A 72,089-nucleotide genomic window follows, 5' to 3' on the forward strand; every position below is an offset into this window, starting at 1 on the left:
GAATCCTCCATGCCTCAGTCTCAAATCCTAGCATCATCCATATCTCAACCTCAGTCACCCAACATCTTTCATGCCTCAATCTCATATCCCAGCCTTAGTTACTGACATCCTCCAAGCCTTAGCATTGGATCCTGACTTCGTCTATTCTCAAGGTCACTCTGCATGAGCTTCATTCCCTTATTTTATCTAGGTAGAAATTGTAGTTATTTCTATTTATTACCAAAATAGAAAATATTAATTACCAAATTCTAAAAATAAATCTCTAATTTATTACATATGCATCAATCTTTAACATTTTCTAGTTTCTTTCTCTTTTTATTATATGTCAATAAAAAATTTATCTCCATTTATTTTTTTCAAAATTATTTTATTTTTTATTAATTCTATTTAACAATTTTTTAATTAATTTTATTCTTTGGATATCCTTCCAATGGGATAGAAATCAATGCATTTTCTTTTTTAAAAATATATTACTTTCAATTGCCCTATCCAATGAGCAAATGTAACAACAGTCAAAGTTTTATCACAATAAGTATAAACCCTCTTAGTTTGATTCTTTATTATATCCTCTCATTTATTTTTAAATATATTTTATCACTATTAATTAAGTCTACTTATTCTATTTTACAGATATCCTACTATTACAAAGAATATCCAACATCCCGCTCTATTTTATTAGTCTTACTTATATCCTATGTAACATATCTATCCACTCCTCAATCCTCTTGTTAAAATGATCCTAGATACTTACAAATCTCAATTATGAGTGTTCCGACTAAATATCGTGGATGGTCAAATTACCAATAAATGAATGGACTGATGCATGCTTCTCCTCGAAGGTCTTTAATGGAAAGGATGAATGAACCTAAAAGACACTCAAAGAGAGAGTTAGACTGGCCGAGGGACGGATCCCAAGTATATTTTGACTCTTAAGTTAAGGTTTACTTGAGGTGATATGCGAGAAGAAGAAGAAGATGGAGCAGAAGGAGAAAAATCTGGTGTAGGATTTAGAGATTGGAGATTGATAATGAACATTTTTATTGGTTATTTTGGCTCTTAGACTTAACATTTTTACCTTCTCACATGCTTAATATTGTGTTTATGTTATATTTTGTGAGTATGATTTATTTTGGACTTAATTATAAATTTCCTACGAATTATGAAATTTAATTTCATATTTTATGTGATTTTGTAGGAAATTCAAAGAGTCATGGATTAGGGTCGAACCGGATCGAATTTGACTTAATTTGGAGGCCAAATGAGGAAGATCAAGCTGAATTAATGTGGAACGTTGATCCAGATCAAGAGAGATCTGCCCCTTCAGTCAGATCAAGTGATCCAGCCCTTCATCCTGATTTAAGCGATCTGGACCGTTCATAGAGATCTTCCTCATCTAAAGAAGTCAAGTTCCAATTCAAAACTCAACCCAATTCTCAAATCCATTCCTAAAGCCTACACTTCTAAGCCTTATCCAAAACCCGATTATAAAAGCCCAATTTGAACTCTACCCTTAATGGATCGGATCTAAGCTCTATTGGATACCATTTCCTTAATCCAACCCGGATCCGAACCCGTTAAGAAACCCCTCTTCATTCTTCGCACGGCACAATGGGCATCCTTCTCTTCTCGCGACTTTCTTCCCCGCGGGCTAGGGTTCACGCGACACCACAGCCCCTTTTCCTCTCTTCTTCCTTCTCCCCGGCAACGGCGCCAATTTGATTACGGCCCTATTTTGTCACGAATTAGGCATCAAATAATGAAATACCAAACCCCTCCTACACTAATGTAGCATAAGAATGACTCGGGTCGTCTCCCAAGGAATGCAACGATAGGATGGTAAACTTAGGATCGTATGTTATTTCTATTTTTTGGGGGGTTTTCAATATGGAAATGGGGTTTTGGATTTTGATTCTAAACCTAACAAATTAAAAGCAAAGCAAGTAAGAAACTAATCTAATGCTGGAATGAAATTTAACTAGGTGCCAACAATTAATCCACAACGCATTGTCACTCTACGCTATGGGTTAATTATCAACACGATTAATCTAGGGAATGAAATAGCGAAGCATCAAATGAAATCTAATCTAAATAATGAAAAACAATGCAAGTAAAGAAAACTATATCTATCCTAACTAACCATTGAAGATTTTCCTATATCGCATTGTCACACTACGATATAAGATTATCTATCAATGAGCATAACATGAAGTAAAGCATCAATGAAACTAAGCATAGAACGAAACCTAGAGCATTAAAGAAATCTAAACTAATCTATCCTAATTGCATTCGAATAAAGATTAGAACTTCACAAAATTGAAAGAACAAGTCAAAACTAGAATTAAGCAAGCTAAATGCATCAAAATAAACCTAACTACTGATTGAAGCATTTCATCGAACACATTGTATGCGTGAAACTAATTAAGCTTAGTAAATGCAATTTAAACATAGAAAATCATATTCAATACAAGCATTCAATAAAATAACTTCAACACAAGCAAACATCAACAATGAACAGGAAATAAACTAAAAATTTCAACCACAATTCAGGGATCAGAATCTCTATCATCACCTTCGTGAATGTCTATATAGATGTCAAGAGAGCATCTTCACGTCGATTGAAATATCATCATTTTAGGAGCAAGTGAAGGGACTAGATTCGATAGTCGTTGGTTATCTCCCCATTCGTCCAGTGTCATGTGTCAGTAGGAGTATCTAGGGGGCCAAATCTGACAAACTTGTAACGGCTCCCCCATTCTTAGGATGCCATACATCCTGGAATATTCACAGTTATTATCAGTAAGTCCGTGTAGGGCATACACTTGTCTTGAGGGTGAACAAGATGATGTTGATGTGGAGTGATCTTGAAAATAGACAAAGTGAGAATTTTAGACTGAGACTGAGACTGAGAAGATGTCAGGATCTGAAGCTGAGAGAGTGTCAGCAAATGGGACCGAGACTAAGATGATATCGAGATATGATGCTAAGAGAGGGTGTCAACGACTAGGGCCAAGACAGACACTGCAAAAAAGCACCCATATAGGGATGGTTTTTTTTACTTTAAAGAGCGATTTTCAACCACTTCTACACTTTTACCAACGGTTTGAAAATTGCTCCTCTTATTGTTGTCCCCATATCCTATAGAAGCAGTTTTTGTAACCGTTGGTAAAAATTTAAAAACCGCTCCTATTATACTTTATAGGTACGATTTGAAACCAATCTTACACATTGTACATATAACAACGATTTTAAACCACTTCTATAGCTATAAATATAGGAGCAGGTCAAACCACTCTTAAACTCTTTAGGTGTTAGAATGGTTTTAAACCACGTCTATATGCCATAGATATAAGAGTGATTTTGAAACTCTATTAATGCTAGATGATCCTGTCCGAATGCTGAATCAACGGACGCTGGGCACGTGACGCTCCCCGGCTGCTGACGTGGGTCTTCGATTGGTTGCACGAACCTCCGGCGAACCTGCACAAAAGTCGGGCCGGGAAGGGGTTCCCGGCGGCGACCCTCTGACGCTCAAGTCAGGCAAGCAAGCAGCAAAAAAAGTGGCTCCAAAGGTGTTGAACGCGTACCTCCGGTGAAGTATAAGGTTCTTTATATAGAGCGGTGCAAGAGCTCACGCACGTCCACTAAGGCGCATACGTGTCCGCAGCCCATACTTCGGTATGTGTCTGTCAGAGAGCTTACCTGACGCCATACCGCTACAGTCCAAGCACGCCTTCGATGGGACAACAGAACACCTCGTTGTCAGACTTGGAGTATGGCCTAGCCATAGGAATTGACAGCTGTCATAATATGTTATTGTCTTTCTCTACCCACCACAAGCCGGGGCGTCCGGCCGGCCGACTGGACAGGGAGTCCGCCCGTCCGGCCCTCATCTTACGCGCCGGCCGGACGGCACTCACATCACGTCCGGCCTGCCGTTGGCATCGATATGCTGGATAGATCCTCGGTAAGGTGTTGTGGGGACTGCTAGCAGTATGCCACCTTGTCTTCGGCCTTCCGCTCGGCTCTTCGCTACTGTTCAATTGAGCGCCGGAACCCCGACTTCTGTCAGGGCGCCTTTTGCCATCGGTTACTCACCGGTCGGTCGGCCGGCTGGGAGATCGACCCATTCTTCTCCGGTCGGCCACCTGGCCCTTTGACTCCCACGTGGCATTGACCCCTCAGAATGGGGGTCCCCTGTTCTAACCGCCGGATCACTTGCCTCCCCCTCAAGTCTAGTCGAAGGAGGCAAAGTCCGACTGACTGGACTGCCGATCTGACTGGATAACGGCCGCTGCACTAGTCCGGTCGGCGAGGCATAGAGGTGCTCATTCGGTCGGCGGTGTCTTGCTCTTGCCTTGTATTCCCTTGAAATCCCTATCAAATCCTTTCCCTTACTGCCAATCACGTGCGCTGCGCACGGTAAGGTGCGCTCATTAAATGCGACATGTGTCCTGCTGACACGTGGCAATCCTGCTCTTGTCAGCGTATGGCGATGGCGTCACCTCCGATGGGGCATCGGCCGTTTGAAATGAACGGTCGGATGATGGCCTCGTTCTTCACAACCTGAATCAAACGGTGGAAATTGATTGCGGCCGTCATTATAAAGCTTCCGACTTCTCCTCTTTGCCGCACTTTGCCTTCATCGATCCTCGACGCCCCACTGCTCCTTTCTTCTCCGGCGACCTCGCTTCTCCGACGACCTCGAAGCCCCTTTCGATCTTCCCTTTTTCTCGTAAGCCTTCCTTTTCCTCGCTCCTTCCTTCTTTTTTCTGTTTGCTGTCCCCTTCAAATCCACCATCTTGTTCGAACTTTTCTTTTTGCCCTGCATCTCTTACTGCTTTTCGCCCATGACTAATACTTCACAGTCGACCGGCGGCGCTCCTGGTCTCTGGTACACGACCATGGAGAGCCGGTTCGACGAGGAGGACGCACTGCACCTCGCTCAAACTTATGACCTCCCTTCCGACCACCATATAGTATTAGCCACCCCCGCCGACCGGCCACATGAACAGCCGCCCGGCACCGTTCTTTTCTTTCGAGACCAATTTTTGGCCGGGCTACGCTTTCCACCCCATAAATTTTTCTTGCAAGTTTGCAATTATTTTCGCATCCCACTCGGCCAACTGGTTCCGAACTCCATTAGGCTGCTGAGCGGGGTGGTAGTTCTCTTTAAATTGAACAACATCCCATTAGACCCCAAAGTGTTCCATTACTTCTACTACCCCAAGCAAGCCGAATGGGGAACTTTTGTTTTCCAATCTAGAATAGGTTTCGTCCTTTTTGATAACATGCCGAGTTCCAACAAACATTGGAAGGAGCACTTTTTCTACGCGCGTTTCCCAGAGCCACCTGCCTTTCATATCAAGTGGCAAACGGCGATGCCCGCGCAACCGGAGCTCGGCAAGTTTAGAGGCGATGCGGCCTATCTTCATGCAGCCGATCGGCTGGTCGGCCAGCGTTATCACATCAACAAGCTGCTCCTTCCGGGAGTAATGTATCTATTCGGCTTGTCTTTCGTCCCAGCCGATCTGCCTTGCAGCATGAGTAAGTTCTCTTATCTTCTCGTTTCTTTTGTTCTAACTAATTTATTCTTTGCTTCTGCAGCTGAAGTCATGTGGCGCGCCAAGGCTACCGATCGGCTAAAATTGAGAGCCGCTGAGATCGAGGCGGCCAAGAATAAGGAGGTTGCCGAGCGGGGCTTGGCTTCAGCTGATCCGGCCGGTGAAGAAGGTGAGGGGACTCAGGATGTCCCCGAAGCCTTAGACGCTCCTGCTTCTCACGACGAGGTCGCGGGCGACATAGAACCCTCTACTCAAGTCGAGGTAGAGGGTCGTTCGGCCGAGGACGTTTCCCTGGCAACTCGGAAGCGCAGACGGCTAGAATCAGCATCTATACCAACTCCATCTGATGAGCCACAGTCCGAGCGGGGCGATAAGGCTCCAATATTATCCGGGACAGTTTCTATAGAGAGTACCCCGACGCCGCGCGGCTCTCCAAGGGCTACCTCTGAGGTGCCGCCCTCCAGTCCTCCCCGAACTCTGCGGCGTCTTAAGCGGTTAGGTGACCGTCCTTCTTCCTCCATCGGTGAGCCGTCTGGTAAGGCCGCTGCTTCTCAGAGTGATCCGAGCGGCCCCAAATTGATAAAAACCGTCCTGCGCCTCCCTTCGGAAGAATACATGGCGGCCGCTGATCGGCCGGTGGTCCCCGAGCAGCAAATCACACTCACGGGTCCCCTCGCCAAAGCTTGGGAGGATGCTCGTCTCCAAATCACCATGATGACTCCTAGTCAGCTCGGCGACAACAATCTACAACAGGCGACCGGGGTATGTTGTTTTGCTTTGTTGGTTATTTTGGATCGAACTTCTAACTTGCTCATATCCGTTCGCAGAACTGGGTGGAGCAGATTGCTATCAGCAATCGCCTAGCCGAACTGGAGGACGATTTGAAGAAGCTCAAGGCAGCGGGGGACAGCAGACAATCGACGGTCACTCTGGAGAAGGCCAAAAGACTGCTGGAAACCGAAAGGGGTAAATCCTCCTGCTTGGCGAGTGAAGTGGCCCGCCTCGAAGCCTTGGTCAAGCAGCGGGACAAGGAAGTAAAGACCTCGACCACCCGGAAGCTTAAAGCCATCGAGGATATGGACCTGATGAAGGTGGAGAACCGGGGACTAGAGCAGCGCATCAAGGAACTGGATGCCCTTCTGGCCACTGAGAAGGAGAGCTGCTCGGCCGATCTGCTCAAATTTGAAGGAGACTTGAAGGATCTCCATGCCGCCAACGATGCTTCCCGAGCCGCGCTCAAAGAGTATCAGGATGGGGAGTCGGCCCGCTCTGACGAAGTGAGGAAGGCATTTGTCTGCTCGGACGACTTCGGAGAGAAATTCACCGACAAGATTTCCCTCACTTTCGAAGAGGCGATCAAGGCGGCGATGGATTACTTGAAGGCTAAAGGCCACCTTCCCGCCGAGCTGACAATCCCCCCAGAGGATCTGGCTACCGTGATGGGCGTCATTCCCTATGCTCTTTTTGATTTTGACGCGTGAGTAGTGTTTTCTATCAACTTTTTTGTATCCTTGCCGTTCGGCACAACTTATTTTTGCTGTAATTTCCTTTATTTGCCCAGCGTTTGGCGTAAATAGATCATCTTTCTGTTCTTGCAATTTTTGTTTTGGCAAGAAATTTTTCTTTCGTCATGTTTAAAGTGTTCTTTAAAACTCCTCCGCTCGGCTTCATACTCTAACATGAGCTTAAGCCGATTGTTTTCAAAAAAACGTCTTTCGCCTTACGACTGCATAGCCGGACGCTGGGCACGTGGCGCTTCCCGGCTGCTGACATGGGTCTTCGATTGGTTGTACGAACCTCCGGCGAACCTGCACAGAAGTCGGGCCTGGAAGGGGTTCCCGGCGGCGACTCTCCGACGCTCAAGTCAGGCAAGCAAGCAGTAAAAAAAGTGGCTCCAAAGGTGTTGAACGCGTACCTCCGGCGAAGTATAAGGTTCTTTATATAGAGCGGTGCAAGAGCTCACGCACGTCCACCGAGGCACATACGTGTCCGCAACCCATATTTCGGTATGTGTCTGTCAGAGAGCTTACCTGACGCCATACCGCTACAGTCCAAGCACGCCTTCGATGGGACAACAGAACACCTCGTTGTCAGACTTGGAGTATGGTCTAGCCATAGGACTTGACAGCTGTCATAAGATGTTCTTGTCCTTCTCTACCCACCACAAGCCGGGGCGTCCGGCCGGCCGGCTGGACAGGGAGTCCGCCCGTCCGGCCCTCATCTTACGCGCCGGCCAGACGGCACTCACATCACGTCCGGTCTGCCGTTTGCATCGATATGCTGGATAGATCCTCGGTAAGGTGCTGTGGGGACTGCTAGCAGTATGCCACCTTGTCTTCGGCCTTCCGCTCGGCTCTTTGCTACTGTTCAATTGAGCACCGGAACCCCGACTTCTGTCAGGGCGCCTTTTGCCATCGGTTACTCACCGGTCGGTCGGCCGGGAGGTCGACCCATCCTTCTCCGGTCGGCCACCTGGCCCTTTGACTCCCACGTGGCATTGACCCCTCAGAATGGGGGTCCCCTGTTCTAACCGTCGGATTACTAGACATTAAGGAGCAATTTTAAACTGCTCCTAAATACAGGTATAGGAGCACATCAAAATGCTATTAAAGTTTGAAATTTAGGAACAGTTCAAACCGTTCTAGAACACGTTATATATAAGAATAATTTTAAACTGTCCTATATGCCATATATATAAAAGCAATTTTGATGCTAAAAATGTAGGAGTGAGTTCAAACCACTCTTAAATATCATGGGTATAAGAGCACTTCAAACATGGTTAAAGAACGCTTTCGAAACATTGTTGATTCTTGAAATTTAAGAGTAATTTCAAACCACACATAAATGTCACGAGTATAAGAGTACTTCAAAACATTGTTAAAGTTCAAATTTAGAAACAATTCAAACCACTCTAGCTCTAAAACCCATTAGATGTATAAATAATTTTCAACTAGAGCCCAATAGGTGTAAAATCAATTTTCAATTCATTAAAGAAGAAAATTTAATTGTATATTCTTCAGAGATGCAGCCCTCCCATTCTAGAACCAAATGGTCACCTGCCTTAGATGCAGCCCAAGTGCGGCAGCCAACTACAGTTTCCTCTTTAACTCCAGTTTGTTTCCCTATAGCTCGAAGCTCCTCTCCAGTGCCCTCACATATTCCGTGTTCAGCCACCTCCTTCTCCCCTGCTTGCATGTCGTCATCAGAGAGGTCATCAAAGAGCTCATCCTCGGCCATTGCAACGTCATGTATGTCATCACTTGCATTACCAATCTCGGCCCGACAAGTACATGGTGGATCTTTTCCCCCTCACGGGATAGAGTAGTGGAGTCGTAGTTTCAGCAAGATTAATTGCTAGTGATTGAGTTAAAAATTGAAGGAGAAAGCAAGGCTCACCAGTGAGGTCTTACAAGTTGTGGCATGGATGCATGGCTGGTGCAGGGAGTTGTCGATGTTCAGCTTCATGGGGTGGTTGGAATTATAGCATCTGCTTTATCTGCTCTTGAAGTCCTACATGATCTCACGCACTAGGTGCCGGAACGGTAACTTTCAGATCAACCACTCTGTGCTATTATGGTACTTTTGGATCTCTCCCTCAACACCACCGTGCCTGGAAAGAAGCGGTGTGGCTTCATTACGCCGCTAGTCGCAGGATATGACTTCCTAGGCGTCTTGTCGCCAGTAGACTTCGCACCATCTGCTTCATCTGAAACACCATTGTGCATCTGTAGAAGAATGCAAGATTAGATGCGATGAAAAGGGGCATGCATCAGTAGAAGAATGCGAGATTAGGGTTGGATGCGATGAAAAGGGATGTTTAATGCAAAGGGGTGTGCATTTAAGTAGGAAGAAAGGGGTGTGCCATGAAAAGATGTGTACATTTAAATAGGAAAGAAAGGGCATTTCTAATTTGAGCGATGCAATATTCAACCATTGGATTGACTCTAATCCAATGATAAATAATATCAAAATCATAATCAATCCATGACACTTGTTTTATCCAATACATGATTGCCACGTAGATAGAGTGTTAGATCCTTAAAAATCATAAGGAGTAAATTGATTTTGATCCTTATTAATATTGAGATATTTTAACTATTACAATTTAATAGCCCTCCTTCCCATTAAAAAAAATATAATTTTAAAGGCATATGTCGAGTGGTGAGCCTCAACCTGTCATATGTCGACGAGCAAGTGGCTGCCAGTAGCAGGACATGATTGCGTGGTGGCTTCGATAGGATAATGTCGATGAGTACATGAAGGAGAGGAAGAATGGAAGAAAGGAAAAGGCAACGACGTAGTTGCTTGGCAGGGCATTGCGCGGTAGAATAACTAGCAGAATAGATGTAGAGTTAATTAAAACTTAGGTTTTAATTAATTAAAATTTAGTATTAAAATCAATCAACCTATGATAATTCCAATTCTAAACTGACATGCAATTAAAATTATATGTTTCCTATAATATATAATGTACAAATAAAAAATATTATAAAATTAAATAAATTTTAAACACGGTGTAATCTTAATTAATTTTGAGAAAATATTTTTTCCATCTCTGTGAAAATTGAAAAGAACATAAAACCACCAATAAAAAATTAAATGATTATATAATATTTTTTAAATTTTAAGAAAAACACCCCCTTTTTTTTTGTTTGTATTGCGCTTTATATATTAAAATAATATTTTTAGTCATATATGATTAATTTAATTTGATTAAAAGAAAAATAATATAAATGTATAAAACTATATTAAATATTAAATAATTTGTACCATTTTCAAATAGGTGCATGGACAAATTTTTTATATAAATACTCTTATTAAAAAAATTAAAATTAAAATTTGAAAAATAAAAAATCAAATTTAAATTTTTCTTATTTTTTATAAGTTTTATTAAAAAATTTATTTAAATTTGATTTTTATCCTATAAATAAATATCATAAAAATTTTAAGTCATCAACGATCACATGCTTAAGGTGATTCTATTGAATAAAGAAATAAATATTTTAGGATATTGTTATAAGAAATATAGGTAGTTTAAGAGAGTAATTTTATTCTGCCTAACTCCCATGCCCGACTCTAGTGCCCAATTGAGTGTACGGGGCATCTGGATGTATGTGAGCGGTTTGTAAACTGCTCTTAGAAGTTATTTTAATAGAAATAGTTAGTAGCAATGTTTGACACGAATGGTTACCAAAACTATCCAAAATTGTCAGTTTCAATATTGTTTCTAAAAGTTTATCAATAAGAGTGGTTTATATCAACGATTTATGCAAATCGACACTAAAATTATGTAATAGATACAGTTTAAAAACCAATTCTAAACCACTAGAGCAATAGAAGTGGTCTATAGTCACACTTTACACAAGATTCTGTTCCAAGAATCCAATATGAGCGGTTTGAAGATTGCTCCTAAAAGTTGGAGCAATAGAAATAATTAGTAACAACGTTTTACTCAAAACTGCTACTAAAAGTAGCTAATATCAACAATTTTAATATTGTTTCTAATAGTTGCGTCATTAAGAGTGGTTTATAGTAGCAGTTTTTTCGAATTGATACTAAGGCTATGCAATAAGAGTGGTTTCATAATTGTTCCTAAAAGGTCAGGTAATAGAAATGGTTTAGTCAAACTAATTTAGTTGGTCGATTTTCAAGAGTGGTATTAAAACTGCTCCTAAACAACCGCTCCTATACGGATATTTTTTTTTTATAGTGAGAGATGATGTAGGCCATTGAAGTTGAAACTGAAAGATGGTATCGGGACATGTGGCTAAGCAAGGGTAGATGTCGACGTTCAAGTCAGTCTGATCAAACCTGAGTCTCATCTGAGATATATCCTGTCATTTTTGGATCATGCCTGACTCACCTTGACTTTGACTAATAACTCAGTACGACCATTGACCAGGAGACACGGGGGCTGAAGGAAACCATCGCATGAATTGGAAACTCATTATACCATCAACTTGCTATATTTATTATTACTAAACTTAAATTTTATATATTTTATCTTTAATCTACTGAACCTATAATTTTATTTTCATTATCCCTCGCTAAGATTCAAATTTTGTATTTACTTTTTCCTGCATCTTATTAACCAAAATATGCTTTCTAACCAGTAAATAAACATAAAAGATGCAAACATGCTTTCTAACAAGTAAATAAATATTTGAATTTGTTGCAAAATAAGAATGATGTACATGGCTTTATTAAAATTATATGGCTCAAAGATAGTAACGTATGATTCTGTAAAACCTATAACAAAATCAATTTATAAAGATGAATGGTTAAATTTCTCCCAATAAATTATCATACCCTCCAATTCAAAAATTGTGCTGGTATTTGAATAAGTCAAAGGTTAAATAAACAATAATTGTAATGAATCTTCCTCTGACCAAATAAAATAGAGGTGAATGGTATAAATGTATGTAATGCAGATGTGAAGATGAAATTTGAATTAATATGTACAATAAGAAAATTTACTGTATCATTAGATATTCTATAATAATCATTACTCTGTACAATTTTCATGCTAATATCAACATATATATTTCGTTTGAGCAAGTGATTCAATTTGTACAACTAGTATTGGTTTTTCAATCAACAATGGAAAATTTTATCATAGTCCAACAAACTATAAATAACAACTAGTGCTAATCAACTATTGTCGAGGAAAATATAAGATTGGCACCAAGAAAATTAAAACACTATTAGAATTTATTTATTAAAGTAATAACAAAAAATCAAACTAAATGAAATTGATAAAAAAATATAATATAATTTTTTTATTTAAAGAAAATCTAGTATATCGCACTAGGAATAGGGTACAATATGGTGCTTATTTATGATCAATTTGGACAAGGTATAAATGATGTAATCGACCTCTAAAATTTTGATGTTTGTCTGACAATATATTTTATGGGGACTCTTCAAGGTTAACCTAGTCAAATGACACTACACAAAAAATTGACCATTTGTGATAAATTAAAAAAAAAAATCGTCTCAAAAAAGTTTATGATGAACTTTGCAATGAATAATTTTTCATTGCAAATAACTCGTCACCAAACTCTACGACGAAAACATATAAAATCATTGCAAATTCTACGATAAATTTTATTTTCATCACCAAATTCGTTGTAAAATTGGAACGAAAATAAAATTCATTTTATAATTTGCAAACTAGATTTGGGGATGAAATTGTGTTTTTGTGGCAGATTTGGTGACAAATCCCACTTTCGTCATAAATTTACAACGAAAAAGATTTATCGCCAAATCTACGACGAATACATTTTCATCATAGAATTGGTAATGAAAATGAATTCGTTGCCAAATCTATGATTTGCAATGAATCACATTTTTGTCGCATAGTTGCAATGAAAATGGGATTCATCTTCAAATCTACGATGAAAATGGGATTCGTCGCGTATTTGCGATACATAGTGGATTATGATAAGTTGACGATGATAATTTTTCATCCCCAAATTTGTCACAAAACATAGAATTTTTTCCCAGAACATGTCCTTTTTTGCATTTTATCGTGTATACAAAATTCAAACCTGTTTATACATACACAAACATTCCAACAAATCATCTTCAACATCCAAACCAAAATTTACAATCCATACAAGTCAAACTATCATATCCAAAATGAGAAAACAAATCAAAAAAGTCAATATATCAATATATACAGGTCATTAGATCCAAAAACATCAAACATTCCAATCAATCTTATTCACATCCAAAAAGTCATCAAACAGTCTCAAAACAATGAAAAGATATAAAAATAGAAGTCATAGTCTTACTTATAGACATTACCTTGATCTCCTTTCATTCTTCTTCTTTTCCTGTATAAAAAAATAAACAAAAAGTATCATTTTTCATTTAAAAAAATTCTACAAATTAATTTAAAACTTAATACATAAAGACTTACTTTCTTCAACCTGTCATTGGCCTCACCAACCCTGTTCGAAACAAATTAATAGCATTAATAAAAAATACAAAAATGAAGGATTCACTAATGTTCAAAAACACTAATTTTGAGACAAATAACAAGCATACATAATAAAATCACGAAGAACCATAACCACTATCATCATCATTGTCGTCGTCCCCATCATCATTAAAATCGAGAGGAATATGACTTGGAGCGAAGCCCAAATGAAGATGTCGCATTATGAGGTCCTGTTGTCGGTGCATTTTTCTCATCTCTTTGTAATATTATCTCTTTCAAATTGCTAACCTCTTTAGTCAAGTTATTTATTTGTATCATTACTACTAATAGGGTGGAAGCACTAGCAATTCTTTGGGTTATACTCAAAGAATTCATTTCCAATATAAACTCATATTATTACTAACAGAGAGCTCAGATCCACTAGATTAATCACTAGCTTATGAATTTTTCAATGCTAACTCTAGCTCATCATATTTATCTATAAAATAATAATAATAATATTTTAAAATGCATATAATCTTAATTAGATATAATGGAAATGCATATATAAAGAGAGAGCAGGTACATAACTAATAGAATCTAAGTTATAAATTAAGAACAAAGATTAATCGAAACTTTAATTACTTTAGCTCTATCTCCCCTCCAAGTCTTGTTTTTTTATGTATAGGTGAATGTATCTATAAACACGGGTTCCTTCCCCATTTTCTTGATCTAAAAAAATATTGTTAGAAATTATAAAATTATCTTAAATAGATTAAAAAATTAGGAGAGTTAATAAATTATCAATCTATGTGTATGTTCATCGATATTGATAGAGCCTCCCGCATATGTCGCAGATGAGTCTCCATAATTATAAGCTTGATTTAACCTATTATGTTGACTCTTTTATTTGCTCTCCTCGGTTGTCCAAAAATTAGAGATCTTGGTCCAATTTTCATCGGTGATGCAGGGTGGCTTTTACTTCCTAGTCTTTGCATGATTAAGTACATGCCGGATGTGATCCTCATATTTTTTTTTCTTAAAAATTCTTTTTATTTCCACCTCTTGACTCAATTCTCAATTGAATGCTCACTAAAATGGAAAAAATAATTGATTATATATTCACTTTAATTTGAAATATAAACTGAAGGGGATATACCTTAAATTTGTTCCACCATATCTCTTTGATTGGTGCTGGAGTGCTTGTATATATCATTAAAGCACCTTCCCAATGGTTATTCATGAGTCTATTAATATTGTAAATAACCCATATAGAATTTACAAACCTACTATAAAGTTAAAAATAAATAATGTTAAATAATTAAGATAGTTGAAAAAATAAAATATTAACATTGTACTTATGAATCTTCTAGCATGACTAGAAAGTCTCAAGTGTCTGTAATCTCAATGGCTGAGTTTCTGGTGAAAGGAACATGCTCCTGTATTGGCGATTGTACTGCAACAGTGAATAGGAAGGTGCATGGGAAGGTCCTACATCTGAATGGAGGGACGTAGGTCCAAGGCTAGGTGATGAAGCAAATTAGCCTAGAGTACTCCATTTATGCCCACCACATTGAGATTGTCAACCAAAATTGTTAGGATAAAGTAATTAAAATTTTGATCCATAATAAAGAATATGAAAAACTTACCATATTTAATAGCATATCAGAGTGTGGGAAAAATAAAATCGTAGATATCACATCTAATGACCTATAGGAAAAAGTACAACAATTAATAGATATAATATATAAATTTAAGAATGAGACAGTGTATAAACAATTAATTAATCTACGAGTTTTGTAATTTAGTAGATTAAAGCTAAATTTACTCGTAAATAAAACATTATCATATATGAAAATGAAATATCATATTTTTGTGTGAATGTCTGATAACAAAACTTACCCATCATCATAAAGTAAAGTCATCGTTCTCATTCTTATACTCATCATCATCATTTGTTTCATCATCATATGTTTCATCATCATTCTCATAAATTTCACTTATATCCACATTTATCACTACTCCATTGGGATCTCGTAGCGTTTGAATAATATATTCTTCGATTTAAAATGTATTCACAATTTCCTCTTGTTGATATGTCATGTCTTCCCTATTGGAACGGGTTGGACCGGTTAGAGGGGAGTATTGACAATCTCACACTTTTTGACATTTCTTTGTCCTTTGCTTTTACTTTGTTCTTCAATCTGGGACAGCTATCTTTGATATATCCTTCTTCTTCGTAGTTGTAGACCCTTATTTATCTTTTGTTTCTTAGAACCTTTTTGGCCTGTGACTTATCAAAATTGTTAGATTTAAACAACTTTTTAAATTTCCTTACCATGTACACTTCTTCATTTTCGTCAAACGATGATTCTGAATCTGGCTCAATCTTCTTGGCTTTTAGTGTGAGGTTCTGATAAGACCTTTCTTCATTTCTTGAACCTGCACATCTAGACTCATGTAATTCGAAAGTAGAGAATAATTCTTCTAGACTACTTATCTCAAGGTCTTTTGAAGTGTAATACGAGTCTACAATCGAGGTCCATTCTTGAGTTCTTGGAAAAGAATTCAAAGCATATCTAATTGAATCCTGATTTGTTACCGTTTCTCCAAGATTCATGAGTCCGATGATTAGCTCCTTGATCTTTGCATGTAGTTGAGCTATTGTTTCCCATGTTTTCATCCAAATGTTTGTTAGTTGATTTTGGAGCAGGTCTTGTCTCGCTAGGTTAGCTTCTGAGGTTCCTTCATGGAGCTCTAGGAACTTCTCCTAGAGTTCTTTCATGGATTCGTAGGTACTGATTTGATTGACTTCTTGATGCAATAGTATACTCAAGTGGAATTCTATTTTACCATTAGCCACGAAATCAATATGCTCCTTGTTCCAGAGATGCTCTTCATTTTGTTCTCTATTGTAATCTTTCGGTTCTACAAAATCATATTTAAGTGTTAGAATGTTGTCAAATCAGTTTTAAAGAATACCTCCATTTGGCATTTCCAAAGGGTGAACTCCCCCTCAACTTTGGTAGGTAAATATATAGTCTGACCATCTTCTTATTGCTTTATTCACCGGTTAGTTCTTTTAAAATGGTTGAACTTTGATACCACTTGTTGGAACGGAATATATCGCTAGAGGGGGTGAATGGCCTACAATTTAAAATATAACTTATCTTGCTACTTACTTAGCAAGGACACAATTAATTAAAAATAACTACTAAAAGAATAAAGTAAGAGACAAAGGGTTATTTGGTTACAACCTAGATGGTCGTTAATCCAATACAAGTAAAAGCACTAAAGAACTCCTTCAACAATGTCAAAGGCAGAAAACCCCCTTGCAACAATTAGAAGCTCAGAAAATGAAATACAGAAATGAGTACAAGGTGTGTGTTGAACTCCTAGCTTTATAAAAGGTTACTATTTGCTAATGTGGCTTAGAGGTGCCTCCAAAACCATCCAGGGCACCTCCAAGTGGATAAAATATTATCATCATCACAACAGTAGGCTAATGGCTATTGTTCATGGGAGGCACCTCAGATCAGCTAGAGGTGCCTCAGTTACTATTTATCTTAGGCGCCTTCAGTCCATCGGAGGTGACTCTAGTCCTTTTTGTAGCAGAACTCAACTGAACGTCCGAGGCACCTCTAGTCCATAAAAATCATTACTGTTGGTCCCAATGTGACCGACAAGAGGATGATGAATTATCCTGAAATTAAGAATATACTCTTCTCGTTCTTTCGATTTGAGTTAGACAAACACTTAATAAATGAAACGAAAATGCATATAAAAAATACAAGGCTACCGAGATTTAATTATTTTGCAACCAGAAAGATTGCTAATCTAAAGTAATGTGAGCACTAGTAAAATCTCCTTTGAGCAAAATCAGAGGCGAAAAAGCCCCGTACAGTGTTTGAACTACAACTAATAAATATGAAAAAAAAAATATAATGACATTGAAGTACAGAAACTATTGTGTCGAAATGAAGAGGACCAGCGCTCTATTTATAGCCTACTGGTCAAAAATGTTCGTTGGCTGACATGGCATCTCATGGCGCCTGGAGTGGGTCCGAGCGCCCAATGATGCATTCTATCTTCTTCGCAACAACTCTTCAACGACTTCAGGATAAAATTTTATCCTCGTCCAAGTACCTGAACCAGTCTAGGCACCTAGTGTAAAATATTGAAAATATATATATATATATTAAAATTTGACATAATTAAATTTATTTAGGAAAAATAAATTTAATTTGGTGAGAAATTAAGGGGAAAATAGTTTTGTAACGACCCGGCCACTTAGCCCCTTGGGCGGCCACACTAGCGGCCCAACTGGCGGCCCAACCTTGGTCCCTTGGGCGGCCACAATGGCGGCCCAACTGGCGACCCCCTATGTCGTCGACCGACGACCCTCAACCACTCACTAGGTCTTCCCACCCCTGGCTAGTGGATTTTTGCCTTCCCCAGGATTCGAACTATAGATCTCCAGGTTAAATACTAGAGTTTATGAATCCTGGTAGCCAAGTGAACTCCAGGGGTCTGCGTCTCCGATCAGCATAACTCTCCTGGTGGTCTTGCGCCTCTGACATTCTCCGTCTGATAGTACGGACCAACTCTGCCTCCTGCTAAGCTCTATGAGGTCCCAACAACTGGCCCTCCCTAACCTCATCCCAGAGGGTGGGTGTCCGACAATACCTACCACACAACGCTTCAAACGGTGCCATTTGGATAGCCGAATGAAAGCTGTAGTTGTAGGCAAACTCTACCAATGGCAAATGGTCATCCCAACTGCCTCCAAAATCCAATACATATAACCTCAGCAAATCCTCTAGAGTTTGAATGGTCCGCTCTGACTGTCCATCTGTCTAGGGATGGAAAGCTGTACTAAAACGGAGCTGAGTGCCCAAAGTCTACTGCAGACTCTGTCAAAATCGAGATGTGAACCGAGGGTCTTTATCCGAAATAATAGTCAAAGGGACACCATGTAATCTGATGATCTCTCGGCAATACAAATCTGCCAATCGATCCAGGGAACCAGTCCTCCGGATCGCTAAGAAGTGCGCGGATGTGGTTAATCGATCAACGATTACCCAAATCGCATCATGGCCTCGTCATGTCCTAGGCAAACCCACTATGAAGTCCATGGTATTGTGTTCCCATTTCCACTCAAGAATAGGAATTCACTGAAGTAATCCGGCAGGTCTCTGGTGTTTCACCCTTCACCTGCTGACAGACAAAACATCTCGCTACAAATTCTACAATGTCTTTCTTCATACCGTTCCACCACTAGGAACGCCTCATATCTCAGTACATACGGGTTCCGCCTGGGTGGATCGTAAATCGAGAACGATGAGCCTCCTGAGTAGCTCCTGTAAGACCGGGTGAGACTGAAGTACGCATAATCTATCTCGGAAGTATATAATACCCTCCTCATCTCGAGTAAACTGATCTGCTGCTCGGAAGCTATCTGGCTGCCAATAAACTACAAATGCTGATCACCGGCCTGGGCCTCTCTGATCCTCGTCCTGATCGACGACTGAGCAATCATGGTAACAAGAATACCCTGCTCTGTATGTCCCTGCTCCTCAAGGTCTAACTCGGAGAAACCCTGAACCAAGTCTGTAACTAAAACTCGGTGGCAAGCCAAAGTCCCTCTGGACTTCCTGCTGAGTGCATCGGCAACCACATTAGCTTTCCCCGGGTGATAGCTAATGGTACAATCATAATCCTTCAGGAACTCCATCAATTTCCTCTGTCGGAAATTAAATTCCTTCTGGGTGAAAATATATTTGAGACTCTTATGAACAGTGAGAATTTCAAATGTAATGCCGTATAAATGATGTCGCCAAATCTTCAAAGCAAAGATGATGGCGGCTAACTCCAATCATGTACTGGGTAGTTCTTCTCATGCTCCCTCAATTGTCGAGAAACATAGGAGACTACCCTGCCGTGCTGCATCAAAACAGCACTGAAAACCCCGTAAAGATGCGTCGGTATAGAGCACGAATCCACCCTCTCCAGAAGGTAAAACCAAAACTGGAGTCGACACTAATCTTCGCTTCAGCTCCTGAAAGCCGGTCTCGCAATCCTCAGACCATGTGAACTTCACACCTTTCTTGGTCAGGCGTGTCAGTGACACAGCTATGCGAGAGAAACCCTCGACGAAAGGTCTGTAATATCCTGCCAGCCCCAAGGACTACGGATCTCCTGCACTGATTTCGGCTGCTCCCAACGGTAACAACCTCTATCTCCTGTGGAATCACAGTATACTCCTACTGGTGACCGTGTGTCCCAAACATCTCACATAAGACAATCCAAATACGCACTACTGATCTTCACATATAGATATTTTCATCGAAACATCTCTAGAACTATGTGAAGATGGTGTACGTAACTCACCTCGGATCTGAAATAGATCACAACATTGTCAACAAAGACAATGGAAACCGATCCAACATCCTAGGAATACCAAATCATCGAGTCCATGATAACATCTAGGGCACTATTAGCCTAAATGATAAAACCAAGAACTTATAATGTCCGTAAATCAAACATCCTCAACCATAAGATCCTCGACAATAAACACCAAGTAATAGATCCTCCAGTGTGAGAGCAACGCTCCATCATAAGAAATACCACATAGGTGGGAGCAATGCTCTACCACAAGAAATTCTCAATATGCAAATAATCTGTAATATGTATCTGCAATAAATATGGGAGCAATGCTCCACTACAAGCAATCCGCAATATGGGAGCAACGCTCCACCACAAACAATCCATAACATGTGTGGGAGCAACACTCCACCACAAATAACACATAAGTGCCCAAGGCACCTAACTATCCAGCTAGAGACTGCATGAGATCTCTCTACCACAGATCACTGTGGGTAGCCTAGGGTATAACAACCTAGTAAGCAAATTAAATCCATAGTCAACTATATCATCCTCCTAGTGGGTTGGTCACCCACTAATAGGAGAATTAGTTGACAGGGTAATACAACCAATAACATAATGTAGACACTCAACATTCTACATTTAACATAGGTAGAATCATCATGATGCTACCAACCATACACCTAGCACACGTGGTCACACAACATATGTATGATCGACATAATCCTCCAATTAGTACACACCAAACACACTCACAACATAGGTATAAATCATCATGATACCTCCAATAATGCATACCGAACCCGTGTGCATATATTAACATAGGTATAATCGACAATACACCTCAAACAACACTCACATGACATATATACACCTATGCCAAGAGTATAATCAACGTAATACTTCCAACAAATCATAATCGACATGAGTGTACACACAGAACAAATATAATAAACAAGATACCTCGAATATTATACCGAACACATCTGCACATATCACAACTCAGATTAAATCAATAAGATACCTCCAATAAAACACTCAAACACAGGTGCACATTTCACAACATAGATTTAATTGATAAAATACCTCCAATAAACCAATCAGACCACTCGGGTATAATCTACTAGAAACCCTCAATAATCATAACAGGAAAAATATACACTCACTACATGCAATTAGACCGTCCATCATAACATTCCTACAACACACAATAATCAAATGTACACACCACATAAATATGCAGAATCAGCATATTAAATCCAATCAACCTGATATTCCCTATGCTACCTTCTATGTTATCCAACTAGGTACATACAGTTTAAAATTAACGTACCCATGGAATAGGATACATCGATCCTAGATTGACCAAACCGACAACGGTATACGGTTAATTCAGTCTATCCTCACGTTAGTACAAGCTATGTACTCAATATGCTCAAGATATCCAACTAAGCACGAATAACCCAAAGATCAGCATCTCTATAAATAGAGTAAGTCAATCCCCTGCTGATCGGACCAACCTAAAATGAATCGGTCATCGACTATCTAAATCTAACAAACGTACGTTAATCCTCCGCAATCACTAAGGTATATCGATCTACGACTACCCAAGTCGACAAACGTAAATCAGTCTTCCACTGACCGATTTAACAAGAGTAAATCAATATTTACGGATGAAATTAACTAAGATAAAATGGTATACTACTGGCTAGGTCAACATGAAGATATAGATATTATCCACTACCCAGCTAATAATAGCAGAGGCTAGTATGTGCCTCAATTTGCTAACCAACTAGTAGTAACAGAAGCTAAAAACTACTGGTGTATGATATGAAAAATCACTAGAAACTGTAATCCTTGATCTCTAATAGGGTCGATCATCATCAGTGGCTAACCCATCACATGTAATATGGCTACAACATCAGACAGATACCAGATACAAAGTGCTATTACATGTCATAACTATCATAGTCAACAATGCATACACCAACCAAAAAGGTAGGATGACAATATACCAACATACCTCCTATAACTTGGAGATGTCCTGCCGCTGCCAGGTCCCAAAAACCCTAAAAGTCACATCGAGAAAACTAAAACATGAAATCCGAAACATGGGATATAAGACTCGTAAACCATGCTCTGATACCAAATCTCGAAAATCCAGAACACATAGCAAGTATCGTATACCTGCTCTGATACCACTAAATTGTCACGCCCCGGGAAAGTTCCTGTCCGAAGAAATTTCGGCAGCACCTCCCCTGTACGAGTGGCAATCTGAAACATTTCTACAAACACAATATACATCAGCCACAGGCGGCTAGAACATACACACAACCACGCAGTTTATATGCAACCTACTCGGCTGATACCACAAAAATATAACCACGCAGTTATATGTAAATCTAACAGCACACTCGGCTGTACCAAAACCAATCACAGCGGAAATCCAATAGACAACACATACAACTATAAACGAAGAGTGCTAGCTGGCTAGGCTTACACCACACAACAACACAACACTCCGGAAATAAAACCGGAACACAAAACCAAATACACACATATCATATACCAAGATAAAAATAAACAAAAATACAGAGACTAATCTTCTAATGCGACGTGGGGACCGGCAGGTAGGATACTCCAAGCAACTCCATAAACAACCAGGTACCTGAAAAAGATAGCGTCCACGGGGGTGAGTTCAACAACTCAACAGATACCAGTTGATATGTATAGTAAGATATAACAAATAGAAATAACTATGGAGTACAGTCTCCTAGACAAAAACTAGAAATGCACAATAGGAAAGGGTTGAAGAGAACTGTACTCACCAGGGCCTCCTATCAGAATGGTCAGGTCGTCAGACCGAGAGTATCATAAATCCTGTATGCATGTCAAACATATGCATCCATCCAAATGCAGTATATAAATGCAACAAACACAATCAGTATATGCATCAATGCATATGATGTCAATGACATGGTCACCCCTGATGCCAGTCAGTCATCTCACACACAATAGTGAGACCGAGTGGGTAGGGCTGTGACAACCGGGCACTCTGACGTCACTGCTCCTGATGAGTGACCGAGTGGACGGGATGTTGTCGGAGTACACCTATCCTCCTACCCCAAATCATAAATGGGGGAGCGCAATGCTCTAATCTCCCGGTGCACAATGACGGGGAGGGATCCCAGCGTGCTACCATGCTGCAGTACACTACCCATGAGCGTCCCAACGGAGCACCACCGAGCAAACTGACGTGCTACCACGCTGCGTCACGCTACCCATGAGCGGACCAACGGAGCACCGACAGTGATGAAACTGACGATGTGCTCAACAATAATGGAGCAGACTATCGCGCAGCATGCAATCATGCGAATGATGCATGACACTAAGCATGGCAATATCCTAAACCAATCCACATATATATAAAATATGTACTCTAGTATCAATAAGTCAAATCCACAAATCTAGGGTATACAGGTCCGCTATGGTATAAACAAAAACCTGGGTCCTGAACATAATAAGGCATGGTATGTCACTACCTCTATGAGCATATATATAATCATGTGGGCACTAACATAAAATGCATAACAGGTGAGCAAACAAGCATGTAACAGGTATCCGGTAGTGACATATCGAAACAAGAACGAACATAATTATTACTAAAGGCTATAACCTACTAAACATATCAATGTGACATTATCAAAGATAAGTCAAGGTACGCCTCCAATAAAGGGATCGTATCCGGTCCAAATCCAACGTTGAGATGCTCGTCTTGCGTCAAGGTCCTGTGTCACCAATATACATACATTTTTATTTAGCTACAACTCAAATGCATAGCCAAATAAAAATCCTTAAGGCTAAATTAGGGTAAAACCCTAATAAATCTAACCATCTAGTAATCCAATTTATCCATAATTCAATACATATACCTAGGTTAACATTAGTTATTAACCTATCCATCAATCATCGACAACATGATCAAAAACCCTATACCTTACCTCAACTCCAAGTCATTGCTGTTGATCCACAAACAAAAAGGTTGCTACTAGCACAAATAAACAACTGCACTAAGGAAGAGTAACCGAAACCTACAATTCCAGCAACAAAATAGTTTCCATTACCTCTTCCGCTTCACACACCAGTGTTGTTCACGAATCTGACAAAGGTAGCTATCCCCTTTCGACAACCAAGGCGACACGAATCCACTGCACCTACTGCCCCCCTACCAACCAAACACCCAATAAGCACAAAACAGATATCAGATACCCAAATCACCACTAGTAGGTGTACCTACCTCTAAGATCACCACGACCCGAGAGGAAAAAGGCAAAATCAGCGACTGTGCTTGGGCACAGCGGCAGACCCTGGAGAGCTCTGCAGTGGATCACACTTCAACGATCAAGCGGCTGTGCGCCCAAATCTAGGGCACAGGGGAGACGGAGCAGAGATTAGGGCAAGGGAGGCAGCGGCGCTAGGGAAAAGGAATGCTAAGCAGTGGCCGCCAGAGAGATATCGGACTGTGGCCGTCGGCTTCAGGCTAGGGCACAGGGAAGGTCGGCACTGGATCAAATCTGGTGGACGGTCAGTGGATTTGTGCTGCCGATGAATTAGGGCACGGCGGTGGCGCAAAGAGAAAGAAGGATCACACACTACTCTAGGGCACAGCCACGAGGGGAAAGGAAGAAGTAGGGTCCTCGGCTGGCGTTGGCTCGAGTGTCGCCGGCGTTGTCTCGTGCGACGGCGTCGCTGTCGGGTGGAGAAGGCGCGGCCAAGACGATGGCTAGGGCACAGACGGCGTCGGGCAGAAGATGAAGAAGAAAGGCTTGGTGTCGCGGGAGCAAAAAGGGTAAGAGGAGGTGGTTTTGCGGCGCTGGTTGGGAATGGTGGTTAGGGCACGGATTCGGCGGGGGAAGAAGACTCGGCGCGAGGAGGCGTCTGTGAGGGTCAGGCACGAGGGTGGTTTAGCGGAGAAGAAAGAAAATGAAGAAATAAAAGAAAAGGAAATATAAATATAAACATTTCCTCGTTAAAACGGGATAGCCCAAACATGCTTTTCCCGGGACATAAATTTTATCCCATAAACGAAGTCATACGGTCTCCGAAAAATTCCCAAAAAAATTTTAAAAACTCCGGAAAATTTTCTTATCATTATTCGCCATTTTTGGTATTTTACAAGTTTTATATGAATTTATAGAAATTATTGAAATTTTTTTAGATTTTAAATGAATCTTTTTAATTTTATAGAAATTAAGAGGGTAAGATATAAATCGTATTTAAGATATCCATTTAAATAGGAGTTTGATTGAAATATAAATTTACTTTTTAATCATTTGACACTAAATTTTAATTCGCCGTCTCCCTCGTTTGTGCGCGAACACGAATAGTCGCCCGCCCACCCTCTCCCGTACGTCGCGTAACTGGCAACACCCTCTCACCCGATCGACGACACCGACCACCACGTGATACGCCTCCGTCGAAACGAGCAAGCCAACTCCGGCACTATTTCTCCATCGACACGAACAAGCCGATGTCGGTGCCACTTTCCTTCTTCCCCATTGTGGGCAGATCGTCGGCGCTACTCCTTTGCCATTCCCAACAGACACCAGTGCCTCCGCCGCTGACGCGTCTAATAGTTGCGACTCGGTTGCAACCTCCAAATGTTGCAACTCCCTGCGTGTGATCGCGCGTCTTACCGCTGCCGCTGGGCGGCTTGACCTCGCCGTCCTGAGCCGCAACAACCCCTTTCTGTGACGATATGTCCTTTTTGCAATGACATGTAGCCGCTGCCTTCCCTTCCTGTCTACTGTTGTCTCCAGTGTCACCACTAGCCGCCTGCCGACGGTAGGTCCACACTCATGTTGTTAGGTTAGGATCATCTTCGACCTTTGCGTAGGTAATTTTCCTCATTGATATGTACTCCAAGTGCCTCCTTCTTAAGGACGCCCACCAAGTGCTCGAAGATATACTTGTGAGCGATTAGGTGTCCTATAACTCCCTCATCTTTGGTTATGTACGTGGTGGAGACATGAACATGGCCCATTCGATGTTCGAAGAAATGTCGCATGCACATAATGTGGTCTGCCAGATGGCCGACCGTTGCACCTGTTCTAGCTATATGCAGAGGATTAGAGAGCGAAGCAAACCCCTTCGACTTGAAGATAGTTAGGAAGATCTACATTTGAAGTGGATAGTTCTTACTTAACTCCTTTAGATTTTTGACCTTAGTACATGATTAAGTTATTTGCATTGCTTGTGAAGTAGTTATTTTACCTTGATATCTACTCTACGTTACTTCTTAAGCTTGCCCTTTTATTTCTTGATCTTGTATTTTAATTTATTTTGATATCTATGCAGTCTAACTTGATATTCCTACTTGGTTTGGTTATACATGCAGAATATTATCATACTATAGTGTAGTTGTGATCATATGCTCATGCATTTATACCGTACTATATGGTTATATACTAGGTTTGTGCTTATAAGTGTTAGATATTATATTATAGCAAGTGGTAAAGTGTTCTACTAGGTTATCTGTTTCGGACTGCTATCTGGGACTACTTGATTATGACCTTGTTGTTTTAGGGTATTGATGATGATACCATGGAGTTCGTGGTAGCAAGTTTGCATGTAGTCCATAGCTAGATATCTACGTACATTCCCTGTTTGCCCACGAGATTATATGTGGTAGTGAGTTCACTAGCAAACAGTGAGTATTTACTTTCCTTGGCTACCCACGAGATCATCCGTAGAAAAGCGTTTCTCCTACAATTAGTGCTTATTATATGCTTGCTATATATCAGTCATGTATTTGTTTGTGCAGATTTTGAGGTATTATATGTATTTTCGATTTATTGGTTATACCTGGTTGAGCAGGTTAGTAGAGTGTTATATTGTTAGTTATGTTTTTTGTTAGCGGATGATTATTTTGGTGCTCCTAGTTTTGTAGTAAGTATTTTACTTGAGATTGCATCCTTTGATCTCCTTCCATATAGTATCATGCACTATGTTCTTATACCCACAACGTTGTTGCAATCACTACCTCTTAATTTTCCTTTAACTTTCAGGTTATTAGATAAAGGATGTGTTGTGTTTCTTAGAGGTCTGAGCTGTCAATCCCACTCGAGTTTGGATTTCTATTGAGTTTCTTGGTTTATTTTTCGTTGTTTACATTTACAGTTTTCTTACTATATCGATTTGAGCTTTGTTAGAATAATATGACTTTTATCTTGTATAGTTTAGTATGATCTCATATACATGCATACATATACACATCAGTTTTTAATAACATAGTGATTTTATACCGCTTTGGTGTTTGTGTTATCTTTAAATGATTTAATATCGATTATTTCTTATATTGTCACTAGAGGGTACCATCCAATTTGATGGACAAGTATACCCTCAAGATGTGACAATTTTATTGATATCAGAGCATGGTTTGAGTTTAAATGATGGGTTTTGTGTTTTGGGGATTTCCATCTCGTTTCGATTTATGATTATATAAGTTTGGGGTGTAAGGTAAGTCGAAGGGCATATCTAAGCTTTAGGAAAGTAAGGTATACCACTGATGATTATCTTACCTTTTGTGTTCACTACTTAGTGTAGGTTAATGTTAGACAAGTTGAATGTCATAGAAATTCATGTGTGATGGGTTAGACTCCCTTCAATTTAGTTGGATTGTATAACTATTTTTATACTTGTCTATAGGTATTTACTGATTTGGTTTAATACGATGACACTTAGTGAATCAGTTCTATTCGCAATCATGGTGGGGGTGACTATAGACGCGACTAGTTGACACTTAAGACCCAACCTGAGGCAGAGGATGTAGATTATTCTATAACACCAACTGAGACCGAGTTGAAAGGTAGGGGTCGGGCCTGTCAACAACTTATTGGAGATCAAGGAGTACAGTCTCAAAAAATACCAACAACCATACCGTTCTTACCACTACCATTTGAGTAATGGATAAAGAACATATACTTATCCTCTCATAGTCAATCAATGATCGATGTATCCTATACAATGGGGATTTTAACCTTTAGGAAGAGTTTTCCCCTCTAGGGGAAATCCTAGAGCCTCTTTCTTCAAGCCATGAACGGTTCATCCTCCTCCTGAGCAAGGAAGCACTCCGAAGATATTGACAACGCAACGTTAAACATCTCTTCTCCTCTATTCTTATAGGAATGACTAAACAAATTGCAAGAAGGAAGGACTAAACAAATCTCTTTTTAAACGTGTGAGATTTACCGTCTCTTTCGACCCAACACTAAACAAATTGCAAGAAGGAAGGACTATAGTTTGAAGAGCTACCAAAAGAGCGAGTTGAGTCGGTGCAATTGGACTTTGTGCTTGTTTTTATTGGAGAAACTACATCCAAAAATGAAACCGAATAATTAGCAATGGACATTTATCCAAAACCCATAAACTAAACCAATCCAACTTAAAAAATGATTTAACACTTCATTGGTTTGGTTTTAGTTTGCAAATTAGGTCAAATTATTGATTTTAGGTTGGTCTTCCTTTTAGCCTATACAACCAAACACACCCCTATAGTAGTATTTGATAGCATTTACAATATAATAACTTAAAGTACAATTGACACACATGTAATACAATTTTAGTACCAGTCATAATATAATTTACTAGCATTCATAATATAATTTGGTAGCACTTATAATAAAATTTAATAGCGCATACAACGTAATTTGATTGCATCTATCATATAATTTAATAGCACTTTTGATTTATAAATACAAAATCGTACTTTAATCTTAATGCACAAATTCACTTTGGACAAAGAGTTAAGCACTCTTTTATAAGACCATCTTTTTTTAATAATTCAAATGTCTGGAGCTTCTATCCAGATCCAACTCCGGTTCAGAATCAACAATTTGATGGTTGAAATCATCAGTTCAATGATTATTGGGGATTAACTCTTAACCATAATAGTTCAAGATTACGATTCGAAACTACTGGTTCACAGTTCATACACGGTTCATCATAGTTCATGATTTATGTACGGTTTACCATGATTCAAAATTATTGTATTTAAAAAATAAAAATTGAAAGTTTATTAAAAAAAAAATTGCACTTGTTTAAGTTGTCTATGCATTCCCTAAAATATAAGGAAATTAAAGCCTGTATAGTTCTTTTACCTTTTTACTCTTTTATCTTATGAAGTGACATTATTATATACTCATTTCCATTTTCCGTTTCTATAGTATTTATTTTTTCAGTATCAAATTCTTCTACTTCATCATCTGAATGTTGCATTCTTTAGATTCTTTTTTCGGCTCTAGTTCAATCATCAAATAACACTTGGGCTTCTAACGAGTCGAGAAACAAAGTTGATCGTCGTTCATCCAATATATTACCGTCGGCACTCAACGACTATTCCACAACAACTGTTAAAATTGGATAAGTTAAAATTTTTTTGGCAATCATGAAGAAGATAGAAAAACTTTGAACCTTCTGCAACTACCACTTTAGAACATCAAAATGTATTTCATGATCCGCTTCATTAAAATTAAAAGAAGTCGTAAAATAATTCTCAAGTTCTTATGTGGAACTTGAGAATCCTCATGAATGTTTTCTCCGTTCTTTTAATAAAAATTATACTTTTGTAAGATTTAAATTACTACTACTAGTATTTTATTTTTTAGAAACATTTAGTTGTATTCCATATTTTATACTTTATTCATTATAAATATCATATAAATAATTTTTAATATTATATATAATATGATAAGGAAAAGAATCTTTAAATAGAATTAAAGCTTCATAATACAAACTTAATATTTTCTTTTAAAACTTCTAATTTATATCTAGGGTTTAAAACAAATGTAACTAAATAAATTTCAAGAATATGAAAAAAATATTTTTTATTTCATTTTCATTGCTAATACACTAGAAGATAAAATATTATTGGTATTATTTTCATTTAAAACTAATACTATATTATAAAAATTTCCTAAAACTAAATGAAAAGTAGGATAATAAAAATCAGAAAGTTGTTCAGTTGCATCATTAAATACTTTTAAAATTTTATAAATACTATTACAAATATTTCATTGTTATGAAAATAAATATATTTTAGCATTAATAATATTTTGTGCAAAAAATAAATATAATAATTTTTATATTGAAATAAATCTTGTAACAATTAATAAGTTGAATTCCAACGTGAAATTTTTTAGGTCTCATTCCATTAATTTTATAAAATTTATTTTATTATTTCATTATGAATGGATGTGACCATAAATAGCAATTAACATTTCTAATTGGTTCAATATGATTTGCCAAAATTCTTAATCCATCTTGAATACATAAATTTAAAATATGGCAAATGCAATGAATATGAAAAAATAAACTATCAATATTAAGATGATATATAAATTTAAGTTCTTCAATACTAGCAGTATTAAAACTAGCATTATCAAATAATATTTTGTAAATTAATCCATATTTTTCTAAAATTAAACATAATAATTGTAAAATATTGTAAGAATTATGTGATTCATCAAAAATTCTATAAGCAAACAACTTTTTTTAGATATTTCAGAAGTTATTGATCAAATGACAAGTCATATATGAATGTATTTGCTAATGATCACGTCAAATATTGAAATATTAAAAAAAATTATTTAATTTACTAAATTCTTCAATTAATTTTCCCCCTTGTTTTACTAATTTTTTAATTATTTTTGTAAGTGTAGTTTTAGGAACATATTTAGCAGATGGATAAAAGATTCTTTACAAAAATCTTCAAAATTGCATTTAGATCCAAAACTAGATAAAAGATGTTCTAGAAAATAAATCTAGATAATGATTCTCTAAATTTATTATCAAAATATAAAATAAACTAGAATACTTTCGCTAGTATAAAATCTAGAAAATTGTGCTTGGCACGGTCAATTCCAAATTTCACTGGGTGTTTCACTTCTATATGTTGTTTTTGTAAGTACTCCGTGTGAGTTTTGATGTGATCAATTAGGTTAAATTAGGCTCAGTGTTTTATTTGATGTCTTATGTCTAAGTGTGTGGGAACTTAGGAACACAAGAAATAAAGTGGAAGATGCAACTAGCGGACACGAAAAGTGAGTCGATGGGCTCGGTGTATCCAAGGGACGAGGTGTTGCGGAAGAGTACACCAGTAGATGAGAAGGATACACGCGGCATTTTCAAGGGACGAAAAGTCGGGAAGGAAGACTGCTCGAGGAGAAAGCTAGAGTTGGATATGGGTGAGCTCAACTCTAGATAGTCGGAGAATCACCCAAGCGATCGGAGCAGCAACCGAACAAGTAACATGAAGTTGACTTGCCCAGGCACCTGGACCAAGTCCAGGTGCCCGGACTCTGAGCGCTCCGACCAACTTGGCCCAGCACAGGCGCTCTTTCCGAGATATTGCAGTGGTGATAGAGTTTGGGTCCACGTCAACAACACTCTAAACGCCTAGAGTAGTCCAAGCACCCAGGTACCAATAAACACATATCATCAAGCCGTTGAAGAGTTGTTATAAAGTAGATAAGGTGCACCGCTGGGGTGCTCGAAGCTTCTCCAGGTGCCCGAACCTGCCACGTCAACCAATGGATAAATTTGACCAGTAAGCTATAAATAGAGCCCGGATTCTAGGAGTTTGGAACAACACATTGTACTTTCATTTACGAATTCAGTCTTTGTTTATGTCCGAGCGGTAACATATGTAAGAGGCTACTCTGCCTTCACCAAAGGAGATCTTCTTGTTGAGCTTCCACTGCCTTGAATTAGCAACCTCCCCGGTTGCAAACCAAGTAAATTCTTTTGTTTCTTACTTCGTTTGTATGTTTTCAATTTTATTAACTAACGTGTGTTCCTTGCTAATTTCCAAAAACGAGAGAGGTGCTAACTTTCTTTCAAGGCAATTCACTTGCGGGATGACTCGGGTCACTGGCTTGGAATTTATAGGAAGCATTGTTTGGTAGTGCTTATATTTTGCACGCAATTCTCCCTACTGAATAGTGACTTTATCAAAATATTTAGTAAAATTAAAAGATTTTAAAGGAGGAACTTCCCGAACTTTAGAAGTACTTGCATCAGTATTTTCTTGGGTTTCGAGTGTCGAACTTGGATTCAGAAGTTGCTCGGTCCCATCATCGGTGGATTGAATATTCAGATTCGCTATTTCTTTGTCCCTCCGAGATCGAGATGATGGACCTCCTCTCCCTTGACCTCCTTTCATTGTAGTCGGAACTCGGAAGAGGGAGTTGAAAGTGTAGAGAATTAGAATTAAAAGTGTGTAGAGATTGTGGAATTGAGAATGAGAGTAAAAAATATACATGTGAAAGTAATGAAATGAGCTCTCTATTTATAAACTTTAAAGAATAATAAACATTAAATCATAGTCATTGATAAAAAAAATGATCAAATGATCTCAACCATTGAAAAATTATAAAAAAATCCTTCTTTTTTTTATCCCAACGGCAGCGGTTTCAACGGTCGTGAACCGACGGTTCTAACGGTCCAAAACAGAAATGAAAAATTGAACTGTCGATTCGAATCCACGGTTAACTATCGATGGGTGGTTTTTAGAGGGGATGCACCGAAACCGACCTGACACCCTGCCAGGCCAGTTTCGATTTTTGAACTGGAACTAGGTCAAAGGGTACCCGGCTTGTTGACACAGTTTCGAGTTCGAGCCGGGTCCGGTTCGGACCCCTGCTTGGGGTCGGGCCGAAGTGTGCCGGGTTGATTCTGATTTTTGAACCAAAACCAGATCAATGAGTACCTGGCCCATTGACTCGATTCTGGGTCCAAGCCAGATCTGGTTCGGACCTGGCACAAGGTCTGACCTACATCAGTCAAGTGAATCCTACCCTCATGCATTCTAGAATAGTGAACTTAATTAGTAAAATTTCAATGATCACTCCTAAATTTTAAAGTCGAGATCAAGGTTAGCAGCTATAGTTATGGGGCCAAACGTCATGAGGGATTGAAACATATATGCATCAACGACACTAAAAGACTTTGCCGAAGACCAATATCGGCAAGAGTTAGAGCTGTTTAGGACTCTCTTTTTTTTCCCAAGCATGAGAAGTTTGAATGAAACTCGAGAGCATGTCATTTGTAGATATCTAACAAATAAATAAATCAATCGATATCAATTTTTTAAGAGAGTTCAATTATTTGTGAGGACAAATCTCTTAGTTTTCAAAAATCGTACAATATCTTGCCTTAAATTTCTCGTATCTGCTATGCACTCAACAAGTGTAATTGGCCAGCATTCTCCCTCCTGGCCTCCTCTTTCATATCCATGGGACCGACTTTAGGGAGGCGTTGATATGATGGTTCCACATTTTTTGATTCAATTGCATGGCCCGACGACTTTCATGCACATTCTCTGACCGGCTGTTTCGCTCAACTTCTCTATAAATTCAATACCCTAGCAGTCCATAACTGCTCCATATCATTATGAGGAAATAAATTAAAAAATCGTAATAAGTCATTACATATAAGGATGTATATTTATGTGGACTTCGCTAGAAATGGACTCTTGTTCCATTTTATAAATCTATCATATAATAACTAACTTGGCTATGCTCTCAGGGCGGCTTATTTGCTCAACCTCGAGAAGCTTTAAGATGGATTTTATAAGGATTGAAGTGCATGAATAAATTTGATATTCAATTTAATAAGAATTTATTTATGTTTGCTCAATACATATCATATCAATTAAATAAATAAATTTGAACAACTTGTTAAATTAAATAAATAAACTTAAACATATGTGTTCAACTTGTTAATATTCATGAACAATATTCGTGGATAATATTCATGAGCCATGTTTATCAATAAAACTCATCAAAATACTAAATAAATAAAGAAACTTTTAAAATGAACAAACCAGTTTGAATTATCGAGTTCAATAACCAATCAAATAAATAAATATTTCAAACAATCAAACAAGTTTTCATTGAGAGTTTGATAACATCTAAACAAACAAAGCTTAAGCAAAGTTTGAATCAAGCTCAAGCTCATAAAAAATAATCTAAGTCAACCTTGAACAATCATTTCAATAACTTGGTTCATTTTAAGCTCGGCTCGATTATCTTTTCAAACAAGTTTGTGTTGATACAATCATACCTTGGATGAAAAGTTTTAATGATTGATAATTATTTAAGTTTAAGTTAATACATTTGATCTAACTTGAGTTACAACTTTGTAGGATAAGAGAAGTTCAAGAAGATCGAGGACCGGATTCTTGGCAAGAAAAAAATCCTTACAAATCGGAAGATTGGATACAAAACAAGAGAAGTCTAAGAAGATCGAAGACCGGATTCTTAGCAAAAAGAAGTATTTGCAGGTTGGAAGACTGATACAAGGCAAGAGAAGTCCAAAAAAATCGAGGACCAAACTCTTGGCAAAAGCTGGGAACCGAGCAGATTGTAAGATCGAATGTTAGGGTAGATAAAGACCCAGAGATAAGGAAGTTCTAGGCACAAAGTTCAAGGAACAGGAGGTTCATCTGGCATGAAGTAATTGGTTTTGATTGGAAGTGTGCTCGAGGGTTTAGGACTAAAAACCCCTATTTTAGGTGTACCAATTGATTGTCACATATTACCAATCAATTGGTAATCAAATTTGAACACACATAAACATTCCAAATCGATCAACAAATCGATTAGGTAATTAATTGATGCAATCGATTAAGTAATTGATTGATGCAATCGATTAGGAGCTTACTTCGCAAATACAAAAGTTTTCTAAATTGATCGACCAATCAATTAAGCATTGGTGCAATCGATTAGGAACTTTCTTCTCGAATACAGAAACTTTCCAAATTGATCAACCAATCCCTAATCGATTGATGTAATCAATCAATTAGGAGCTTTCTTCACGAGCACAGAAGCTTTTCAAATCGATCAACCAATCGATAATTGTCGAATCGACTGGTGCAATTGATTAAGGGTTTTATTTGCGAACACAGAAAATTACTGAATTGATTAGGCATTGCCAACCAATTGGCAGGGTTTGTTCGTGAGAAAAGAAGGTTGCTGAATTGATTGACAAATCGATTAAGCTTACCAATCAATTAAGACTCTCACCAATTGATTTGGATTCAAAATGAAATAATCTCAGCCGTTGATCTGGAATTAGTGATCGTTCAACAAATAAGTCAGACGATTGGTAATCAATTAAGTTATTGTCCCAATCGATTGGTAACGGCCAAAAAGCAAAGAAACGGTTTAATTCCGAAGCATCTAAAAAGGGGATTAGGGGGGAGTTGCTATTTCATTGCTATTCTTCTCCTCATCTTATTGTCAAGTTCTCATCTACAAGATCTTCAAGCAACAAAAGTGAATGAGAACAAAGCCAAAACTTATAATCTTTCTTTTCTTCTTCTATACTATTATTCTATTTGAGAGTTTTGTAATCTTGCTATAAAAGATTTCTTCACCTTCGATGTTCTTCCTAGATGAGAATTCATAGTGAAAATTGTGATTGTTGGTGTGAATCTTTGGATTAGTCATCACAAGGAGATGGATACTAAATAAATCAAGATGTTAACCTTGTGGTGTGCTCAACTTCAAATATCCATTGCAAAACTAAGAAGAATTGTAGTGAGCAATTCAACCCCCAGCTCTACTGGTCATAACAGTTTGAATACCCCCAAAGTTTGGCTCGACTTGCTTATTTATCGCCTTAAATTTTTATATATACCCCCTAGGTGCAATCATAAAATTACATCACCGAAGAAAATTTTGAATCTCATGGGATTCATTCTCTTAGGAAATTAGTTCTTCTCACATAGGAGATCGTTTAGTACCATGATTTATCTCTCTTCTATAACAAAAGCTCCTATGACATAACGTAGATAGTGGGCTCTTGACATCTTTAACGTAATGGCAGGGGTCGATTCTTAAGAACTAACGATCAGAAATTTACCTTATTATGTATCTAACACTTGTGTATCTGTATTTACCTTTCTTTATATCCGTGAAATTGATACTAAGGAGCCATTAAGATAACAGATATTTTTTTAAAAAAAAGTGGATAATAAAAAGACACTTAATATAATCACCTTGATGCGGATTCTACGTATGAAAATTGCTGTTCTAATACTTCAAATAAACTAAGCTCATGATTTTGAGTATTAGAAACTCGAATTAATCTTCAAGCTCTTCTAGATCGTCCTAGTTGGACACCACAAGTTTCAGATGCACACAAGCCACAGTAGCATTTGGGAGGTACAATGGCAGTACTGATCGTCGATTCTTTTGTCGTTCCTGAAGAATAAATAAGGTGTAGATTTAGTGGACTGCATTGAGCCACATGCACGCTCAGCGTAACACTGAAAGTTTAGAAGTTTCATAATGTGTACCATGGAGCAGTGAGTTCTCGATTACGGACCTGTCTTTTTGGTCCCCGTAGTGGTCAAATCACCATCAAATAAGATGACCAATGAGATGGGCATCCCTTCCTACCCTTTCTCAGCATTAATCGAGGAGGTCACTAACCTTTGATCCCATTCCAACAAATAGTCAAAACGCATTTAAAATTATAAAATTCTTTAAAAAAAAATACATTTAATTTTTAGATTTTTTTTTATAAAATAATGTATTTATTTTTTATTTTATTCCTCCCGTTAATTATTATGATGTTATATTTAAAGAACAACATTACACATTTTATTCCTCACATTTTATTATCTCATATGTTTACTAACTGAGCTAAACTGAGAACCAATATGATGTTACATTCAAAGAATAATATTACAGTATATTAATTTTCAAAACAGAGTGTTGCTCTCTGTGATCAATTATTGTTGAAAAATCACTAGCCGAAGACGTACGATATATTGCTAACACAACCCTCAAGGGACCACTGAAGAAGATGAGGCTCAATTGTGGCAATGTTTTAATCCGTTCATTGTTTACAAAAGTCATGTGAGAGAGAAGCCCGATGAGATACAAATATATCGAGCTAGGCGTTGTGCGTTGTCTAAACTAGGTACCAACAGAGATTAATAGCCCAGTTTAGTAGATGAAATTAAAGAGCATAATGAGGATTCATAATTGGTGGGGGGCAGATGCATGAGTACTCCTGCGAAGAGAGGGAATTGAGTGAAAGGAAGAAGAACATCGAGAGAAAAAACAAATATTAATGAGCAGATCAGAGGCTTTTAAGTAAAGGGGCATTGTTGATTTAGATATCATATCACATTCTCTGTTATTAATACTCTTCCCTTCAGTTCACATCTTCTTCATCCTCTCTCTCGCTCACTTTATCTAGTATTGGTCCTTCTCTGAAAGTTTTGGGGTCTCCATTGCCGTTGTCTGTTTGCGCTAAGTTTACTTTGTTTCAGGTAAACTGGGCCTGATGGACCACCCTCTCGGAAGTTAGATTTTTGCCGTGCGACCACCGTTTACAAACTAGAGCGGGGCGAGTGCGATAGGAAAAGGAAGGGAAAAGATAGCATTTTGCCATTAATGGCGGATCCACCAAGCTCTTCTGAACCCGAGAGCAGCACCAATTCCATGTCTTCCTTCTCTTCGCATCCGCCTCCTCCTTCAGGAGGTCGGAGCGCAAAAGCGTTGCGGAAGGAGGCCGGCGGCCTGTCCGCCAAACCGCGGGTGTGCGGCCGGAGAAGGCATCCGCTGTACCGCGGCGTGCGGATGCGGAGTTGGGGGAAGTGGGTGTCGGAGATCCGGGAGCCGCGCAAGCAGTCGCGCATCTGGTTGGGGACGTTCCCGACGGCGGAGATGGCGGCGCGCGCCCACGACGTGGCGGCGCTCAGCATCAAGGGCTCCGCCGCCGTGCTCAACTTCCCGGAGCTCGCCGGTTCGCTGCCCCGTCCGGCTACCCTGTCTCCGCGCGACGTTCAGGCCGCGGCTGCCAAGGCAGCCGCGGGCGACCTGGGAGACCGCGCGGCGCAGCCCCCGGCGGTGGCGGTGGACGGGGCGGAGCCCGACGAGCTGGGGGAGATCGTGGAGCTGCCGTGTCTCGACGGGTGCCGCTTTCTCGACTCGGCCGATTCCGGAGGCGAGTTTCTGTACGACGACAGGGTCGACTCGTGGGTGGATGTGGATCCGCTGCTGCCGCCGTGGATCGACTCACCGGATGCCTTTTTTCCCACCAGCTTCTAAGTATTACTAATCAATGCATCATTGCTACTTAATCTTCTCTGATGCCCTTTCAATTTTTTGTTTTTCATAATTAGGGGCTTAATTAAGGGCCTTTTAAGTTCCATTTAATCTCAGTTTCCTCCCTAGTTCTCTATTTCCCGTGTTAATTCTCCATGCTTAACATGTAACATTTGAATCTATTTTTCTGTTAGACAAGAACTGTGAAACCATGTAAATCATGCATGAATGTTTCACAGTTGATCAGATTAGGGGAAGAATATTAATCTTTTGATGAATACCAAGCATTATGTGAAAAATATCATCAAAAGAAAATGGAGGCGGCATTGTACCTGCAGGATCAAAATTTTGCTGAACTTCGCAGAGATGTCTTACAGCCAGTATATTTCGCAGCTAGGATCAATGTTCTCCTGCACGGTGGTCGACATCCAACCCCTCAGCGATTTGTCCAACCCTACGTACCTCAGCAACGGACTCGCCCTCACCGTCTGCACCACATCTTCCATCGACACGCCGTAGCAAGAAGCCAGGACAAGGTTCTTCATGGAAGCGTGGTTCGAGAAGGCAAGAACTCCCGCACCAGTAATCAACTCGCAGCCCGTCACGTTGAGCTCCTCCAACTTCTTGCATTTTCGAGATAGCTCCAAGAGCGTGGCATCCGACAGGTTGATCAGCCAGGACAAGTCCAGACTCCGCAGGGCGTCGATTGATGCAATGGCGGAGCCTCCGACGTCTGTAACCTTCGGGCCGCAGTCTGCGAGGCTCAGTTTTTCCAGACAAGGCAGCATCTTTAACTCGCAAACACCTGCGTCAGTGATCCGATCGCATTCGGAGAGGTCCAACGCTGTCAGGGTCCTCGATGACGGCCGATTGGCCAGATGAGTCAATCCGATGTCGGTGACCAAGAAGCAGCCGCGGAGGCAGAGGACGAACAAGGAGGTCAAGTTTCCGATTTCGGCCACCGCTCTGTCCGAGACCTTGCTGCACCAAGCCAGATCGATGTCGGATAAATCGCTGGCGCGCTTCACCAGATCCACGACTCCGGAGTCTCCGACTCCGCGCCGATTCCTAAAAGCGATGTGTTGCAGCTTCTGGCAGCCTAGGGCTAGGGCGCCCAGGCCGGTGTCAGTGAGATCGTCCGATTGGGGATTCTCTGGGAGGTCGGTCAGGCTACGGCGGACGTTGAAGATTAGGGATCGGAGATCGGGGCAGGAGCGTGCGATGAGGTGGAGATGGGCATCGGAGATGGGGGTGTCGGTCCGGAGGGCGGTAAGGTTAGGGAAGCGGGGGAGGAATTGCGGGAGGGAGAAGGGGTCGATGACGCGGAGGGAAGTGCGGGTGAGAGCTTCGATCCGACGCCATTGCCGGCAGACTCTGGCACAGGACTTACGGTCGCGCCGGTGGTCTAGGCCCCGCAGCACCAGCGCCAACTCGTCGTCGCCGAGCCGCTCCATGGCCGGCTAGCTTTCCGCAAGATCAGAGAAGAACATCCAGGGTAGGCCCTTGACCAACTGCTGGGCCAGCCCATCTCTTGAGCACAACAGTAAGCTTTTCATCAGCCAACTGTTTTAAGTTCCCAAACTTTACGACAAGGCCCAAAACAATGAGATATTTTTTATCAATTAAAAGAAGCATAAAGTAACATTAAAAAAGAGATGGATCTTTTTTATTATTATTATTATTATTATTATTATTATTATTAATTTTTGACATCCTATATTTAGTTTTTTAAATCCATTAATTTTGAGATGATTCATCATGCCTAAAAGTTGATATGGCAGATAATATAGAGTTAGTCAATCTTTAAAGTCAGTATAGTCGGCCATCTTGGTTCAGAAGTTATTCCACTGGGCCATTGGGTTGATCGGACGCTGAGTCCATCAGGTTATCCGATTGAACCATTAGTTCATTCGAACGCTGAGTCGCTAAATATTGATGAATAACTCAAGACAAGTAAGCACTTTCTAGAGTCAAGACTTATTTGTCACTTAAAGATAACACGATAAACTAGCCGAGTCGAGTAGTCCAGCCGATTGGAAGAGGGCCAATTGACATGACGGTCAAAGTTAAAGAATGGTCAACCTTTGAAGTTAGTGCAGTAGATTATCTCAGCCGAGAGGTTATGGGTCGGTCGGATGCCAAGTCTCTAAATATTGATGAATAACTCAAGAAGAGTCAGCACTCTATAGGGCTAGTACTTATTTACCACTTGAAGATAGCACGATTAAGTAACCTAGTAAAGTAGCCCAACCGATCAGAACTATAGCCTGATCGAACAAAATTAATGCCTGATCTGAATTGAACCCTTTTGGCTAAACAAATAGGCCGAGTAAAGGACGAGTTCTCGACAACACTCTATAAGTCTGATTGGCTAGTCCTTATGAGCGATTGTCGATCGTGTTACAGGAGAAACTCGGTCGGCTGACCATGTAAGTATATTATGGGTCCCTCAACCCAACAACCTTATATTCCTCTTTGGCATTATGTGTCATGGAAGACAAAGAATATTTTACCTGCAAGCTATACATTAGAAGCTTCCTCTCTGTCAAACACAAAAATTGTGGGTCAATTTTAGGAAAGGTGTCAGAGCATCTTTATAGTCTGTCCTTTTTTGGACGGGCTTTAAGATTCATGCATAGATAAACAGTAACACTATAAAGAGGTCTCCATCACCGGGTACAAGCACATAATGCTACGCAATTTTACACATTCCTAGTTATTGTTCATCCTATTGTTCATCTACTTGACTCAATCACTGACTTGAGCGTCAGAGGGCCTACGTTGAGGACCTCTTGTCTGGCCCAGTCACTAACTCTCCTTTTGACATGTAGGACCACTCGGAGCCACTTTTTGCTGAATTAGAGTCTTCAAGTAGTCAACATTAGAGCTACCTTCCCAAGCAACAGTCATCTTCTCAGTTTTCGGACAAAATCATATTTGGCGTCGTCTGTGGTACTTTACTTGCATCCAAGACTTGAAGATGGATGAGACTGGATGACTCACCATAGTAACTTTGTTGCAAGAAGATTTAGAACTATTAATAGTCGCCCGAGCGGCTAAAATGGTGCAACAGTAGCAAGTAGTGACCAAGTGCCCTCTTCAGAACGATCCCGCCGTGTTTGTGATTGACCATTAGGCCGAGCGCGGTATTCGAGTGGAAGGCCAGACTGGATTCTAACCAATCCAGCCTCCCCGTAAGCACATGTGCATCCAGCCAACCTCTTACTAATGCCGATAGCATATCACCGGGCGTTATTACGTACACCTCCTGATGACATGGGATGAGAGGAGAGGCCCCAAGGATCATCTTCTGAGAACGCACCTGCTTGTGATCTTCGAAAAGGCAAAGTTTCGATGACCAATAGCTCCCCCGAGGGGGTAAGCATACCGTTCTTCCAAGAAATCTTGGAAGATAAATTATCAGCTCATTTTCGACCCCTATCGATCGGAGAACATGGAGGAATGACATGTTGGATCGAGAAGTGCTAGAGGGGGTGAATAGCGCTCGCGGCTATTTCGTTCGATTCGTAAAACTATCGGAGTTAAAAACACGTAGTGGAATAAAGAAACACAAACACAGAGACACAGGGGAATTTACTTCGTTCGGAGCCTAGATCGACTCCTACTCGAAGGCCCGCGATCCTTGATCGCTTTCCGTGGGCAACAACTATAAGCTCGAATAGAATTACAAGTGAAGTACAATAATCAATAAGAAATAATTAAATTATACCGACGACAATATCAATAACTGAAGATTCGGAGTTCCGGGTCGTCGGGGGGTCATTGCAGCACTTCGGGATCGTGTCGTTAGCAGCTAGTCGCAGAAGGATTGCTTGGAGTGAGTTATGTTGAGATGCTGGTCGAAACCCCCCTATAAAGGGTGTCCAAGGTGTCTTCATCAAGCTCTAAGGCGCCTTGAATCCCTAAGTTTTATCCTAGAAATTATTCTGCGATGAAGCCTTGACCGCTGCCCTTTATCCATCTCAAGGCGCCTTCTGTTAGGACCAAAAGTAGCTAGAGGGGGGTGAATAGCTCGTCGCGTTCGCTCGGTGGTCGGCATTGCTTGTTCCTTCAAAGATGTGCAGCGGAAATACAAAGAAACAATCACACAACGCTAACACGGTTGGTTTACTTGGTATCCACCTCACAAGATGTGACTAATCCAAGGATCCACACCAACACACACACCCTCCACTAATAAAACTCTCCTTTATGGTAACTACCAAGGGCGAAGAAGCCCTACAAGACTCAATACAAGAAGAGAGGGAAAGGATACAAGAAATACAAGCTTACAAGCTTACAATGAGTATAAACCCTAACCCTAGCTTCTCTTCTTGGCTTTGATCCGCCTCTTGACTTGGAGAACTTCCAAGATCCTTCAAGAACTGGCGATCTGAGCTTTGTGAGTGCTGTGGAGGAGCTGGCGAGAGATCTGAAGTGAATCGGTGAAGAGATGCCGAAGGAATCGTGCGCCTGCGGCCTTTATCGACGCTAACGGTCGGATCCCGATCGATTCGAATGTTCCCAATCGATCGGGGAGGCTTTGGATCGATCCACGGATCGATCCAGAGCGCCTCTGTGCTCGGAATAATGCCTGGATCGATCCACGGATCGATCCAGAAGCTTTCTGATCGCTGGGAAGAATCTGGATCGATCCACTGATCGATCAACAGCCTGGATCGATCCAAGGATCGATCCAGCACTTGGTTTTTGCCCAAAACCAAGTCCCAAACCTCTCAAACCAACATCCGGTCAACCTTGACCTGTTGGTACATCATGCCAGCACTCCCCACCTGACCGGACATCCCACCAAGTGTCTGGTCAATCCCTTTGACCCACTTGGACTTTTCTATTCATGCCAAGTATCTGGTCACTCCCTTGACCTACTTGGACTTCCACCAGATGTCCGGTCAATCCCTTTGACCTATCTGTATTTTCCCTTGCCTAGCTTCACTCACCAGGACTTTCACCTAGCTTCACTCACTAGGGTTTTCCATCTGCCTAGCTTCACTCACCAGGACTTTCACCTAGCTTCACTCACTAGGGTTTTCAATCTGCCTAGCTTCACTCACTAGGACTTCCCTTCTGCCTGGCTTCACTCACCAGGACTTCCATTCTACCTAACATCCCAGTTAGGACTTCCCAGTCAAGTATCCGGTCAACCTTGACCTACTTAACTCTTCTTCAATCAATTTCTTATTGTCAAACATCTAAACTCAAACCAAGACTCAGCTTGGTCAACCAGGTCAACCTTGACCTGAGGGATGTTGCACCAACAATCTCCCCCTTTTTGATGTTTGACAATACCACAATAACACTTACAATACCACATGTAAGTTAGGCTAATCCTATAGCCTCAATCTTCATGCCACTAGGTAATGAACACATAAATTAAGCTCTTCATTCTCCCCCTAAGAGGGCACACTCCCTCTAGGTAATGAAAGCCTAACTTACACCCATTCACAGGTCCTTTCATTCTCCCCCTATTGGCACACATCGACCCATCTTTGGGCACACATCAACTCATGCCCCAATTTTGGGTACACATCAACAAATCCATTTGTTGACGACTCTCCCCCTGAAGAGTTGCTCATTGTTGTTCACAACATCACTCGTTGTGATCAACACGATAATGAAGGTCCCATACCCTTCATTTATCCTTAACTTCTCCCTCAATGTAGACAAATACCCAACCTTGAGCATTCTCTAACCACTTGAGTTCCCATTCGAAATAATGAGGATATCCACTCCCCATTACCAGTTCAAAAGCTCATACATGAGCATTTTCTTTAAAGAAGGTTAACCACCTTCCAAGGTTCATGAAAAATAATTTTTCATGTCTTTAAAGAGTCCCTCCCCCTAAAGACATGGTGGTAACTTCTGTCATTGCACCAACAATGACTTGGAATCCCTAAACCTTTAGGAAACCCAAATTTAGAAGTTTTGAGGTTCAAATACTCAAAATTTGAAACAAACCTCAACCTAAACTTCAATGAAGCCTTCATTAACCAATCCATCCTTGTTTTCACATGAAAATACTCTTTGTATGTATACAAATGTATTTTAGGGGTTTGGAATGGTTACCTAGACTCAAAGAGGTTCAAAGATGCTGAAATCAGGCCTTCCCAGCCAAAATCAGCAACTTGGATCGATTGGAGTTGGGTTCCAATCGATTGAGCCTTTCTGAATCGATCCACTGATCGATTCAGACTACCTTGATCGATCGGCTGATCGATCCAGCGAGCTTCTGCTCGCGGGGGTCTTGCCTTCTGAATCGATCCACGGATCGATTCAGGAACTCCAATCGATCCATGGATCGATCGGAGCTCTGATAGTTGCTGAAATTCCATTTCAGTCAACTTCAGCAACCCCTAGAAAATTCTACAAAAATCCAAAAATCATGAAATTTCGTGTAGACATTATTTAGGGTATACTTAATCATGGAAAAATAGTTTTCTATGAAAATATATCATATTTTCAAAGATTGACACAAGCTTGAAAACTTGCTAAAACTTTAGCGTTTTCTTCAAATTTGTGTCTAACTATTCAATGGTGATTACTATCAAAAGATAGCCTTCACCATGGTTTTCCAAAAGCATCTTTAAAAACATTTTCAAAATCGATATCCCATCATGTTCCTTGGGCATAATGCACATGACTTGTACATTAGTTTTCCCAATGATGGGAAAACACATAACTATGTGTTTTGATGAACTTAAAAACTCAAAAGGCTGCACTAAATCAACATCTTGAGCTTTGTTCATCATCCTAACATCTCACTTGTATCTAATGTGCACTAAAGCACATACAAGTCACCTTATAGTCTTTGTGAGATGTAGATTTTGGTTTTGCCCTAATCTAGGGATCATGCATATATATCTAGGCATTTTAAAGATATTAGACATCCACCTAAGATGTCACTTGTTAATAAGTGTTGTTAAATGCCATTTGTCCTTAATTACAAGGAATTAAACTAATGCATGATAATGTTATGACATACATCAAAATAAAATAACTTTCAAAAGAAAGATTCCTATAACTACATGATGTATGAATGTCATGACATGGTATTTTTGGATTTTGCATAATAAAACATGAATGCAAAAATAAACATGATGTCGTGGCATACGATGGGCAAACAATCATGGCAAGATTTAGCATAAATAAGATATACCTAGATCAACTATCTAAGTATCCTTAAAATCTTAGCTAAACTTACAACTTAAACCTAGATTGCCCTAAAGTGTTTCATGAAAATGTCAAAGCCTAAATTGGCATTTCTAATTCCCTTGATTAATTTGTGCCAGTCGAAATTAAGCATAACCTCAAATGTTGGCATATTTCATTTTTCACAAGAGTAGCACTTTTAAAATAAGGCCCGGATTGCCTTAAATTTCCTAAGAACATACCACACTCCCAACTTGGTAGTTCTTATGAATTTTCCAATATGTGCCATTTAAGATTAAAATCAATTCTTCCATCATTAGACACATTTTACTCTTTCAAGGAGTAAATAATAATTCCATTTCATTTTCAAAGGTTAACAAAACCTTGAAAATGCTCCTTGAGTGTCAATTTCCTCAAAGTTGGGTTAACTACCCTTCTAATCGGAGTTGACACTCTCTAACCCATTTATGGGGTAGAGAAAATGCTCCTAGGAACCCAACACCTATTGGTGCTCCTTAGATGCTCTAGGTACTCACTAGGGATAACTTCCCTAGATACCTTCCTAGTGACCTTGTTGGGCTTCTTAGAAGCCTTGGTCACATTTTCTAGATCAACTCTAGGGATAGCCTCCCTTGTGACCTTGTTAGTGACTTTCTTAGATTTCTTAGAAGTCTTAGTCACTTTGGTTGCAAAGATACTTCTAGGGATATCTTCCCTTGTATCTTTGACTTGACCTCTAGACTTAGGGTTTGTTCCATAGCTATATGGAACCCTATGATAACTAGGCACATCCCTTTTAGCTTTGGGTTTGTATCCCAAGCCTCTATGGCCATTGGATGGCTTTTGTACCCCTAAACCTAGGTTATGCTCATTTTGCCCTTTTAGGATATTTTCCATCCTTTTTAGGGTCTTTTCCATTTTATCAAGTCTTGATCTCAAGACTTGATTTTCTATCATTAAATCCTTAGATTTTGATTTTTCATTACACCCATGAGCATTTTTGTTTTTGGGCTTGTATCTATTATCCTTAGTGTTTTTGCCCAAGTGTCCATCTACCTTCCTAACCTTAGGTTGGGTAGTTTTGGCATGTAGGGCCACATGCTTTTCCTTAAAGCCCTCATGCTTCCTATTCTTATGGTAAATCGCATTAAAATGATAAAAATTAGAACTATCATGCTTTTTACTATAATGTAAAGGGGTAGGCTTAATAAAAGATACCTTATTCTTTACCTTGGAGGCTCCCCCTTGACTAGTGCCTCCTTGAGCCTTGACCACCTTCTTCCCCTTGGGGCATTGACTTCGGTAATGCCCCTTTTGATTGCAAGAGAAGCATATAATATGCTCCTTGCTCTTCTTTGTGTTGGGGATGATCTCCTTGGGCTTCACCTTGCCTTTTTGTGCCACTTGGCCCTTCTTCTTGGCTAATTTAGGGCACTTGCTCTTGTAGTGCCCATGTTCCCTACACTCAAAGCATATAATATGATTTTTATTATTAATTGAAATATTTATACCTTTGCTTGTAGGGGTGACATTTTCTTTGGATCCGGAGGTAGAAGCTTCCTCTTGATCAGACCTTGATTCTCCTCCATTTGATTTTTCTTGACTTGTGGAGGTAGAATCTTCTTCCTCCTCTTTGTCTCTTGACCCGGATGTAGAAGCTTCTCCTTCTTCTTGATCCGGCGTCACCAAGGATTGCTCCCCCTCAATCCTAGAGGTGGAGGCTTCACCATCTTGAATATGAAACAAGGAGTATGCTCCCTCCTTGTTCCCTTCGTTGCATTCCCTTGAGGATGAAGCTTCTTGGATTTCCTCTTCTTCGGAGGTTGAGCATCTCTCAACCTCGGAGTCCTCCTCTTGGTCTTGCTCCAAAGAGTCACCCTCTCTGGATACTTCTTGCTCTTGTACAGTGGAGGGGATCTCTTCATGAAGCTTGGCCAATTTGCTCCATAATTCCTTTGCATCTTCAAATTCTCCAATTTTGCAAAGGATGGTGCTTGGCAGTAAATTAACCAAAAGCTTAGTCACTTTGTCATTTGCATCGCACCTTTGGACTTGCTCCGAGCTCCATTTTCTTTTCTTGAGAAGCTTGCCCTTGGAGTTTGTTGGAGCTTCAAATCCTTCCATTAGAGCAAACCATTGCTCTATCTCCATCATAAGAAAGTTTTCGATTCTTGATTTCCAAGAATCGAAGCTCGTGGAAGTGTATGGTGGAGCCACCCTTGTGTCAAATCCAAGTCCATCTTGGAATTGCATCTTGAAGTTGAGCTTCTTGAAATCTTTGACTTTTGATGAATTTGCTTCAACTTCTTCACCCTCTAGCTTTTCTTGTTATGCTTGACCCTTCCGGCGATGATTCCGGTGAAGAGCGGCCTCGCTCTGATACCACTTGTTAGGACCGAAAATAGCTAGAGGGGGGTGAATAGCTCGTCGCGTTCGCTCGGTGTTCGGCGTTGCTCGTTCCTTCAAAGATGTGCAGCGGAAATACAAAGAAACAATCACACAACGCTAACACGGTTGGTTTACTTGGTATCCACCTCACAAGAGGTGACTAATCCAAGGATCCACACCAACACACACACCCTCCACTAATAAAACTCTCCTTTATGGTAACTACCAAGGGCGGAGAAGCCCTACAAGACTCAATACAAGAAGAGAGGGAAAGGATACAAGAAATACAAGCTTACAAGCTTACAATGAGTATAAACCCTAACCCTAGCTTCTCTTCTTGGCTTTGATCCGCCTCTTGACTTGGAGAACTTCCAAGATCCTTCAAGAACTGGCGATCTGAGCTTTGTGAGTGCTGTGGAGGAGCTGGCGAGAGATCTGGAGTGAATCGGTGAAGAGATGCCGAAGGAATCGTGCGCCTGCGGCCTTTATCGACGCTAACGGTCGGATCCCGATCGATTCGAATGTTCCCAATCGATCGGGGAGGCTTTGGATCGATCCACGGATCGATCCAGAGCGCCTCTGTGCTCTGGAGTAACGCCTGGATCGATCCACGGATCGATCCAGCGCTTATCGCGCGAAGCAGCATCGTCCGGATCGATTTACTGATTGATTGGGACATCTGGATCGATCCACGGATCGATCCAGAGGCTCTCTGTTCGCTAGAAAAGGCCTGGATCGATCCACTGATCGATCCAGCTCCTGAATCGATCCACTGATCTATCCAACACTTGGTTTTTGCCAAAAACCAAGTTCCAAGCCTCTCAAACCAACATCCGGTCAACCTTGACCTGTTGGTACATCATGCCTAGCATCTGGTCATTCCTTTGACCTGCTAGGACTTCCCACCAAGTGTCTGGTCAATCCCTTTGACCCACTTGGACTTTTCTATTCATGCCAAGTATCTGGTCACTCCCTTGACCTACTTGGACTTCCACCAGATGTCCGGTCAATCCCTTTGACCTATCTGTATTTTCCCTTGCCTAGCTTCACTCACCAGGACTTTCACCTAGCTTCACTCACTAGGGTTTTCCATCTGCCTAGCTTCACTCACCAGGACTTTCACCTACCTTCACTCACTAGGGTTTTCAATCTGCCTAGCTTCACTCACTAGGACTTCCCTTCTGCCTGGCTTCACTCACCAGGACTTCCATTCTACCTAACATCCCAGTTAGGACTTCCCAGTCAAGTATCCGGTCAACCTTGACCTACTTAACTCTTCTTCAATCAATTTCTTATTGTCAAACATCTAAACTCAAACCAAGACTCAGCTTGGTCAACCAGGTCAACCTTGACCTGAGGGATGTTGCACCAACAATCTCCCCCTTTTTGATGTTTGACAATACCACAATAACACTTACAATACCACATGTAAGTTAGGCTAATCCTATAGCCTCAATCTTTATGCCACTAGGTAATGAACACATAAATTAAGCTCTTCATTCTCCCCCTAAGAGGGCACACTCCCTCTAGGTAATGAAAGCCTAACTTACACCCATTCACAGGTCCTTTCACCTTCATCACTCTTCAAGGCGCCTTGAGCTTCCTTCAAGGCGCCTCCAACCATTATGGACAGCTGGCTTCGACTCGCACCCGAGGCACCTCCATGGGGCTTGGAGGCGCCTCGGACACTGTTTATCCGAGCTTAACTTGTGCTCCTTTGGTCCTGCAAGAGTGTTAGTCCCAAACACATACCCTGCAAACCAAAGTTAGCACAAAACAACAGTAAATATGATAACAGAATATAATGACAGTCTTCGGACTGTCCGGGTCTGACTTCGGATTTCCAACCGGAAACCCTAGGTCGACCCGACGCCTACTGTTCCCTCTACGGGGAACGCATCCTCACCTACTCCACTCAGGAGATTTACCTGATGCTAGTGCAATCCTCTAGATCGACTGGACTTTTGCTCGGTGCTCGATGCTTCCGGACTTTCTGCTGGACTTCCGCTTCCCGGCTGGTCCAGTCTTTCACCTGGTTCGCGACACCAGGACTTTCCACCTAGGGTTACCCCCCTAGGACTTTTGCCTGAAGCACTCGACCCACCAAGACTTTTCGCATAGGGTTACCACCCCCTATGACCTAGGATTACCACCCCCTAGGGTTTTTACCTTGCCTAATCACAGTTAGGTCTTTTCCTGAAACACTCAACAGACTTGTTAGATCACAACACACCTTAACTTTGAATCCTTTGCCATTATTAAAACTCAGGTTCGATCGTCGAATGTTTCCCGCACCAACAATCTCCCCCTTTTTTATTATGGCAACCCAAATTCAAAGTTAAGTAAAATAAATGCATGAATATATTAAAAGAATTTAAGTGAGCAAGCTTAAGTATATAAATTCAAATAAAAGCATAACTTAAGCTAACACTTAAACTTTGTGAAGCTCCCCCTTAATACATGGCTTCCTTTTACTTTTGAATTAGATAGATTTTTACTTTTTGAATTTCCTACTCTCCCCCTTTGCCATTTATCAAAAAAATAAGTCAGTTTCAAGCAATTTTTAATTTTTCTTATTGAAAAACAGATTAGGCTTATAAATGGTAAATTGACTTTGGAAAAAAAAAATCACCTAAGTTTAAAAAGGCTAATATTTAGTAGACTGTTAAGAATGATTTTAGCCACTTTTGAAACTTAGCAATGATTTTTAATACTTTTAGATAAGTAAAAATAGCTTAGCAAGAATTTGTAAAAAGTTAGATTTGAAGGTTTACTAAATTTGAAAAGGTTTGAAGGTTTCTATATGAACTTAGTCTTTTGCAAACATTGAATTTTGAAAATAGAGCTTAAGTTGAAAAGACACTTAGCTTAATTTGAATAAAACAATTGTTGAAAACATGGGAGTAAGAGCTTTTTAATTTTTAGGAAGAAGAGGGAGAAGCTAAAAATTTAAATTAGTTTATTTAATCAAATTGGTTGGCCCTTAAGTCCAAGCATGAGCAAAATTTATTTTAGTCAGGTATCAGAGCCCTAAAGTACAATCATGCTTAATCTTAATTTTTCCTTCACCAACTGTTTAACCTTTAGCTACTTGTTGATTGCCTAGAGGGCAGCAACTTTCACTTGGTTAGTCGAGTTAAGTCATTTAGTCTAGTTAGATTTGACTAGAGCTGGAAGACTTGACTTGATTACTATTAATAAGTATTTAACGCCCAGACTCATATTGATGCACAGAAATAAGCATTCTTGAGTTCAGGCTGTACCCTATACATCTCACACCATTCTATGTTTTTCAAACACAAGCAAGGTATATCTAGGTGTTTGTGAGATGCTCTGGCTTAAATCTAGGGGAACAGGATTTCTAGGATAGAGCCTAAGCTAAGTCCAATTTTTTGAAAATTCTAAGAAAATGAGATTTTAAAACCATTATTTTTCCTAGAATTTTTAAAACAAATTTTTGAAAAGAACAGGATAATTAAGTAAGACAATAAGTTTGAAAATCAACATCTATTCTATCCAGCACCTTCCTATTTGTCTTCTAAGTGTACTGAACTCAAATTCAGGTAAGGGTTTTGTGAAAATGTCAGCTAGGTTTGATTTGGACTCAACATAGTTGAGTGCAAGTTCACCTTTAACGACATGATCCTTTATAAAGTGGTGTTTTACCTCTATGTGTTTAGTCCTAGAGTGGTGAATTGGATTTTTAGTTAGATTAATTGAGCTTATATTATCAATTAAGATTTTTATATTTTTGTATTCTAATTGATACTCTTTTAAGGTATGCATCATCCACAAAAGTTGAGAGACACACTCTCCTAAGGCTATGTATTCAGCTTCAGTAGTGGATAGAGCAACACAATGTTGCTTTCTGCTTGACCAACTTACTAGGCACTGACCTAGGATTTGGCAGCTACCACTTGTACTTTTTCTGTCTAATTTGCATCCGCCATAGTCTGAGTCAGAATAGCCAAACAGGTCAAAGGTGTTAGTTCTAGGGTACCAAAGTCCTATATTGAGGGTGCCTTTTATATATCTAAGTATTTTTTTAACATATGTTAAATGTGATTTTTTTTTCACAAGACTGGTATCTTGCGCACATACCAACTGTAAAAATTATATCTGGTCGACTTGCAGTTAGGTAGAGTAGGCTTCTTATTATACTTTTATAGTACTTTGGGTCTACTGATTTTCCTTCTGGGTCCGAGTCAATGTTGATGTTAGTGGCCATTGGGGTATTTATGATTTTTGAGTTTTCCATGCCAAATTTTTTAATTAGTTCTTTAGCATATTTAGTTTGGTAAATGTAGATTCCATCTTTTGTTTGTTTAATTTGTAAACCTAAGAATAAATTTAGTTCTCCAACTATACTCATTTCAAACTCATTTTCCATTAATTTAACAAATTCTTTTAGAAATTTAGAATTGGTTGAGCCGAAAATTATATCATCAACATAGATTTGGGTTATGAAGATGTCTTTTTCAATCGTTTTTACAAATAGGGTTGGATCTATGTGACCTTGGTTAAAACATTTGGATGTTAAGTAATTGGATAATCGTTCATACCATGCTCTAGGAGCTTGTTTAAGTCCATATAAGGTCTTTTTCAATTTAAATACATGATTAGGGTAGTCTAAGTCCTCAAATCCTGGAAGTTAGTTTACATAGACCTCTTCTTTAATGAACCCATTTAGGAACGTGGATTTTACATTCATTTGCTACAACTTAAACCCTTTATGTGCTGCATAGGCTAGCAACATCCTAATGGATTCGAGTCTAGCTACTGGTGCATAGGTTTCGTCATAATCTAAACCTTCAACCTGACTAAAACCTTTGGCTACTAGTCTGGCCTTGTTTCTAACTATTTCACCTTGATCATCTAATTTATTCTTAAATACCCATTTTGTGTCAATTATGGACTTATCTATGGGTTTAGGCACAAGTTCCCAGACTTGGTTTCTTTCGAATTGTGCTAGCTCTACCTGCATAGCAATGATCCAGTCTGGGTCGGGTAGGGCCTCTTCTATAGTCTTAGGCTCAATCTTTGAAATAAGGGCAATCTGACTTAGGTTCCTATATGAGGATCTGGTTCTGACTCCTAGGCTTGGATCACCCAAAATTTGGTCAGGTGGATGAGAGGTACTTGCTCTAGTTGGTCTTATATTTGTGTCAAGAATTGGTTCCTCTAGTTTATTAGTTTTGGGATGAATTTCATCATCTTCATCAGTTTTTAGATTAATGTCAAACCTTTCATCTATATTTGGTAGATTATTTTTTTCATCAAATATTACATTGGTTGTTTCTTCAACTTTTAGGGTATTTTGATTATAGACTCTATATGCCCTACTTGTTGTAAAGTACCCTAAAAAGATTCCTTGGTTTGATTTGAGTGTAAATTTTCCTAAGTAATCTTTAGTGTTTAAAATGTGAACTTTACACCCGAAAACTTTTAAATAGTTTAAGTTAGGAATTTTATTATAATATATTTCATAAGAGGTTTTATTGTGAAGTTTGTTAATTAGAATTCGGTTTTGGATATAGTTTACAGTATTTACTGCTTCAGCCCTAAATTGATGATTTAAATTATATTCATTTAACATAGTCCTAGTGGCTTCTTGTAGGGTTCGGTTTTTACGTTCTACTAGGCCGTTTTGTTGGGGGGTCCTAGGGCAAGAATATTCATGTTTATACCCATTGATTCTACAGAATTGGATAAACCTATTATTTTCAAATTCCCCCCCCCCCTGTTCACTTCTTATTCTTTTAATTTTAGTATTTTTTTTATTTTCTACTAAATTGCAAAAATTACTAAATACTTCAAAGGTTTCATCTTTCGTTTTTAGAAATTTTACCCAAGTGAACCTAGAATAGTCAATCAATTATTACTAAGCAATACTGGTTCTTGCTTAGTGACTTGGCTCCATGTGAATCAAATAGGTCTAGATGTAGGAGCTCAAGTAAGGAGTTGGTTCTATCTAGATTAGTTGACTTGTGGGTTGACTTGGTTTGTTTTCCTTGTTGACAAGCATTATAGATTGAGTTTTCAATAAATTTTAGTTTGGGTAAACCTCTAACTAGACCATTTTGACTCATTTTTGAAATGAGTCTAGTGTGAGTGTGGCCCAATCTTCTGTGCCACAAATCGGTTTCCTCTTGTTGTGTTAGAAAACACTTTGTAGAGGGTAGGTCAATTGTGTAGATGTTATTTTTCCTAAATCCCTTAAGAATGATTTCAAGGTTTTCAATATTTTTAACTACACACCTAGATTTTTCAAAGGTAACTAAGTATCCACTATCACATAATTGACTTATAGTTAGAATATTAAAATTAAAATTTTCAACTAGTAGAACTTTTCGAATAATAAAATCGGAACTAAGTTCGATATTACCTTTTCCGATTACCTTAAGTTTACCGTTGTTGCCGAATGCAACGATCCTAGGTTCTTTAGTTTGAGTTTAGTAAACTTCAATCTATCTCCAGTCATATGTCTGGACCATCCACTATCCAACATCCATTGATCCAATTCAGAGGAATCGGGCCCTTCGGAAACGGATACGGATCCGTGGCTTCGCTCGGACTCGGCCTCCAACTCGGTCTCGCTCTCGGATTCGTCGATCTGGTCCTGGGCCATCAGCGCAAGTAAACTCGTCTGATCGAGTTCGTCGTCGTCGTCTTCTGAGGAAGATTCGTCCCATGTTGCCTTTAAGGCCTTCTTCCTTCTCTGCTTCTTTGCATCCTTTTGATTCAGGCAGTTGGCCTTGATGTGTCCCTTCTGGTTGCACCCGTAGCAGATCACTTCGAACTTTACCTTAAAACTTGGTTGGGCTTCCTTGGATTGGACTGTCTTCTTTAGGTCCTTCTTGTTGAAGTCTTTCTTCTTCTTGTAAAGTCTCTTCACAAGATTCATGAGCTCCGTTGTTAGTTCTTCATCTTCATCATCTGAGTCGGGTTCTTCTTCTGACTCTGGTTCAGTTCTTCTTCGTGATCTCGGTTCGCGCGTTCGACTGGTACCTCCAACCAAAGCAACCCCCTTCTCGGTTCGCTGTGCATTAGTCTGCTCATGTAATTCAAACTCACAGAATAATTCATCTAATTTTATTGAAGATAAATCCTTGGAGACTTTGTAGATATCTACCATTGATGCCCACAATGTGCTCCTCGGAAACGAATTTAGTGTGTACCTTATGACGTCCCGATTCTCTACCTTTTGCCCTATTCCGTGGAGAGAGTTGAGGATGCTTTGAATTCTTGCGTGTAGAGAGTTTGCCGTCTCACCTTCCTGCATTTTCAGATTATATAGTTTATTAAGTAAAAGATCTCTTTTACTTACCTTGGTGTCGGAGGTGCCCTCGTGGAGTTCTATCAGTTTCTCCCACAGCTCCTTTGCGGTTGAAAATGGATCGACTCTGTTGAGCTCCTCCTTGGTAAGACCACACTGGAGGGTGCAGGTAGCTTTGGCGTCGGCTTCCACCTTCTTGATTAGGGATGGCTCCCAGTCCTCGCAGGATGTAGGCTTGCTGTCTTTATCCGTTGGCAAATCCAAACCAGTGTTGATTATCATCCAGGTTTCGAATTGGATTTTCAGGTAGGTTTCCATTCATCCCTTCCAGTACCTGAAATCTTCTCCGGAGAAGAGGGGGGGACAAACGGTGCTGAAACCCTCTTGTTGGGCCATTGAGAGAATATGCAAAAGAAAAATAAAAAATATGTCCCAAGACTAAGTCTTGGATTAGTAGTTCGGGAGTAAAGAATTGAAGAAGAACTAACTCGAGTGGTGTTGCACCAACCTCGAGCGAGATCGATACGAACGAAAAAAAATTGGAATATAGTAATAATACTAATTTCAGTTGACTCCGAAAAATTTAAAACACCGCGAAAAAATTGCGTGATTGGTGGTTGCACCAAATCAACGCGACCCCGCTCTGATACCAATTGTTGGATCGAGAAGCGCTAGAGAGGGGTTAAATAGCGCTCACGGCTATTTCGTTCGATTCGTAAAACCATCAGAGTTAAAAACACGCAGCGGAATAAAGAAACACAAGCACAGAGACATAGGGGAATTTATTTCGTTCGGAGCCTAGATCGACTCCTACTCGAAGGTCCGCGATCCTTGATCATTTTCCGTGGGCAACAACTATAAGCTCGAATAGAATTACAAGTGAAGTACAATAATCAATAAGAAATAATTAAATTATACTGGCGACAATATCAATAACTGAAGATTCAGAGCTCCGGGTCGTCGGGGGGTCGTTGCAGCACTTCGGGATCGTGTCGTTAGCAGCTAGTCATAGAAGGATTGCTTGGAATGAGTTATGTTGAGCTGCTGGTCGAAACCACCTTATAAAGGGTGTTCAAGGCGCCTTCATCAAGCTCCAAGGCGCCTTGAATACCAAAGTTTTATCCCGGAAATTATTCTGTGATGAAGCTTTGACCGCTGCCCTTTATCCATCTCAAGGCGCCTTCATCACTGTCCAAGGCGCCTTAAACCACCTGTTCAAAGCGCCTTGAGCTTCCTTCAAGACGCCTCCAACCATTCTAGATAGCTTGGCTTCGGCTCGCACCCGAGGCGCCTCCAAGCCTCATGGAGGCGCCTCGGACACTGTTCATCCGAGGTTAACTTGTGCTCCTTTGGTCCTGCAAGAGTGTTAGTCCCAAACACATACCCTGTAAACCAAATTTAGCAGAAAACAACAGTAAATATGATAACAGAATATAATGACAGTCTTCGGACTGTCTGGGTCTGACTTCGGATTTCCAACCGGAAACCCTAGGTCGACCCGACGCCTACTGTTCCCTCTACGGGGAACGCATCCTCACCTACTCCACTCAGGAGATTTACCTGATGCTAGTGCAATCCTCTAGATCGACTGGACTTTTGTTCGGTGCTCGATGCTTCCGGACTTTCTGCTGGATTTCCGCTTCCCGGCTGGTCCAGTCTTTCTCTTTCACCTGGTTCGCGACACCAGGACTTTCCACCTAGGGTTACCCCCCCTAGGACTTTTGCCTGAAGCACTCGACCCACCAAGACTTTTCGCATAGGGTTACCACCCCCTATAACTTAGGATTACCACCCCCTAGGGTTTTTACCTTGCCTAACCACAGTTAGGTCTTTTCCTAAAACACTCAACAGACTTGTTAGATCACAACACACCTTAACTTTGAATCCTTTGCCATTATCAAAACTCAGGTTCGATCGTCGAATGTTTCCCGCACCAACATGACCAACTCCAATGATCACTTACTCAAATTTAAAAATACAGCTATCCTCCATTAATATACAGATGTAGTCAAGTGTCAAGTGTTCCTCACCATCCTATCTGGCTCGATACAGAGATGGTTTAACCGACTCCTGACCGAGTCCATATGCTATTTCAAGGACTTTCACAAAGATTTTCTACATCACTTTGTCAACAGTCGTCGTTACCACAAGATGACACTGAGTCTGTTTTCTCTTAAGCAAGGACCCAAAGAGACACTGAGGACTTACATCAAGAAATTCAATCCAGTAGTCATGGATGTCCTCTCAGCCACTCCGAAAATTCTAGTGTGCACCTTCTCCCAAGAGCTCACCGATGTCGAGTTCTTCCAATCCCTCATTAAGAAGCCTCCGAAGGACTTTGATCATCTGCTCGAATAAACCACCAAGTACATCAACATAAAAGAAGCTCAATCTGCTTGGATAAAGGATGTTACTCCTTGTACCCATGCCTCTGCGCCCGAGCGTCGAGCACCCCTTCCTACTTTGCCACCTAAAGGGCCATGATACCTAAAGGGCCATAACCTAAGGTCACATGTAATCCAACATGTAGAAGAGCGAGCACGCTTTCCCGACCCCCAACAATGAGTTTCTATGTTTTGCACCTACCACCGCTCAGGAACTCATAATATAGAAGCTTGCTACCATTATAATCAAGAGTCATGCTGACCGGCAAATCACGAGTTTCTCTAGTGATCCCCTTTCCTAACTGTCAACGTTATCGCCAACTGAATGGACCCCCAGACCAGAGCCCTATAAGGGTCGATCAGAACCAATAAAGGCCCCAACAAAGAAATAACCAAGTACCGGCTCGGGTCTTTGCAAAGCAGCCTCGACAATTGATTAGAGAAGAAGAAAATCATGGCAACACCGCTCAGGTTGACATTGATATGATAGCAGGTGGTCCGACTGACGGCAATTCCAAACGAGCCAAAAAGTCATACGCTCGCCAACTTGAGATTTATGCAGTCAGATACAGCAAAGAGAAAATACAAGGACTAGAGATTAGTTTTTGTCCTAAAGAATTCGTGGGGGTGGAGATATCCCATGATGATGTTTTGATTATTAACGTTGTGATAGCCAATCATAATATTCATCATACTTTTATTGATATAGGTAGATCGGTAAACATCATCATGGGGTGCTTTTATTAAGAAGGCATCCGAGCAGCTTCAGTTAGAGAAGAGTGAACTCCAGCCAATGACAACACCGTTGTACGGGTTCACTGGCAATGAGGTGCAGCCGATCAAATAAATCCAACTAGATATCTCTCTAGAGGAGAAGCCCTTCATGAGGACCCGTCGATCAAATTTCATCATGATTGATGCACCTCCAATTGATAATGTAATTTTGTACCGATTGGCTCTGAATGAGTTCTAAGTTGTCATCTCCACCTTCTGTCAAAAGATAAAATTTATCGTTAATGACTCGGTCGGCATGGTAAAAGGAAATCAACTGGTAGCACATAAATGTTATGTGGAAGTAGTGGAGACTGAACCTCGCGCCGCTCAGAAAAATCAGCATGTAGAAATTAACGTCATTCAAGAGGCTCCCCTAACCCTAGTCTATGAAGAAAAAGAGGAAGTATGGATTCGTCACAGCTGACCGGAGGCCATTACGCAAATAGCAACTGAATCTAAACCTCGAGAATAAAGCAAAGTTGATTAACTGTTTGACGTGTAATAACGACGTCTTCACTTGGACGCCCCATGAACTCACAGGTATCTTATCGATAATAATGGAACATGCACTTCACGTCTGCTCGAGCGCTCGACCTGTTAAATAGAGGAAGAGAGATTTCAGAGCTGAGCAGAATCAAATTATCCGAGCAGAGGTGGATAAGCTACTTGAAGCTGGGCATATTCATGAAATACAATTCCTAAGCTGGTTTGCAAATGTGGTATTGGTGTCCAAGCCCAGGAATAAGTGACAAGTATGCATTGACTTCAAAGATTTAAACAAGGCATGTTCAAAAGATTACTACCATCTGTCATGCATCAATCAAGTGATCGACTTAACTACTAGCTACTAGGTGATATGCATGCTGGATACATATCAGGACTACCATCAAATCCTTCTGTCAAAAGAAGATCAAGAAAAGCTTATCTTTGTCACTACTGAAGAAACATACTGTTATAATGTCATGTCATTTAGGCTAAAGAATATAGGAAAAACATATCAACAACTTATGAACAAAGTGTTCCGAAGGCAGATCAGTAGAAATATCGAGGTATATGTAGATGAAATATTAATCAAATCCCTCTGAGTGATCGATTTGTGTGCAGATATAGAGGAGACATGCCGCACCTGAAGGAAGTATGGGCTCAAGCTAAACCCTAATAAATGTTTATTTGAGGTCAAGAGCGGACGCTTCCTCGACTATATCATGATAGAGCGGGGAATTGAAGCAAACTCGAGCAAGGTGAAGGCTATATAAGATATGTTCCCATCGCAGAATTTGAATGAAGCACAACACCTAACCGGACGAATCATAATTTTGTCTTGATTTATCTCAAGATCATCCGATCAGAGCCTACCATTTTTCAAGATACTCCACCAAACCACAAAATTTCAATGGAAAGCAGAGTATAATAAGGTGTTGAAGGAGCTTAAGGATTATTTATCTACTTTACCTATACTTACAAAGCCTACGACGGGTGAGCTGCTCTGGGTATACTTTTCTACCACTAAAAGGGTTGTCGAATCGGTGTTGGTACTCCAGGACGACAATTAACAACAATGTGTGTATGTTTTAAGTCATTTATTAAAAGATATTAAATGTTGCTACACTACTCTCGAGAAGTTGGCGTACAAGCTGGTCTTAGCTAATCAGAGGTTACATCCTTACTTACTTTCTCATCCTATAATTATGTTAATTAACTGCACCTTGGGTTGAGGACTTGTCAACCCAAAAGCGTCGAGAATGTTGATTAAGTGAACCATTAAACTAAGTGAATACGTCATTCAGTATCAACCTCGATTGGCCATCAAAGCTTAAGCCTTAGTCGATTTTGTGACGGAAATAGAAAGTCCCGAGCTAAAAGAGACTTGGAAGATTTATATGGACGGATCGTCTACACAGCGGGACAGTGGAGTTGGATCCTTATAATATCATCGCATGAAGACAAAATGCAATTGTCCGTTCTATTGGAGTATAGGCTACCAACAATAAAGTGGAATATGAAGCATTAATAGTCGGTTTGTAGGCAACAAAACATGTGGGAGTATCCCGAGTCCTGATTTATTCGGATTCCCAACTGACAGCTCAACAACTATTGGACAATTTCAAAATAAATAAAGATCGGTTGAAGTTGTATGCGAAGGTGTTTGAGAAACTAAAAGCAGGATTTCAAGAAGTCGTGCTACAGAAAATTCCCTGCTTGGAGAATCAGTACACAAATGAGTTGGCCAGTCCCATGAGCCCTTGGATACTGGATAAGACGGTTGAGCAAACATTATTGATTGCTCACATTGAGCAACAAGCTAAAGAAGAAATGCAAAGTGATTGGCGGGCATCTTTGATTTTGTTCCTCCAATAAGGAATTTTACCTACTGATCACAAGCAAGCGTGGATAATTAGGAAAAGAGTCAATCAATTCACATTGGTGGGAGATCACTTATACAATAGAGCATTTTCTAATTCATTGCTCAATTGTATTGGATCAGATGACATACAGTATATTTTACAAGAAGTGTATCAAGATTCATGTGGAAGTCATCAAAACAGTCGATCACTTGCTTAGAAAATTCTACTAGTTGGGTACTTTTGGTCCACCTTGCAAGGGGACTTAGCTTGGCTTGTATTAACTTGTTTATTATGTCAAAAAAATTAAAAAATTCCGTTCGACCAATGAGGAATGGATATAGTGAGACCCTTTCCGATGACGTATGGTCAGAGAAAGTTCCTCTTAGTAGTCGTGGATTATTTTTCCAAATGGGTGGAAGTCGAACCGTTAGGCAAGATAACAGAGCGGATGATCATCAAGTTCCTTTGACAAAACATCGTGTGTCGATTCTTTATAAACTTGTCTCAAATAATGGAAGACAGTTTGAAGGGCAGAAGATCCAAGAATGGTGTGCAAGTTATGATATTCTATAAGTTTTTACTTCAGTAGTTTACCCCCAAATGAATGGCCAAGTAGAGGTCACCAACAGATAAATTATCAGAGGACTCAAAACTCGGCTCAACCATCTTGGAGAAAGTTCGGTCGATGAATTTCCCAGTGTGTTGTGGGCATACCGCACTATGCCCTAAGATATCAGGGGTATAACCCCTTTCCATTTGGTGTACAGTGGAGAGGCAGCTGTATTGGTGGAGGTTGGTATAGAGTTTGATCGAAGGTAATTATACGATGAAGATAATTTTAATCGACGACTTATGGGACTTGATCTTATAGACGAAGTTAGGGATAAAGCAGCCAATTGGCTGATGGTATATCGATAACGAACAAAACAGAACTATAATCAAAGGGTTATCCCCACATTTTCTAGGTAAGTGATCTAGTCTGGAAGAGGATTAAGTCAGTCGGCGAGATCAGTAAACTGGAGCCACAGTGAGGTGGACCATACAAAGTGGTATGAAAGTTCAGCTTAGCATCTTATTATCTCCAATACTCGGAAGGAAAGAACTTAGATCGATCATGAAATACGAATCATCTATAGCCTTATCGGGCTTGAGAATATGTTTGTATTGAATTGATGTAGCTTGTGAAAATTTATACTCAATAAATGTAGGCTAATTAAAGTTAAAATGACAAGTCCAGATTCTCATGTCATTCTGATAAGTTATAAGTGAGCTTGCTATCACACCCAAGTCCTAAACTCTCATGTTGTTTGACCAAGATATAAGTGAGCTTGCTCTCATGACTAAGTTCTAGACTCTCGTGCCTTTTGGACGAGTTATAAATGAGCTTTCTCTCACCCCCAAGTCTCAAACTCTCGTATCGTTCAGTTGAGTTTTAGGTGACGTTGCTCTCACGACTAAGTCCCAGACTCTCGTGTCGTTCAACCGAGTTATAAGTGAGCTTATTCTCACGATCAAGTCTCAGACTCTTATACTGTTCGGACGAGTTATAAGTGAGCTTTCTCTCACGACTAAGTCCCAGACTCTTGTGTCGTTCAACTGAGTTATAAGTAAGTTTGTTCTCATGACTAAGTCCTAGACTCTTGTGTCATTTGGATAAGTTATAAGTGAGCTTTCTATCATGACCAAATCTCAGACTCTTGTGTCGTCCGACCAAATTATAAGTGGGCTTGCTCTCACGACTAAGTCCCAGAATCTCGTATCGTTCGATTGAGTTATAAGTGAGCTTGCTCTCATAACTAAGTCCCAGAGTCTCGTACCGTTCATCCAAGTTATAAGTGAGCTTTCTCTCACGACCAAGTCCTAGACTCTCATGTTCTTTAGACGAGTTATAAGTGAGCTTGCTCTCACAACTAAGTCCCAGACTCTCATTTTAGTTGGACAAGTTATAAGTGAGCTTGCTCTCATGACTAAGTCCCAGACTCTCGTGCAGTTCAATTGAGTTATAAGTGAGTATGCTCTCATGAATAAGCCTTAAGAATCAGTTACTAGTTAAGGGTTATTTAAGCTTGTGAATTATAGAGTTACCTGAGTGGTTGTTTGCCTAAATATCGCTCGAATAAGCTAGAAGATGTGAGTGGAGGGATGGGCAAAATGCTAAGGGATAAAAATATTGAAGACCTCCAAACAAGGAAAAATATATACAACTAAACACAAAGAGTTGTTAAGTTTTTATAAACGTCAAGAAAAATCTTGAAAGAAATACTATGCAAAATCTAGAAAGGCGTCTTCTAGGATGATCTCCTTGATCTTCTGGCACCGAATGAAGTTTTTGGGAACGTTGGCCATCAGATAGTCTCTCTCCCTTAGTTGTTAATTGAAGTCCTTGGAACATAGATATTCCACTTGAAATGCCTCCAACTAATCGGGCTCCTTTGCTTTGTAGCTTGATAACTCAGTCTTCGAGGCCTCCAACTCAACTTTTAAAGCCTCTAGCTCGGTGTTTATTGGCACAAGGACCTATTGTTTCTCCTCAAGCTAAAGCTCCTTGACAGCTTGCTCAGTCGCTCGACTTGCCTATTCAGAGAGAAGGGTGGCCTTTGCTTCTTCCAGTTTCTTGGCTAGGGTACGTGCCTCCTTGTTCTTATTATCTAAGTCTTCTATGATCCTAAACTTCCGAGTATTGGCCAACTAGAGGCGTGAATCAAAAGTTTGCATTTATTTTTGGAGTCTCTTGAGTTGGATAGCCTAATCATGATTTTTATCTTTTTTTATTATGAGGGCTCACTTAGCCCCCAACTGTAGCTCAGACTAACTATCCAACTCTTTCTTTAGTTGAACCACCTCTATTGATAGTCACTCGGGCGAACCTTGTGATGCGCTTGTTCTCTTGACCGAGCCCTATAGAGATTTGTGCTCGTGGCTCAACTTAGCTAATTTTTGACATAAGCCTAGGTCATCCACCCAAAACTATCAAAGTAAAGAGAGGATTAGTTGAAGTATAAAAGATAATCGAATACATAATTGTAAAGAAGGCTTACCCTAGTGATATCTTGATTGAAGCAGTTGACTAACTCCTCTGATGAGCTTGACGTCGCTTGGGCTCGGGAATCTGTCCAAGTTTGGGCCAGGAGACCTTGGATCGTTATTTTATGTTATGAGGCAAGTGGCTTAGTTGGGTGAGTTCTAAGTCATTTATAACAAGGTAACCTAAGGGTGGCTCTGATTTGCATAGGTTTCCCAGTTCACTTGGCTCCGAGCTGGATTTAGATATGGCCTTAGACTTGGAAAGGGTGGTTGAGTGTATTGTTGAAAGAGGCAATGCTGACTCAGTCGGGGGTGGCAACAGAAAGGAAATAGGTTGTGCTGGAATAGCTCCCGTTCGTAATTTAGAGAGCAATGGCATTCTCTTAAATGAAGTTAGAGTATGCTAACCGGCTGCAACTTTAGGAACAACCGAGGTAGAGCTCTCCTAGTGTTCATAAGGTGCTTGTGTGACCGAAGCTTCGACGGAGGCTTGTGGTAAAGAGGTGGTTGATCGAACAAGTGATGTTGATCGACGTCTTTTGCGGCATTGATGGTGGATCAGGGGTTTGATAGAGGTTGTGGACTCAGAGGGAATAACTATTGATAGCAATGAATGTCATGGGGGAGGCATCTCTTCAGTATTTATGGTCGCGTCGCTCCTCGCAACTTGGCTCATTTCCTCTTCTCCAGTCGCCTTCCCGGATGGACCAATCGATAATAACCCATGACTCTTTAGCTCGGTTTCCCCCCCCCCCCCAAGCATCAATCTCTTCATCAGCTAACTTTGTGGAGCTACTCTGTAAAGCTTTTCACATGGTTTTAGCTATAAAATGAAAAAGGAAATCAGTTAGATCCAATAGCAATGGGAGGATGGATGTCTCACCGAGGCTATTGGGTAGTCTGGTTCGAATGAGATTTAATCCAAACATGTACAACAGGCCCTCAGTCAACAACTTGTGGATATGGCACTTGAGATCAGCCATCTGAGCGGAGGTCGTAAGGTAGACCGACTCTCGTCGGTACTTGCTTAATTTAGGAGAGTTGGGCAATTCCATTTGCTATCCAATCGGAAAGGCTACTAGATGGGTCGGTTGGAGGTAGAAGTAGAATTTCCAACCTTTGTTAGAAGAGAGTATTTTATAAAAAAAATACTGTATCCACTCAGACTTGAAAGATAAAAACGTCTGGCTCAGATTTATTAGGATAATAGAAATAATGGAAGATGCGGGAGGTGCAAGGAGACTCAATATCCACGAAATAATATAATGACCACGCACAGTAGCCTAATGGAGTTAGGCACTAATTGTTGCAAAGGGATATGAAAATATGAGCAAACATCAGAGAAAAATTGGTGTAGAGGACAATGAAGGCCGATGAAGAACTGGTCTTTGAAAAAAAGTGAGAAAATAGGGCGGAGGAAGATGGGGCCAGTCGTGCTCAGAAGGGATGATGAATTGATAGTAAGGAGGAATATGATATGAAAGACGCATCTCGTCCATCTCCACACCATTAAAATCAAAGATGATAGAGGTGTACCAAAGTTCGTGGATAATGATAGGTGCGGAAGAAACCATGAAGAGAGGACAAAGAGGATTGGAAGAAGGAAAATGGTGGAACTAATTATTAGAAACTAGAGAAGTAAAAAGTTTGAATGATCACCAGCAGCAGCAAGCAGGAAACAAGAAAAAAGAAGATGAAGGGAGGAACATGAAAACGATAAAGTGGTGTCAAAACATGAAACATAAAAACTCTAGTGATAGCCCTTACAATCGTTCGATCAAGGAGAAGAAGGAGAGAGAGTCAATCTAGATCGTTGAATTTAAACTGCTAATGGTCACATCGAATCTCAATAGTCGCCTGTCACATCGGATATTTTGTAGCGCAAGCAAATGACACATGTCAAACAGACACAGGAGGCATTTATAAGGGATATGTAGGCTTATATAAAAAGACATGTTCATCATGTTTATCATTAATGATGAGTGATGCACCCTATTTCCAAGGTGTTAGAGTGAGATTAACTTGAGCTGAGTGGCAATACAAAAAAGGGAGTGTCCAGTCGAGAAACAAAGGACATCAAAAATATCAACAAATAAATGCAGCATCAACTGGAGTTGAGTGTCACCACAAAGAATGAGCGTCCAACCATAGGATAAGGGAGAACCACCTACATAAGTATTTAGTCAGACGGACTTGCAACCTTCTTGGACTAGACTTGAGGAGGAGGCTTATGATACAGTAACTGATGTGGAGCTTCCGAGTTGGGTCAAAGTCAAGAGGGTCGGTTGACATGGCCGTCAAAGTCAAGAATGGTCAACCTTTAAAGTCAGTGCAGTAAATCATCTCAATCGAGAGGTAATCTGACTGGACCATTGGGTCAGTCAGACGCCAAGTCCATCAAGTTATCCGATAGAACTATTGGGTCAATCGAATGCTGAGTCACTAAATATTGATAAATAACTTAAGATGAGTCAACACTCTTCAGAGCTAAGACTTATTTGCCACTTGAAGATACCACGATTAACTAGCTAGGTCGAGTAGTCTAGCCAATTGGAAGAGGGTCGGCTGATATGGCGATCAAAATCAAGGAAGGGTCGACCTTTAAAGCCAATGCAGTCGACCATCTCAGTTGAGAGGTTATCCGATCGAACCATTGGGTCAATTAGACGCCGAGTCCATCAGGTTATCTGACCAGACCATTGGACCGATTGGACGCTAAGTCCCTGAATATTGATAAATAACTCAAGGCGAGTTAGCATTCTCCAGAGCCAAGACTTATTTGCCACTTGAAGATAGTACGATTAACTAGCCAGATTGAGTAGTCCAGCCGATTGGATAGAATGGATGCCTGATTGAAATTGAATCCTTTTGGCTAAACAAATAGGCTAAGTGAAGGAAGAGTTCTTGACAGCACTCTATGAGTCTGATCGACTGGTCCTTATAAGCGATTACTGATTAGGTCACAGGAGGAACTCAATCGGTTGGCCATGTAAGCATATTGTGGGTCCCTCAACCCAACTACCTTATATTTTTTTTTGGTGTTTTATGACATAGAGGACAGAGAATATTCTACTTGCAAGTTGTATATTGAAAACTTCCTCTCTATCAAATGCAGAGATTGCGGGTTCATTTTGTGTCAAAGCATCTTTATGGTTTGTCAGAGCACAGACAAACAGTAACACTATAAAAGGGATCTCCATCTACAGGCATAGGAATGCGATGCTATGCAATTTTACATATTCCTAGCTATTGTTCATCTGTTTGACTCGGCCACTGATTTGAGCGTCGAAGGGCCTACGCTAGGACCTCTTCCCTGGCCCGGTCACTAATGCTCCTTTTAACACGCATGACCGCTCAGAGCCACTTTTTGTTGAATTAGAGTATTCAAGCAGTCAACATCAGAGTCACCTGCCCATCCAATGATCTTCTTCGCTTTCGGATGGGATCAGAAGTTTTTTATTGACCATCAAAATAAATCAAAAAGCGCTCATGGGGGGCCATCCAAATAGCTAACATTCTTAGACCTGCTTCTCACTTAAAAGAAAATCTATTGCAATGCGTGACAGTTGAGATTCGAAACTTAAATTCCTTAGTTATCTATTAGATGACATAACCATTGCACTATTACCCGGTGCGATGAACACTTCTTTTGTGGCAAAAGATGATTCGCTCACCCCAACGCCCCGCTAATTCATCCCTAGAATAACACGAGGAGGTAAATCATGGATGATTACTAGTTATTAGTGCAAGTGACCTAGACATAGGGAGGACATGCTCGGATGAGCTAAATTTTAACCCTAAAATATCATGTGGTAACATTTCATATCTCTAACTATCACACCATCATGAGGGAACACGATGAACACTTCTTTGAACTAAGAATTTCTTGTTTAATCACGTCACAAACATATTCACACAATAGGAATGGCGGTCTGATTTGAGTTTGCCTAGAAATTTTTGAAATTGTTGAAAAGACTCCAGAATAATTCGCGTTAGAGCGTTTAGGGAGTTACACTATCACGATACCTTAGATAGTAGACTGGAAAGTAACAAGAAATCATTACTTTTTCAATTACTTATTTAAGTATTAAATTAATAAAAAAAACAAGTCATTTATTTATTCTCTTCTAGTTGAGCATTAGGGAGTGTTTGGTTCTTTCCTAGGAATAGGAATCGGAATGGGAATCATTGTATTGTGGAATGAGAATGGGTATGAGCATGAATATCACTCTTAAAAGTTATGTTTGATTAGTTGCATATTTTCTATCGAAATAAATCAAAATTTTCTTTTTAACCCTTAAAAGAAAATAAGAGAAAAAATTAGATGCGAGAGAAAGATGAATGTGAGAGAAAAATATGATGAAAGAGAATGATGAGAGAGAAAGTCTCATGAGAGAGAAAGTGTGATGAGAAAGAATGAAGAGAGAGAAAGTGTGCTGAGATAAAATGAGAAAAGAAAGTGTGATAGGAGAGAGTATGATGAGAGAGAAAATATGATGTGAGAGAATGAAGAGAGAGAAAATATAATGAGAAAATGAGGAGAGAGTGTGTGATGAGAGAGAGTGAGGAGAGAGAAAGTATGGTGAGAGAAAGTGTGTTGAGGAAAAAAAGGAGGGAGTGTGACAAGAGAGATTGAGGAGAGAGAAAGTATGGTGAGAGAGAAAGTGTGTTGAGGAAAAAAAGGAGGGAGTGTAACAAGAGAGATTGAGGAGAGAGAAAGTATGATGAGAGAGAAAGTGTGTTGAGGAAAAAAAAGGAGGGAGTGTGACAAGAGAGATTGAGGAGAGAGAAAGTATGATGAGAGAAAAAAAAGGAAGAGAGTGAGATGGAAGAGATTGAGGAGAGAGAAAGTATGATGAGAGAGAAAGTGTGATGAGAAAAAAAGAGGAAAGAGAGTGTGATGTGAGAGATTAAGGAGAGAGAAAGTGTGTGATAAAATGATGAGAGAGAAAATATGATGAGAGAGAACAAGGAGAGAAAAGTGATATGAAAGAAAAAATAAATAAATATATTTTGATATTTGATATTAAGGGAGAAAATTTTAGTTTTAGGTCAATGGTATTTTTGGAATAAGGGAATATTTTGATTGATGAAAATAGGATAATGACTCGTTGAAGGGGAGGTATATGGGAATGAGTTATTACCCAATTTCAAGGATTCATTCCCTTATTTGCATTCCTATTCCTATAATCCAAACATTAACAATGGTAATCAATGATTCCTATTCCCATTCTCATTCCCCACTTCTATTCCCCTAAACCAAACGCCCCTTAATTTTTCATCATAGATAGAGCCAATTACTCCGTTTCATTTCTCAAATGGTTACAAAGCAATAAACTCCTCACAGAACAAACAAAATATTAGACAAATCATTGTTGAACAATATTCGGTTTATTTGATTTTCCCAAGGAAAAGTCCCGATCAAAGAACTCAACTCCACAAAATTGCATCATGTTCTGCACTAGTTTTCATCACTCACAATGATAATTTCTTGTAACATTCCTCGAATCGTGCCATTTTATTTATTTTAAGTCATTATCACTTATAATTTTATAAAACATTTTTCAATTTGTAAACAATATAGGTACCAAAGCTTAGAAAATAATTATAACATCCTCTGAAGTTCAATATTTTTTGTAAGAAAACATCTTTTAATATCACCTATTAATTGAGAATATCTATTTTAATAAGATGAAAAAAAATGATGAAAATATATTACGCCATTAGAAAAATTTTAGTAGTATTTTAAAATATAGTAAACATAGGGTGCGTTTTTGTAAATTATTCAAGCCCTCCGTTATTTACTGCGAACTGGCACAGAGATGGGGCTCGTATCGGGAATTACACGGATGTTATAAACCCATCTACCGATTTAATCAAACTGTTACTCTTCGCTCCTCTTCGTTATTTATACGAAGATTCGCGATGGTGGCATTGCACGCAGCTCGAGGAGGAGGAGGAGGAGGAGGAAAGGTGAAAGCAAGGGAGGGAGAGAAAGATGGAGCAGGGAGCGCCGGTGGAACTGACCTCTGGCGCGAGTGGGAGAATCATCCTGGTCATCCGGAAGATACGGCGGTCGGCGCCGACTCCGGATTCCCTTCTCCGCGCGCTCATCTTCCTCCACTCCATCACCCTCTGGTTCCTCCTCCTCATCCGGAGCCGGAGCCCGCTCTCCTGGAAGGCGACCGCGACATCTGCCGTTTCCCAGGTTCCCCTGCGACTGAGGAACGGCGGAGGGAGGTGGTCGGCCTCCGTAGAGGACGAGGACGTGAGGCGGCGGCGGGCGCTAGCAGAGGAGACGAAGATGGGATCCTCGTCGGAGGAAGGGGTCGCGTGCCGATGCGAGACATTTGTGTTCGAGGGTCCGAGGAGGAACTCGCTCTTCTGCCGGTCGTGGCTACCTTCTTCTGGGGATTTGAGGTGATACTCCCATTCCTTGATTGTTCTTTTCTGAATTTTAATTGCACGGAATGTATAAAAATAAAATCAAAGCATGCATTTTTGTAGCATTTTCTTCTACGAATGTGTATCAGATTAATAAATACTTTTCTGCTAATGATAATTCTCCTTTTTTTTTTGGTAATATGCAGGGGTGTAGTGGTGATACTTCATGGGCTGAATGAACACAGGTAAGCTTGGCATTACCGACCAATGTTTCTTGTTCCTAACATTTCTGTTTTTCTTACAGTGGTAGATACTCGCGCTTTGCTACGCAATTAAATGCATGCGACTTTGGAGTATATGCAATGGACTGGATAGGTATGCGGATTTAGGTACCTTGTCCTTCTGTCAGTCCTTTATGTGCATTCTAGTAGCTCCACTTTGCATTATGTGTGCTGTTCTCCAAGAAAAGTCTTTTACACTGCATGTCCTAAAAAAATTTGAACAATATCCACTTTCTCTCCATTAAGGTTGCCTAGGCGAAATCAAATGTTCCATAGCACTATGTTTGGATGAAATGTTTTATAGAAGAAGAAGTTTAGGGCCTCAAAGCTAGTTTTTTTTTTTTCACTCCTGCCCATGTCTCCCCTTCAGCTGTTGAGGAATTTGTAGGCAATGGCTGACAGAGTCACCAAATGGTGATTGTGATTAAAAGTTTAGGTGATCCGTTTTCTAACTTATTTTCTGTCTTCAGGGCATGGTGGTAGTGATGGATTACATGGATATGTACCTTCTTTAGATTATGTTGTGGAGGACACTGTAAGATATTGTTCTTACTGAGTCCATTGGATCGAGTTGTTAATTTTTAGTTAATCAACATATCCATTCTTTTGGTTACAGGTGAAGTTTCTGAAGAAAATCAAACATGAACATGAAGGTGTTCCATGTTTACTCTTTGGTCACTCCACTGGAGGAGCTATAGTTTTAAAGGTAAAATGCCATTGTGCAACCTCTTGTTTGTTCGTATCTTTATTTCGGTTGTGCACACAGGCAGCTTGCTTTCCTCATATTGAAACTATGGTGGAAGGGGTCATAATGACATCTCCCGCATTGCGAGTGACACCATCTCATCCGATAGTAGGGGTAACTCTCTCATCTTTGAATTTAGAATCTAAGCCTAGAGATTTAGTTGGAACTTATACTATATTGCATAATTGAAATGGACAAATTTGATCTTGAAACGATAGTCGCTTCACATAACTAGTAAGTATACCGTTAGAATGTTTAGAGGTTATATTTGCTAAAAGATCAAACTTAAAATAAAGAAAGAAGCTAGCATATTAAGGTTTGTATTCTATTGTAGGCTGTTGCTCCACTTATTTCTCTTGTGCTACCAAAGCTTCAATTCAAGGGAGCTAGCAAACCAGGCATTGCTGTGTCAAGAGACCCGGCAGCTTTGTCTGCCAAATACTCGGACCCATTAGTCTATACTGGGCCAATAAGAGTTCGAACTGGGCATGAGATCCTGCGTCTCTCTTCCTACCTACTGAAGAAGATGAAGTCCATCACTGTCCCTTTCTTAGTCATGCATGGCACTGCCGACAGGGTCACCGATCCTCTGGCCTCTATGGATCTCTACAATGTGGCTGCATCAAAGCGCAAGGATATACGACTCTACGAGGGCTTGCTGCATGACCTTCTATTTGAGCCCGAGCGGGATGAAGTCGTCGCGGATATAATTAACTGGATCAAGAGGAGGTTGGAGCAGAAATCTGATGAAGTGAACGAGTCCATGGAGAAAGCTATTTAGTAACATAATGCTGTTATAATTATTATAATATTATTAAATAATACTATAATAATTGTTTAATAGTTTTTATAACTGTGTAACATAATGCTGTTATAATATTATAATAATTATTTAATAGCTTATATAATTGTGTAATGGCTACTATAATTATTTTAAAATGATTATGAGAAATTAAATATTTTTGATCAATTTGAGGTCTAGAATTTTTTTTTTATAATTATATAATAGCTATTAGTAGCTTTTACAATAGCTATTTAGTATCTTCAACAATTGTTTTTAATTGATTTGGATCAATTAAAGTAATTTATTGAATTTTAAATAATTTTAATGAAATTGGTAAAGAATATTTGGATATAATAGTATTTAGGATTCATGATTTAAGGCTTTAGATTTGAGAATTTAAAATTTATTTATCTATAACATAGTAACTATTTAGTAGTTTCTACCATTATTTTAAATTTTTTTGAGTCATTTAAAGTGATTTTAATGAAAATTAAATAATTTTAATTAAATTGGTATATATATATATATATAAAATAGTGTTCCATA

At 39.9% G+C, this 72,089-nt stretch overlaps 4 protein-coding genes across 5 annotated transcripts; 2 read left to right on the forward strand and 2 right to left on the reverse strand.

Annotated features, from left to right (window-relative positions):
* Positions 1-9,115: 9,115 nt before the first annotated feature.
* On the reverse strand, positions 9,116-16,480 carry LOC122054841. Its single transcript, XM_042616267.1, has 4 exons — positions 16,468-16,480; positions 16,339-16,413; positions 15,824-15,927; positions 9,116-9,286 (listed from the first exon to the last, which is right to left on the reverse strand). Exons 1-4 carry the CDS (start codon positions 16,478-16,480, stop codon positions 9,116-9,118), a joined length of 363 nt encoding a protein of 120 aa, XP_042472201.1.
* A 5,912-nt stretch (positions 16,481-22,392) lies between these two features.
* On the reverse strand, positions 22,393-39,507 carry LOC122056427 (SCF E3 ubiquitin ligase complex F-box protein grrA-like). Of its 2 annotated transcripts, XR_006133154.1 has the most exons (3): positions 38,324-39,507; positions 36,259-36,365; positions 35,976-36,134 (listed from the first exon to the last, which is right to left on the reverse strand). XR_006133154.1 is itself a non-coding variant. In XM_042618374.1 (2 exons), exon 1 carries the CDS (start codon positions 39,443-39,445, stop codon positions 38,363-38,365), a length of 1,083 nt encoding a protein of 360 aa, XP_042474308.1. In that variant the 5' UTR covers positions 39,446-39,507; the 3' UTR covers positions 22,393-22,537; positions 38,324-38,362. The 2 variants fall into 2 exon arrangements, 1 of the variants encoding a protein (XP_042474308.1); XM_042618374.1 differs by lacking the exons at positions 35,976-36,134; positions 36,259-36,365 and adding an exon at positions 22,393-22,537.
* LOC122056428 (ethylene-responsive transcription factor TINY-like) lies at positions 36,850-38,102 on the forward strand. The gene has a single exon (XM_042618375.1). It carries the CDS (start codon positions 37,338-37,340, stop codon positions 37,992-37,994), a length of 657 nt encoding a protein of 218 aa, XP_042474309.1. The 5' UTR covers positions 36,850-37,337; the 3' UTR covers positions 37,995-38,102.
* A 29,774-nt stretch (positions 39,508-69,281) lies between the features above and the next one.
* On the forward strand, positions 69,282-71,729 carry LOC122056429 (monoacylglycerol lipase-like). The gene is made up of 7 exons (XM_042618377.1): positions 69,282-69,769; positions 69,940-69,978; positions 70,038-70,108; positions 70,485-70,549; positions 70,631-70,720; positions 70,781-70,873; positions 71,094-71,729. The coding sequence occupies exons 1-7, from the start codon at positions 69,348-69,350 to the stop codon at positions 71,538-71,540; spliced, it is 1,227 nt and encodes a 408-aa protein (XP_042474311.1). The 5' UTR covers positions 69,282-69,347; the 3' UTR covers positions 71,541-71,729.
* The last annotated feature ends 360 nt before the right edge of the window (positions 71,730-72,089 follow it).

Source organism: Zingiber officinale, chromosome 3B (assembly GCF_018446385.1).
Source record: "Zingiber officinale cultivar Zhangliang chromosome 3B, Zo_v1.1, whole genome shotgun sequence".
Classification (NCBI taxonomy): Eukaryota; Viridiplantae; Streptophyta; class Magnoliopsida; order Zingiberales; family Zingiberaceae; genus Zingiber; species Zingiber officinale.

What these genes read in the sequence shown, in the direction of transcription:
- LOC122054841 (XM_042616267.1), bottom strand. An exon ending in TATTGATTTCGTGGCTAATG is followed by an intron (nt 15,928 to 16,338) that starts GTAAAATAGAAT and finishes CTAGATGTGCAG; the next exon opens with GTTCAAGAAATGAAGAAAGG. An exon ending in AAAATGAAGAAGTGTACATG is followed by an intron (nt 9,287 to 15,823) that starts GTAAGGAAATTT and finishes ATTCTTCTACAG; the next exon opens with ATGCACAATGGTGTTTCAGA.
- LOC122056428 (XM_042618375.1), top strand. Translation starts at nt 37,338, where the DNA reads ATGGCGGATCCACCAAGCTCTTCTGAACCCGAGAGCAGCACCAATTCC.
- LOC122056427 (XM_042618374.1), bottom strand. Translation starts at nt 39,445, where the DNA reads ATGGAGCGGCTCGGCGACGACGAGTTGGCGCTGGTGCTGCGGGGCCTA.
- LOC122056429 (XM_042618377.1), top strand. Translation starts at nt 69,348, where the DNA reads ATGGAGCAGGGAGCGCCGGTGGAACTGACCTCTGGCGCGAGTGGGAGA. An exon ending in CCTTCTTCTGGGGATTTGAG is followed by an intron (nt 69,770 to 69,939) that starts GTGATACTCCCA and finishes GGTAATATGCAG; the next exon opens with GGGTGTAGTGGTGATACTTC. An exon ending in CATCTCATCCGATAGTAGGG is followed by an intron (nt 70,874 to 71,093) that starts GTAACTCTCTCA and finishes ATTCTATTGTAG; the next exon opens with GCTGTTGCTCCACTTATTTC.